Source organism: Coffea eugenioides, chromosome 1 (assembly GCF_003713205.1).
Source record: "Coffea eugenioides isolate CCC68of chromosome 1, Ceug_1.0, whole genome shotgun sequence".
Taxonomy (NCBI): Eukaryota; Viridiplantae; Streptophyta; class Magnoliopsida; order Gentianales; family Rubiaceae; genus Coffea; species Coffea eugenioides.
Window position 1 is genome coordinate 4,788,955 of NC_040035.1, and position 72,089 is coordinate 4,861,043.

At 35.5% G+C, this 72,089-nt stretch overlaps 3 protein-coding genes, 1 non-coding gene and 1 pseudogene across 4 annotated transcripts; all 5 read right to left on the reverse strand.

Annotated features, from left to right (window-relative positions):
* Positions 1–9,929: 9,929 nt before the first annotated feature.
* LOC113766067 (probable LRR receptor-like serine/threonine-protein kinase At4g36180) lies at positions 9,930–10,424 on the reverse strand. The gene has a single exon (XM_027310298.1). The coding sequence runs from the start codon at positions 10,422–10,424 to the stop codon at positions 9,930–9,932; it is 495 nt and encodes a 164-aa protein (XP_027166099.1).
* Positions 10,425–10,718: 294 nt separating this feature from the next.
* LOC113766075 (putative disease resistance protein RGA3) lies at positions 10,719–13,027 on the reverse strand. The gene is made up of 3 exons (XM_027310304.1): positions 12,359–13,027; positions 11,303–12,150; positions 10,719–11,196 (listed from the first exon to the last, which is right to left on the reverse strand). The coding sequence occupies exons 1-3, from the start codon at positions 13,025–13,027 to the stop codon at positions 10,719–10,721; spliced, it is 1,995 nt and encodes a 664-aa protein (XP_027166105.1).
* A 10,690-nt stretch (positions 13,028–23,717) lies between these two features.
* Positions 23,718–30,587, reverse strand: LOC113766082 (annotated as a pseudogene).
* Positions 30,588–37,921: 7,334 nt separating this feature from the next.
* Positions 37,922–38,028, reverse strand: LOC113753211. Its single transcript, XR_003465001.1, has one exon. It is a non-coding gene; the product is annotated as a small nucleolar RNA R71 (small nucleolar RNA).
* Positions 38,029–64,212: 26,184 nt separating this feature from the next.
* On the reverse strand, positions 64,213–71,909 carry LOC113766091 (ent-kaurenoic acid oxidase 1-like). Its single transcript, XM_027310320.1, has 9 exons — positions 71,839–71,909; positions 70,648–70,972; positions 70,380–70,529; positions 68,317–68,574; positions 68,132–68,209; positions 67,345–67,449; positions 67,136–67,254; positions 64,864–64,960; positions 64,213–64,638 (listed from the first exon to the last, which is right to left on the reverse strand). Exons 1-9 carry the CDS (start codon positions 71,907–71,909, stop codon positions 64,213–64,215), a joined length of 1,629 nt encoding a protein of 542 aa, XP_027166121.1.
* Positions 71,910–72,089: the final 180 nt, after the last annotated feature.

A 72,089-nucleotide genomic window follows, 5' to 3' on the forward strand; every position in this document is an offset into this window, starting at 1 on the left:
CTTCAAAACATCCTGCTTCGACTTGACCATGTTGGAAGATACTCCACCAAGTTTTGTGCAACTTCATTGCATGAACTGTAAATCTTCCTTGGCTACCTCAACAATATCTTCACAATGACGATTTCTTTTGTTTTACATGTAGCATATTAAAAATCAAAGCGATTAACAGCCTAGATTGAGCAGTGACGTGTATCTACAATTACCAGAATTTCGAACCAAAACGCCGAAGTTTTGACCAAAAGCTGTGAAAACTCCTTGATTGACCATTGTCTTCATGGCTAGAAAATCACAACCGAGAAAAAGTGAGTCAGAAAACCATTATTTAGAGACCCAGAGCTATTACTAATCAAATGATTCAGAGAAGTATGCACATGCATTTTCAAGAGCTAAAAGTTACAGAGAAACAAATTCATCCCCTTAGAATCACAAGTTTAAAGAGAGCGAGCTGACTTTAGCAGTAATATCTTACAATTCGCGGAAGCAGATACGGAATATCAACAAAACTAGACTGCTAGTTGTTAATATATGTTGATGGGGTATTTGTAGGAAATGCAGGCAAAAAAATTATTCAGTTCCAGCCATATATACGGTGCTGAAGAAGCTTCACGATTCTAACCTATGTTCGTCTAAGCAAAGAGACCACAAAAATCAAATTGGGAAGTATTGAAGAAAGGAGTGTGGCCAGAATTGCTGGTCTAAAGAAATATGGAAGAGGGTTCACAAATTTACTGCATATGATATGTAAACTAAGCTGGAAAGCGCAATTTCAACAGGTGCAAGGTGAGAGAAATCATTTAAAGAGACTGAGCTAATCTTAGCGATCATAATGTACAACAGATCAGCTGATATACATGATAAACAAAGTAAAGTCAATTCTTAATTTCTTCCACAATGTTACTTGATTAGTTGATTTGCTTCACTTCTGTTTTATGCAAAACTTGCATTGGTAACCCAGAAAATCTAATGCATTTGGTTATTATTAGTGAAGTAGTCTCGGCTGCAGTTTAGTGAAGGAGTCTCGGCTGCAGTTTCGGGTATCTTGTGTTTATAGTATCTATCTATATTTGGTAGTATTGGTAATTGCACATAATTAGGTAAATTGGGGCTGAAGTCACGGGAGCCTGATGCACATTGTACTTGTATATATAGAGCAGATGGCAATGAGAAAATCATGAAACTTTTCCCAATTCTTCTGGTTTTACATGGTATCAGAGCCTTCTGGCTCTGAAAACAATACCGAACCCCTGAACTATAAATCCTAGGACGATGACAGATCAAAAAGCTTCAAGTTTGAAGACCAATTCGCCGTTCTTATTGAGCGCGAATGACAACCCAGGGAATTTAATTACGCAGACACAATTCAAAGGACCAAACTATGAAGAATGGGCTAAGGCCATGAGGATTTCGTTGAGGGCAAAGAAGAAACAAGGTTTCATTGATGGCACCATTAAGGAGCCGAACCAGAACTCAGATGAAATTGATGATTGTATCATGGATCTTTAACACCATCGAACTAGGCTTGCATTCCACGATTTCATACAAGGAAACGGCAAGGGAATTATGGGACGATATCCAGCAGCGATTCTCTGTTCGTAATGGCGCGCGAGTTCATCAATTGAAAACGGAGGTTGCAAATTGCAAACAAAACGGGGATTCGATCATGGTTTATTATGGTCGACTCAAGAAGCTGTGGGATGATTTGAATGATTATGATCCTATGCCTACTTGTTCTTGTAATGGATGCAAGTGTAACTTCGTTACACGGCTTCAACAGCGTCAAGAGGAAGAGCGGGTGCATCAATTCCTCATGGGGCTTGATGAATCATCTTATAGTAATGTTCGTTCCAACATCATTGCTTCAGACCCTCTTCCAAACCTTCATAAGGTTTATTCTCAAGTTACGGAGCAAGAACAAGTGCAGGTAATGACGCGAGCAGCTCCCAATCGGTCTGATCCGGTGAGCTTTGCCATGAAAACAGTCAGCCCAGGCCTTCGGAATTCAGGGGGGGACCGAAAAGACAATGGAGTAGTTTGCTCTCACTGCCAGAAACCGGGACATAGCATGGACACATGCTTTCGTCTTCATGGCTATCCCGACTGGTGGCCGGGAAATTCGACTCAAGGAAGAGGCAAAGGACGTGGTAACCAGGGGCGTGGTCGTGGTGGAGTAGCACGGGCTCATGTTGCACAAGGGGCAGTACAGGCGGCTGCTAATGTTTCCCATGGGAGACCACTTGATGATTCTGATAAAGCTGGATTGGAGAACTTGAGCAAAGCTGATTGGGAGACTTTGAAGTCTCTCTGGAACACTCACACGAATAATAAATCAATTGCTCAGCCAAGGCTTAATGGTAAGGCATATTTACAATGGTTGTTTGACACAGGTGCTTCGCATCATATGACGGGAGAGGAAACTGCATTTGTAGAGCTTCAAGGAATACCTCCTTGTCCCGTGAAAATGCCAAACGGTGAATACGTTATGGCAACAGGAGAAGCAACAGTTCTTGTAGGAAAATTATCTCTCAAGGGTGTTTTATATGTTCCTGAAATACGATGCAATTTGATATCTGTTTCAAAATTAGCCCGTGACAAAGTTTATATCTTGAAATTCACTGATCATTTATGTGTTGTCCAGGACCGTACTTCGAGGATGCTGATTGGAGTGGGTGAAGAGCTTGAGGGGCTGTATGTCGCACGAGGGGAGCCTCTGGTCAGTGCTCATGGAGCCGCTACAGCCAAGAATATGGATTTGTGGCATAAAAGGTTGGGACATCCCTCTGTGCGAGTCATAGAAAAGCTCCCTACAATAGACGGTAGTATAGAGATAAATAAAGGTGTTCATGAACCTTGTGACGTTTGTTTCCGGGCAAAACAAACTCGTATTCCTTTTCCTATTAGTGACCGTAAAGCTAGTGATATCTTTGAATTAATTCATTGTGATTTGTGGGGAGCTTATCGAGAGGCTAGTTTTTGTGGTGCTACCTATTTTCTGACTATTGTTGATGATTGTTCTCGTGGTGTATGGGTTTATTTGTTAAAAGGGAAACATGAGGTCCCATATGTTGTTAAGAATTTTTTGGCTATGACCGAGAGACAATTTAATAAACAAGTCAAAATTATACGCAGTGACAATGGTACAGAGTTTACTTGTTTAGGTGATTATTTTAAGGAGTGTGGCATTATTTATCAGACTTCCATGGTTGGGACACCCCAACAAAATGGAAGAGTTGAGAGGAAACATCGACACATTTTGAATGTTGGTAGGGCGCTTTGTTTTCAGGCTAACTTACCTATTCAATTTTGGGGAGAATGCATTCTCACTGCAGGATATTTAATCAATCGTACTCCATCGTTGATTTTGGATGGAAAAACTCCATATGAAATTTTGTTTGGAAGCCCTCCTTCTATTTCTCATCTTAGAGTATTTGGATGCCTATGTTATGCTAAGAACATTAATCAGGAAAAGGATAAGTTTGCAAGTCGAAGTCATAAGTGCATATTCATGGGTTATCCATATGGTAAAAAGGGGTGGAGGGTGTATGATCTAGATAGGAAGGTTTGCTTTGAAAGTCGAGATGTTGAGTTTGTTGAGCATGTGTTTCCTTTTGCCCATACGGACTCCGCAAGGTCGGCAACTCCAGATCCTTTGCCTACTGTCATTGAGCCTACTATATTGGAGGACGTGCCTGAGATTGAGGCACCTCCGCCAGTCTCTGAATATGATGGACAGTCCGTGGAAGAGGGCGTGACAGCAGATGGGATCGTACCAATACCTGAAGTTGCAGAGGTTACAGGTGCAACGGACGATCTTGGTCGCGGCAAACGAGCGCGACAGCCTTCAGTTCGTTTGCATGATTATGTGTTACATACAGCTGCCCTCAGTTCCTCGAGCTCTCCTTCCTCTTCCTTGGCATCCTCAGGTACGCCCTACCCCATCACAAACTATGTGAATTGTGCTAAATTTTCTCTGTCGCATTGTCGATTCGTGGCTGCAGTAACTACAGGGATTGAACCAACCAGTTTTAAAGAGGCAATGCAGCATTCATGTTGGCGTGAGGCAATGAGAAAGGAGGTTGAGGCTCTAGAGGATAATGGGACATGGACAGTTTCTACTTTGCCTACGGGAAAGAAGGCTCTTGGTAGTAAATGGGTCTACAAAATCAAGTATCATGCAGATGGAACAATCGAGCGATACAAGGCACGGTTGGTCGTTTTCGGGAATCATCAGATTGATGGTCTTGATTATACTGAGACGTTCGCACCTACTGCAAAGATGGTCACGGTTCGTACCTTCTTGGCAGTAGCAGCGATCCGTGGGTGGGAATTGCATCAGATGGATGTGCACAATGCATTTTTGCATGGCAACCTTGAGGAGGAAGTTTATATGCGTTTTCCACCAGGTTTTACGGCACCCGGAGCGGATAAAGTGTGTCATCTACGCAAGTCTCTCTATGGGCTGTGACAGGCACCGCGGTGTTGGTTTGCCAAGCTGGCTGCAGCTCTAGTTCAATATGGATTTCAGCAATCTGGCTCAGACTATTCTTTGTTCACGTTTCGGCGTGGCAAAGTTCAGTTGACCATTTTGGTCTATGTGGATGATCCAGTGATAGGTGGGAATGATAGTGATGCCATTCATGTGTTTAAAACTTACTTGAATGATTGTTTCCACATGAAAGACCTTGGTAAATTGAAGTACTTCCTTGGTCTTGAAATAGCGCGAAATTCGACTAGGATTTTTCTTTGTCAGAGAAAGTATGCTCTCGATATTATTTCTGAGACCGGCTTGTTAGGTGCTAAACCTGCCGGCACACCAATGGAGCAAAATCATCACCTTGCTTTAGCTAAGGACGAGACCCTTCCTGATTTTATGCCTTATCGGCATCTTATTGGTCGTCTTATCTACCTGACGATTACTCGCCCTGAATTGTCTTACTGTGTACATATCTTGGCACAGTTTCTACAGGAACCACGGCATAGTCATTGGGAGGCGGCCCTTCGGGTTGTTCGTTTCTTAAAACTTCATCCTGGGCAAGGTCTTTTGCTACGTTCTGATTCCTCTCTTCATCTTACGGCTTATTGTGATGCGGATTGGGCGAGTTGCCCCTTGACTCGACGTTCTTTGACGGCATATTTTGTCTTTCTTGGGGATTCTCCAATTTCCTGGCAAACGAAAAAACAGCATACCATATCTCGATTTTCGGCTGAGGCAGAGTATCGTTCTTTGGCCTCTACGACTTGTGAATTGAAATGGCTCAAGGGTTTGTTAGCTTCTCTTGGCGTCCCTCACTCATCTCCTATGCGGATTTATTGTGATAGCCAGTCCGCTCTTCATCTTGCTCACAACCCTGTGTTTCATGAACGCACCAAGCACATCGAAGTTGATTGTCACTTTGTTCGTGATGAGATTCGTCGTGGTATCATTCTTCCCCAATTTGTATCCTCGTCTCACCAACTCGCTGATATCCTAACCAAGGCTCTTGGCAAACGTTCGTTTGATGACATTCTTTGCAAGTTGGGCATTTCCGATCTTCATGCTCCAACTTGAGGGGGGTATTAGTGAAGTAGTCTCGGCTGCAGTTTAGTGAAGGAGTCTCGGCTGCAGTTTCGGGTATCTTGTGTTTATAGTATCTATCTCTATTTGGTAGTATTGGTAATTGCACATAATTAGGTAAATTGGGGCTGAAGTCACGGGAGCCTGATGCACATTGTACTTGTATATATAGAGCAGATGGCAATGAGAAAATCATGAAACTTTTCCCAATTCTTCTGGTTTTACAGTTATTAACTGCTGAAACAATATATTAACTAAAGCTTCCGGTGAAGACATGGAACGATTTCCTGTTAGTGGTAATGTTATGATTTATGAAGTACACTCTGACTTTCAATCATGATACAAAAACATAAGAAAGACACCAAAATCATGGCACAAAAACATAAGAAAGACACCAAACAAAATTGAAAAGGACAGCTTCATGCAATTTTTCCATTTTTTGTGTAAGATTTAAGAAACTACCAGCATAAGTAAAGATTTACTCAACATCATATAGACCAAGTAGTTTTGAGATGGATATTGACTCTGGGATTAGTGTAGTGGCTACCGTCCGGGTCTTGAGGAATAACAATGAATCTTAAAGTAACAGCATCATTCTAGATATACTATGTTTAACTGCAAAAAGAACAGGCAAACTCACAAAAATCAGGTTGTATGTAATGGAGCTAAGATACAACTTCAAGAAGGGTGGTAGGCAGCTTGTGGAGGCCAACTAACAGACGATAAGTAGTCACAAGACAGACAGACAATTTTCTGCAACTGAATTGCAGCTAATTTGAGAGACAAGCAGTCTGAGGCAGAAAACCAATTGAGGTTCATAATCAGTGAATTACTACCTCATATCATGACCGACAGTTTGACGGCACAACATTCACAACGTTGATCTCAAACTTTGTCCATCTCAGTCACTAAGAAGCAAAAGAGAGTGCATTCTCTACAATTGTCACCAGTTTGAAAATGATGTGGTTGAAGAAGGAATAACAGCATATTGACAGGTATTGAAGTAATTAAGCCACCGAAGTCTCCGAGGAGATTTGAGCCTAATACACTGCAAAATAGAAAACTTAAACTCGGGACAACGTAAAAAACATCATAAAGCTAACAGGAAATTTCAGATGATTGCACGACATTTCTGTTCAACAAATCTTACAGAAAGCTTAAAAAAAGGCTTTTGTCTTTGTTTTAAAACTTAAATTAGTAAGCAAATATGAAATCCTTCTTCTCAGTTCACAGATACCAAGTAGTGTCATGAAAATTGTTCTAGTTTGTGTCCAAAACTCCAAAAAATGAAAAGAAAAGTGGCAGCCAGTAAACATGACAGGCATAGACAGCTCAAGAATCTTCATGAAGGCGAATTCCTAGAGAGTAGTGACCAATTATTACTATTTGATGCTCAAAAGTTTAAATCATCACAGTTAGACTTAACTTTTCAATAAATGATAATCTACCAAGTCTCTGGAGCTTCATTGCAGGAACAACACTATTTTCCTTGGCAATCTCAAAAAATGACTTGAATATGTCCCTTTTTGTTTTGTTGGTTTTAGTTAACAAATTGAGAATCAAACTGCTTAAACTTCAATATAACATATTTAGAGAAGAAAGGTTGAGTCACAAATTAGGATAATTTTAAGTGAAAAAAAAGAGTGGTATCATAGATTACCAGTCCCTTTGCCAATACCAATTTAAAATCAAGGGGCAGAGAGAATTTGTGGATTGACCACTGTAAAGTTGAGTCGAATCCCATCACTGAGAGACATTGTAGAGAAGATCAAATCTCAGATGGTTCGCAACAAGATGATAAGATGACAATTCATTTTCAAGAGGTGAAAGTGTAGAGCAACCATTTTGTCCCATAGAATCTCCACTTTAGGAATCAATGTACAAATCACAGTGGCAGACATATATGGTGAGCAAATAAAAACTGCTACTTTTTATTGAGAGATAGCAAAGGCATGAAACTCAGTGCAAATAGTAGTAAGCTATCATATTATGCATAGCCATCCACACCATGGTTCGCCATATCGGCCGATACCGATACGTATCGGCCGAGTCGTATCTGGAACAGAAGAGACCGATACGATACCGATCCCCGAATCGCGGATATCACCATATCCGCGATGACTCGCTCTGACTCGGCCGATATTGATCGATTCGAATTCGTGATGCATGATATCGGCCGATATATCCGAGTCAACTCGGAGTCGACTCCGATATTTTTTAAAATTGTGTCTTTTTTAGTATTTTCTAATTTTAGTAATTTTTTCAAAATTTTTGGAAACTTTAATGTGTTATATTGTTCGTATCACCCGATATTCAACCGATATATAGCGACGGATGTGGAACAACTGAGACCGTGACGCGACCGCGACCCGCGATGGCGAACCATGATCCACACCAAATAATATGTTCTTAAATATTGTAATCTATAATTGAGTTAGAAGTGAAGTGGATAATGTGACAAAACCAAAATATCAAACTGCTCATCAAATATATCCTTTATATCTGGAAAAAGCCAAAATTATACCAAAAAGAATTGATTGGATTATGAACTGAGTCTCTCGGGGAGGAACTAGAAGTGCCAAATGTGAGGCGTGATGCGTACTTTGTGTGCTATGTGTGTGTGTGTGTGTGTGTGTGTGTTGAGTGTGTATTGTGAGTGTGTGCTGTGACATTTTACCGAGTGATGGTGTTTTCTTTGCTAATAGCAGTTAAACGTTTTCAGGCTACCTAAGACAAGCAAAGTTCAGCAAAGCAGACTTCTGCCTTCAACAAACTAAAGTGCAATCAACAATTTAGATCTCTAATTGCAACTTATGATCAAATTGAAGGTGCACAATTGAATGCTCTCAAATTCCTGCTATTGCATTGCTAGACAACATCCTTGGAAGTAGATCCTCATAAGCTTTCAAATTTTTGTAAATTAAATAATTTTAGTTATCATCTCACATACTTCATAAGAGTTTCATTGGAGTATGTTCTCCTATAGGAATAAAAGAATCTATAAATTAAAAAGTCTAAAATCTCTGTCTGTGGTTGCTAGTTCACAATTTTTTGTGCTTGGACATAGTTTCATTTGAGGCTTTACTCCATGAATATGTTGCATTATCTTTTCTTTTTTTACAAGCAAATCAATAAGTAAATAAAATTTTCACAGTAAATGGTGGTGTGTATTCCTGAGTTTGATGAAAGCCATAGATTTTAAATCTCAAGAAATCTTGTTCCTGCATTATAATTATGAAAACAGGAAGTTCTATTACATTTTCTTGAGCTGGGAATCTTACAAATTTGAGTTTCTTTTGTTGCTTTTACCCTAAAGATAATGAGCAGGTAATAAGACTTGATACTATGTACGTATATTTTCCCGGCTTAGACATGCTAACCTGCGGATAATTCTTGAAAGTTAGCAAAACCTCTAATGGTCAATCTGTTTCTCTAGTAATGATCATCAAACTGTAAATAAGGATCATCAGAAACTCCTGGTGATGATGGCTCCCCAAAAACATCCGATAATTTGGGGCAAGAATATTTTCCAAGCAGCTCGTACAGGCCAGCTGATAGTCTTGAGCAATCAAAAACACTGACCGAAAACTTTCTGCTATTAAGTAACAACTATTTTCAAAAACAAGAAGCCAGAAAAAAAAAGAGAAAATTAGTAGTAACATAGCAGGTAAATTCTTACTTCTAGATCTGGTGACTGAAACAGCAGATTGATAGTGTGCAAACTCCGACGATAAGGATATCAGGTGTTGGCTATCTGAGGCAGCAATACGGAAGAAAAGAGTGTCATCATAAACATTTCTGTCCAAGATACTGGCTATGCAATTCAATGAGTAATTAATAGCCAATGGAGATTTGAGCCTAAGATCATTGCAAAATAGAAAATTTGAACTCAGATATTATGCAGGGAACAAGAAATCTAACAAGACAATTCAGATAATTTCGTGAAGCTATTGTTCTGTCAATCCTACAAAAACAAACCGTGGAACAGAATATGAACTGAGTTATAGCAATACATCAAAGCACGGAATAGAATAGGTGCTTGGTTTCATGCTAATTGATGGTTACATGGTATTATGTTGTTAGGAGCAATTGAAAAGCACCAATATTTTGGACCTGGTAAGAAATGCTAATGCTGCATCTCTGAAAGCTAATAAATAGGAAGAGAAAAAGGGAGAAGACAAAATTGTGAAGAATAACCATAGGGACATTTTAGTTTTTTCACGAGAAGGTTAATCAGAAAGGGGGGTGACGAGAAGGCAAATCTTAAAATGCCAAAGAAATTGATTATAAGGCAAATTAAGAAAGTAGGTAAGAGGCAATCTTACATGATAGAATTTGATTTGAAGATGAACTGTTAACCAGATTTGAAGATGAACTGTTAACCACTACTGATGTCTAGGTATTGAATATGAGAAACCTTGGACCACTGGGAGTCAGGGCCACTACTCTGAGGAGTGCATCTTTCTTTTAAGAGAGGAGAACAAAAAACCCGCAAATGCTTTAATTTGGTGAGGCGTCTCATGGCATCGTCAGAGGGTAAATGTCGAAGCTTTTTGAAATCAGATAAATCCAGGTACTCAAGAGCTGTAAAGTTTCCGAGCCAATCTGGTAGAGCTTCTATACCTCCAAAGTCATGTAGCGATAGTGATATGAGGGTGGTCAAGTATTGGAGCAGAAATGGCAGCGAATCCATGTGTGGCAACCCATATAATTTTAGTTCACGAAGTGTTGATGATGAATAGGAGGAGGATATCAAACCAGACCAATCAAATTCATTGTAAATTGAAGAATTTTCATGATCATTATCATCTGAGAAGGGACCAATTACAAGGCAGTTTAAGCTGGTTAGGAAACCAAATCCTTTAGGCGTCATACTTGTTTTCAGTTTGGGACACCGGTATAATTCCAGCTCCAAAAGAGAAGGCGTCTGTTGCAAATCAATTGGAAAGGGGATAAGATTCTTGCAACAACTCACACTAAGCCTTTGGAGAGAGGTACAAGAGTGTAATATGTCACCGAACAGATCTGTCAACCCACTGCAATCATATATCACCAGCTCCTTAAGAGACGTAAAGTTTTGCAAGGGAAGGAGTTCTCTGCATCTAGAGCAGTAATTAAATTCGAAACTCACTAACTTGGGGAGTGTTGTTGGCAAAACCATTATCCATCAAGGAAATTGATCGCCCATAAAGCCTGAAATTGCCAACTCCTCCAAATTTGGGTGATGTCGAAGGCCGTCCAACACATCTTCTTCGCCGTAGTTGTCGCCTTCTCGATCCCGGCCCCACTCAAGTCGTAAGCTGAATAGATTTATCTTTTCAGATAGATTTGCTTCCTCACCTCCTTCTTTACCCTTTACTAGTTGAAGATTGCGTATCACCAATCTGCCTTTGAGGTTTTTCAAGCATCCAAGCTCTCCAATTTGTCGACCCTTCTCTTGACCCATGTTAAAGAACTCTAGCGTCTGAAGGCAAGTCAATCGTCCCATATTCAGTGGCATTTGAAATTTTTCATTAGGATTGTAATAGTGGAGATGTCTCAAGTTAATCAAATTGCACATCCCCTTTGGAAATTCTTTTAGATCAATGCATTCACTTAGCCTCAGTGTCTGCAAATTATAAAGTTTACAAACAGATTTTGGCAAACTTTTACCACAGAAACCAAAAAAATTCAATATATCTCAAATGTATCAGTTTGTCAATTGTAATTGGTAGCTCCTCATTTTGGGCACAATACAAATTCAAAACATACAAGTTCTTCAATTTCTTTAACATACCACCACCAAATAAGTTAACATACCATTTCCGTAACATGCGATCACCAAACAAGCTATTCCTTATAAACAATGTATGAAGCGAAGTTGATAGGCTTTCAAGAAGTTTCATTGTGTGTTCTCCAAATGAGTCTATTGCAAGGTAACGAACTTGAATACTATTGTCTACTAATTGAGTCTCTGAGTTAATGACTTTAGTAGACTTTGACACTGATTCTGCAAGGTCATGCACTAGATCATGCATCTTATAATATGTTCCCCGAACATGGCTTGTTTCTTCAAACAATGAACTCTGCAATAAAATTCTCAGATAATTCATTCCAATTTCCTCCATCATCATTTGGCTGTTGACATCTGCTTGGAGGAAGCCTTCTGCCATCCAAAGTTCGATAAGCATATTCCTTTCTACCCCAGTATCCTTGGGAAATATAGAACAATATGCAAAACATTTCTTAATGGATGGAGATGGTAAACAATCAAAACTCAAGTTAAGTATTTCCATGACACCATCTTCATCTCCACTCAAAATTGAAAGCTTATTCTTCAAAATCAATTGCCACTCCTCTTTTCCCTTCATGCGCAATAAACCTCCCATTACACTTGCAGCTAGTGGTAGACCACAACATTTTTTTATAATTTCCTTTTTCATGACATGCAATTGTTCGGGAATTCCTCCATCTGCAATGGCTTTCTCTGTTAGGATAGACCAACAATCGTCTTCAGATAGCTTTCCTAGCACATAAGAATCATGTGTGGCCACAATGGATGCAATTTGTTGTTTACGAGTAGTCACAATACACCAATTTCCATTAGTTGCATTCAACCCCTGTAACGAATGTAAAAAATCATCCTACAAGATATGGCTTTCGGTCCAGACATCATCAAGAACAAGAAGATATTTTTTTTCCCATAAATTGTTTTTGAATTTTCTTGACGATGACATCCCTACTGGTCATTTCAACATTTCTTCTCTTGAGTGATTCTAAAATCATTTTGAAAAGCCTGGTCACTTCAAAATCGTTGGACACACAAACCCAAATTTTTTTCTCAAAATGGCTATCAGCTTGACGATTGTTGTAAACAGATTGAGCTAAAGTTGTCTTTCCCAATCCACCCATCCCAAGGAAGGGAATTACAGAAACTTCTTTTTCTGACAAGCTTAGCAAGGTCTCGACTAGACTTGTTTCATCCTTAGCTCTTCCTACAACATTATGGCCAACAACAGAGTCCGTCTCTCCATTTAGTGTGACTTTAGCAGTAGTAGATGGGGGGAATGTTTTCCCCTGATTTCTGACCAGCCGAAAATCACTGGCCTCTTTATTGATCTTATTCAACTTCTTGTTGATGTCCCTAATCTTACAGGCCATTCTCCATCGGAAAACAATATTAATGTCAGAGGACAGGATGAAGGAGCGTACCTTGTCCACGAATTGGCAACGAAGAACTTCATAATTCAGCTCGTCCAACAAATTCTCAGCATCAAACGCCACGCCTTCCAGCCTCCGAAGCCACAGTTGCACGGCCTGGTTATACGTTTGCTTTTTTTCCGCATCAGCCAAGACAGCTTGGATCATGGCAACAGATTCTCTCAGGGTCTCCAAATCCTCCTCCAATTGGAATAACTTGCCAATTCTTTCATTGGCAAGGGAAAGTGTCATCTCCAATGCTACCTCTATTGTGGAAGAAAAAAGTGCATTAGCCATTCTTTTTGTTCCTTGGGTATAGTCTTCAGATCAGAATACTCTTTTTGCAGTGGAAGGTTTTAGCTGCAGCTAGAAGCAGCAAGGAACTGCTCTTAAACTGCAGTGACAAGAGTTACGAGGATTTTTTGGTGCAGTGCTCCTTTGACAAACAGGGTCGGATGCTTTTGCAACGGAAGTTGCTTGGCAATTGTCAGTTGAAAATATAGTCGTTGCTGGGATTCTGCATCTGTTTTTGATCCACATTCCACATGCTTGGGCCCCCTGGCCGATTAAAATTGCACCCAAGAACGACAAGAAAGTGAGCTGAACAATGAAGGGTCCAAAATAATTTTTTTATAAATAAATAAAAAAGAAAATGACAATCATAATTGAGACTCTGACAAATCTCACTAGTTGATCCTTGGGACATCAACATAGTATTAAATGACATCTAAATTGTTGATCTTTGGGGTTCAGATTTAACATATATGTAACTACACCTTATGTTGTTGGCTTTCTGCAAGGGGTTATGCTAACACCGTGGCTTAAAATCCTTGAATTTATGTACCATCCAGACAGACCTCAAAGTCCTCCATTTCCATGCTAGCTATTTTCCCCTTTAGCTAATTCAGAATAGAAACTTTATATTGTAGTGGTGTGGAAGTGCTGCAGCTGTACATCTTTGAGAAACTTGAATGCCATTAATTGCTGTAGAAGTTTGGCTGGCAATTTCACTGGGCCTTATTAATCAATGCTTAGCTGATATTTTCATCTGTTTCTGAAATTCTGATTGAAGGATGCTAGCCGGGGCCATCGGTTGTGGAAAATATCTCAAATGGCTATATATATATATAATAACGATCAAAAAAAATGTAAAGGAGAAGGGAAATGACAATCACAGTCGTGGGGGAATAAAAGAACTGAAAAAATAATGGCTGGTTTAGTTATGAAAAGTATGAAATCGAAGAGTATAATATGCAAAATAGTCCCTTGTATTTCCAAAAGTTTTCTAGCACTTTGAACTTACAAAGAAGGAATCAAGAACTCACATTTTGATGCAAAATGTCCTCTTTATGTCCCATATGCAAAATTTAAGAGGTGAAAAATTGAGAAGTTTCTTGATTACCTTATTATTATTTTTATTTTTATAGAGTATAATATGCAATCAATTGGAGTTGACGGTGAAATACACCATTATCTTACGCTATATTCGTACACTTTTGCTGAATTTGATATTTTGAAAGGACGAAATGAGCATGTTGTTGTTGATTTTAAATTTTATCCTTGAATTATTTGCCTGTGATAATGAGCACAAGTTTTGCTTAAATGGAATTCTGACCATTCACATATGATGATTTGTCTATTCGGGCGAAGTAGAGCTTGACTAGTATTCAGGCCCGATTCCCAGTTTCGGTAGTGTTTGAGTTCTAGACGAATTGACGTCCGCAAAATTTAGGAGTCAGATCCAATTCCAAATTGGTTCTTAAAATTTCAGTTTTAAAAAAAGGTTCAATTGTAATTTGTAACTTGCACCCCTCAACTATTTAGCAATCAGCCTTTGCATCCCAAACTTTCAATTTCAGTAATCAAACTTCTAATTTTGGGCAATCCACTAAATTTGACAAGTAAAACAAGACCATTTCGCATACTTGCTTTTCTTCTATCCCAAATTAGCCTCCTTTTTTAATCCACATAATAAATCCATAAACTTTGCATAAATAATAAGCTGCCGGAAAAAAATGTTGTCTTGAAAAAATAGGGCAATCCGGGTCAAGATCCCCATCATCGTGCACTCATACATCTCTTTTCCAATGACAGTAGCAAAACCAATCCCGGAGAAGACACAATAATACAGCCATCACTCCCTTATTCCCTCTCTTTTGTGCTTACAGCTTCTTGTTCCAGAGAAGAGTTTCATAGCCTCAATGTTAAGAATTAGAAAGAGTATGACGTCAATTTGTTTTAGACCAAAAAAATTGAGGTTGGAGGAGTTTAAATCAGGATATGTTGTTGGCTGGTTGAAATTGAAAAAGAAATGGTTTTGGTGAAAAAAAGTTGTTTTGTTTTTATAGTAGGAAGAGACAGTGTCGGTGGGTCTTAGAGATTCGAAATTAAGAGGTTATGGCAGTAGCAGTGGTATTGCTATTTTGAACAGATTTGGATGTGAGATTTTTTTTATTTGTTTTCTTGTCTCCTAAAGACTTATGCTCTTTCATTTCTTTGTATTTTATTACCTTTCTATTAATGAGCTTTAAAAAGATTTCTATGTTACCTTACAATTATTTTTTTAGATTTTTTAAAAATGAAAGAAAATTATATAAAATTAAATAAAATCAGTGAAAAATCACAAAAAAATTTAAAATATATTAGAGTCTCTCTTTCAATAAAAGGAAAGATATTGATCTTTATTTGATCAAAAGTGATCATCTTACACTTATTTACACTCTTTAGAAGTATTAAAAATTTTCGTGACTTTTCTATTAATTTTATATGATATTTATAGAATTTATGTACTTTATATCATATTTGTAAATTTTCTTAGATTTTATAAAACATTTTGGACTAATTTGGTCAATTAGCATACTTTAAGTATTATACTTGTTCAGATTGAAATATTAAGGACCAAATTGGTCAACAAACTTTAAATGTCCATTTTTCCTATCAATTTCCTTACCACAATGAAGGATTAGCTTCGATGTTTCTACATTACAATCATGCAATTCCAGAATAATCCATATGTAAGAATTTAAATTCTTGATAGGAAATTGAAGGAGTTTACAATTTTGCACTTCATGTAGAATGATTGCCTGCACTTTGATATTTGTGTCGATCATCTGCTTCTCTCATGTCCAACTCAAGTGCATCATGCTTTTACGGGCTTGGATCCAAATTTTTAAAAACTGAACTCTATTCAGATCCATATTGTGTAAATGAATTATTAATTTGGGTAAGATCTTGTTTTGCATAATCTAGCTCAAATCCAAATCTAAACCCAAGCCCCAACTAGACTAACACATACTTAACTAGTAATTAATGGATCAACTGTAACGTTTTAAACATATTTTTATTTCTAAAGTAGCTTGAAACTAGACTTTTTTTAAATAATATTTTTCCTAAATGATTTTTAGTGGTTAACCAAGATTTGGATTATATAATAATCTATAGTCTCACTAAAAATTGAGAACAAGTGGAGAAGCTTTAAATACATGCAAACTAGATACGGGATGTAGATGAAATTTTTTAAGAAAATAGAATTTGTTAATGTAGTTTTATGATTTTAGTTCTTAATTCTTATACACAACATTCTTCAATGTTGATTTTGTTATTTCTAAATGAGGTTTGAATTATATTTGTGACTGTTCCCAACTAACTTTGAAAATCTAATTTTGGCATTTGATTTTCAAAAAGCAATTTTATTATGTTTTCGACTGATTTTGATAACCCGATTTTAGATTTCTTTTTGGTCCAAAAAAAAGCTAAAAGTTAGAAAGATATCTTGAGCTGTTTTTAGATTTTGATTGTAACGTACTTTTTATAAATAATTTATAAAAAATTATAGCTTTTTTATAAAGGTCCAAAATAATTTTTTATAAAGAGAAAAAATGACAATCATAATTGAGACACTGACAAATCTCACTAGTTGATCCTTGGGACATAAACATAGCATTAAATTTCATCTAAATTTCATCTAAATTGCTGATCTTTGGGGTTCATATTTAACGTATATGCAAGTACACCTTATTTCGTTGGCTTTCTGCAAGGGTTTATGCTAACATTGTGGCTTAAAATCCTTGAATGCCATTAATTGCAATAGAAGTTCGGTTGGCAATTTCACTGGGCCTTATTAATCAATGCTTAGCTGATATTTTCATCTGTTTCTGATTTAAGGATGCTAGCTGCGGCCTTCGGTTGTGGAAAACATCTCAAATGGCTATATATATATATATATAATAACGATCAAAAAATTGTGAAGGAGAAGGAAATGACAATCACAGTTGTGGGAGAAAAAAAACTGAAAAATAATGGCAGGTTCAAATATGAAAAATATGAAATCGAATCAGTAATCAGCCTTAGTATGTAACGATGTAATTGTCCAGCAATTTGATGTTCTTCTTAGCTTTTTACATTTGTGAAATTGTCAAAATAGTCCCTTGTAGTTTCCAAAGCTTTCTAGCATTTTGAACTTACAAAGAAGGAATTAAGAACTCACATTTTGATGCAAAATGTCCACTTTATGGTCCATATAGACTCGGATCATGAGTCAAACTATAAATTCTCCATTGTAAATTTCTGCATATTTTTTAATATATCGATATATATGAACATACACATCATTCATTGGAATTTTCTTACAATCTTGATAAGTCAAGGGGATAGCAGCACCTATCGTAAATGAGATCTCCTCTCCGTATGATCGAAACATGGTATAGGAATAGTGAACTTACTGTATCCAGATAAGGAGGGGTAATCAAACTGGATTAAGAGATCCATGGTCGAATGATAGAGTAGGTCAATCTCTTTAACAATAGGATAAGGCTCTTTGAAGTGATGTGTAGCAATGATTAACCCTGGATGAGGGTCTTTGTGTGTTGTTCGTTCAATCTTTTGATACAAGCGATTCAATAACTGAGGAGACCCTCCAGTAGGAGTAGGAGCGCACTCTGTAGTATACATTCTTTTATCTTTCATGCTTAATAGTGTATGCAGCAATAGGGTTTCCCCACCTCTCCTCTTAGGGTTCATTTGGGAGTTGAGGATTTTGACAGAAAAGAAAGGGAAAGAAGAGAAAGTTTGATTTTCTTTTGTTTGTGAGTTTTTAGTAAGAGAGAAAAGAAAGGAAATTGGAGGATGAATAGTACGCAAAATTTTTCCTCCCAAATTGGAGAGAAAGTAGGAGGAAACTTATGAAAATTTTTTAAAATACCTATTTTAACCTTAAAAATGTCTTGAATAAATATTTAATGACTTTCATATCCAAAATCATTCCACTAATTTTCAAAACTCTCGAACAACATAATAATCCCTTTTTTTCTTTTCTCTTCTCTCATAACTTAAGTTTTCCCTTCTTCTCTTTTCTATTCTAAACTCCCAAACAAGGCATAGCTTCGACTGAAAATATTCCCACTTTTTTTCATGCGCATCCCGATAATCCTTGGGGTTAGGGGATTTAAAATCACCGCATAGTATACGAGTACAGTTATCGTGAGAGGTCATTATTCCCGAGATCCTTTCGTCTTGTTTATCTTCTTAGGAACATTATCCTTTAAGTAAGAATAAAGCGTATGTTTTGGGATAAACCCTCTGGTAAAGTAAGCCTCTTCAGTATGTCCATCCGGCACACCTATTAAGATAGGTTTTATAACATTCATGTATATGAACTCGTTGATGATTGAAAGTGGCGGACCCATGTTAGGAATGACGCTGCTATAAATCTTTGGTATTAGATCGCTGCGTTGAGCAGTTGTTATAAAGCTGTCATGTACTGTGTATAGAGGAGCATTTAAGGAAAGTATTTCATCCAATACACTCATTGCAATATGGGCATCCTCATTGAAAGCAGTTGTTATAAAGTTGTCATGTACTGTGTATTGAGGAGCATTTAAAGAAAGCATTTCATCCACTACACTCATTGCAATATGGGCATCCTCATTCAAAGGAGGAAATGCTCTAGAGCATGTTGTTGTTGATTTTGATTTTTGTCCCTGAATTATTTGCCTGTGATATGAGTACAAGTTTTTTTTTTTTTTTTTTTTAATTTTGTAATCTGAAACATGCTCTGACTCAAGCCAATTTGAACCTGAGCCAACACACCAAATCAGAGAAGCACGCTGCAACCCCACACAATGCATCCCAAGCGAGTCACGAGAGTTCAAATTCAAGGTAAGATTTGAACCCAAGACCAAATGAGTTCTTAAGAGTTCGTTTACCACTAGACTACCTATGGAGCGACATGAGCACAAGTTTTGCTTAAATGGAGTGGTGACCATTAATTAAGACCTTTCACATATGATGATTTATTTATTTGGACGTAGCTTTACTAGTATTCATGCCCAATTCCCAGTGTCGTAACTGTTCGAGTTCTAGACGAATTGACGTCCGCAAAGTTTAGGAGTCGGATCCAATTACAAATTGGTTCTTAAAATTTTAGTTCAAAAAAAAAAAAGGAGTCAATTGTGATTTGCACCCCTCAACTATTTCGCAATCAGTCCTTGCATCCCAAACTTTCAATTTCAGCAATCAACACCTTGAACTTCTAATTCTGGGCAATCCACTATATTTAACAAGTTAAAAAAAGACCATTTTGCATACTTGCTCTTCTTCTGTTCCAAATCAGCCTTCTTTTTTTTTAACCCACATAATAAATCCATAAACTTTGCATAAATAATAAGCTGACCAAAAAAAATGCTGTCTTGAAAAAATAGGGCAATCCGAGTCAAGATCACCATCATCGTGCACTCATGGATCTTTTTCCCAATGGCAATAGCAAAACCAACTCCCTGCCCTCTACCTGTACGCCCAATCCCAGAGAAGACACAATAATTCAGCCATCGGTCCCTTATTCCCCCTTTTTTCGTGCTTTCAACTTCCTGTTCTAGAGAAGAGTTTCATAGCCTCGATGTTAAGAATTAGAAAGAGTATGACGTCAACTTGTTTTAGACCAAAAAAAATGGAGGTTGGAGGAGTTTAAATCAAGATATGTTGTTGGACGGTTGAAATTGAAAAAGAAATGTTTTTGGTGAAAAAAAATAGTTTTGTTTTTGCAATAGGGAGAGACAATCATGATGAGTCTTAGAGGTTCGAAATTAAGGGGTTCTGGCAGTAGCAATGTTATTGCTATTCTGACGAGATTTAGATGTGGGATTTTTTCTTATTTGTTTTCTTGTCTCCTAAAGATCCTATTCCTTTTTTTTTCTTTGTATTTTATTACCTTTCTATTAATGAGTTTTAAAAAGTTAAGGTGACCATGGTGGCTAAGATGTTTATGATGTTAGTGGTGGCAGAGTGATCAAGAGGTTGCTATTGATAGTATGACATTTGACTAATGAGGACTGTGAGATTTGGGTATGGATTATGACCTGATTTCTGTTCATGTTTGATGAGTTTTTAGATATTAATTTACGCTTTTTTGAAAGGGCTTTTGTTTTGAAGAATATTTGTAGGGTAAGGGAGGGTATTTTTGGAGGTTTGGTAAAAATTTGAAAGTAAACAAGTATATTCTCTCTCTCTCTCTTTATTAGATTAGCTTGATTTATAAATTGTTCAAAACATTAGAAGTTGAAGGTAGTGGTCTACTGGAATTTAAAGTTTGGGATGCAAAGTCCAATTGCCAAATGGTTGAGGGGTACAAATTATAATTAACCCAAAAAATGTTGACAATTAATTTTGATCAAATTTGTCCCTAGTATTTTGATCTAAACAACTATATATGCTAAAATAAATTAATTGACCAAATTGGTGCATGATATTTTATAAAATCAAAGAAAATATGTTAATATAATATAGAAATACCAAAAAATAAAAAACAATACGTTAATATAATCCAAATTGGGTCCTCCCAAGAATTGTAGTATACTATGCTATGGAAATATGTGGCATAAAAATTAAAGTAAAATTACAAAAAAAATTTAAAAATTCTATAAAATATAAAAATAACTTCAAGGTATTTATTTTTGACCAAATGAAGACAATTGGTGCTAAATTATAAATTGGTATATTCAAACTATAATGCTTAATGCATTTTGCTATTAAAAAAAGTACATAAAAAGTAAATAAATAGAGCCCATGCGCATACATGCTTTATTCCATTATTAAATTGGATTTCTATGTTACCTTACAATTAATTTTTAGGTGTTTAAAAATGAAATAAAATTACATAAAACCAATGAAAAATCGCAAAATATATTCAAAATATAATAGAGTCACTCTTTCAATAAAAGGAAAAACTTAGCTTTATTTGATCAAAAACGATCATCTTACACTTATTTACATTTTTTAGAAGTATTAAAAAATTTGGTGACTTTTCTATTAAGTTTATCTTATATTTAATTTTATGTACTTTGTATCATATTTATAATTTTTCTTAGATTTCATAAAACATTTGGGGCTAAATTCTTCATAAAGCATTTTCTTAGATTTTATAAAACATTTGTAAGAATTTAAATTCTTGATAAGAAAATTGAAGAAGTTTCCAATTTTGCACTTCATGTAGAACGATTGCCTGCACTTTGATATTTGTGTCAATTGTCTGCTTCTCTCAGACCCAACTCAAGTGCATCATGCTTTTACCGGTTTGGATCCAAATTTTAAAAGCTAAACTCTGCTCAGATCCATATTGTGTAAATTAATTATTAATTTGGGTAAGATCTGGTTTTGCACAATCCAGCTCAAATCCAGATCTAAACCCAAATCCGAAATAGACTAACACATACTTAACTAGTAATTAATGGATCAACCGTAAATGGGTCATATAATGTTTTAAACATTTTTTTCTTTCTAAAGTAGCTTGAAACTAGACTTTTTTTTTGTAACATTTTTCCTAAATTACATTTAGTGATTAACCAAGATTTGGATTACATAATAATCTATAGTTTGACTAAAAATTGAGAAGTGGAGCAGCTTCAAATACAAGCAAATTAGACACGGGATGTAGATGAAATTTTTGAAGAAAATAGACTTAGTTGATGTGGTTTTATGGTTTTAGTTCTTAATTGTTGTACACAACATTCTACAATGTTGATTTTGTTATTTCTAAATGGTGCTTGGATTGTATTTGTGCATGTTCTTCACTAACTTTGCAAATCTAATTTTAGCTTTTGATTTTCAAAAAGGTATTTTATTATGTTTTCGACTGATTTTGATAACCCAGTTTCAGATTTTTTAGGTCCAAAAAAGGCTAAAAATTAGAAGAAAATCTTGAGCAGTTTTTAGATTTTGATTGTAGCGTATTTTTTCATGCAGACAGAAATACTCTTCTAATTTTAAACATAATTACTACCTAAAGGCAAGATAAATTTTATTGCTTCACATCTCGCTCCATTCTGCTCCTATTCTTCTCTTACCTCCAGATGTGTATCTGTTCCTCTTTCCTCTTTGTTTTTCTTCTCCAACAGTTGATCTCTATAAGTAAAGTAATTAATTACAAATTATCTGATTAGCACAAAACACTAATTTGGTCATCTGTTTTTTCAAAATAGATTTTTTAATAGTAAGCAAAAATAAATAAATTATTCTCAAAAATCTGATTTTTGATAATCAATTTTATTAAATCAACTTTTACAAAATCCAGCCTTCCTTCTCTATGTAGGGCCTATCTGAAAGAGAAGAGAATCAAATAGTTCTTGGTTGTGAATTTTGAACTGGTTGTTTGTTGCTCAAGAATTCTTGTTTAGGCAGCTAATAGCACTCATACATTTTTTTTTGGGGCAAATATGAATCTTTATTGATCAAGAAATAAGCGAGTATACAAGAATCTAACAATTCCTTCTTACATAAATCCTATCACTATTATACTGGATGCAATCATACATTTTGTTTTGATCTACAATTTATCGAAACATATTGTTGCGCAGAGTTAAGGTGCGAAATAAAATATGCAAGAAAGAAGCATTTCCAATTAGAGGTACCAATTACAATCTAATTATGTTGATCTTCCCAAACCCGTTCACCAATAACTCATCCAAACTCGATCATTAATTTTCAATGGGTCTAAATGGGTACCCAATTAAACCCATTTAATTAGTGGGTTGGGAGTTGGCTCTACTCATCCATTTATACCCATTTAAAAATAATTATATATTTAAACTCAACTTTTAGTGAGTGTTAAGAAAATAAATTTAAAATTTTTATGAATCTAATAATAATAAAATCCCATTATTTATTGTCAAACCACACGCAAAAGAAAAAAAAACGTAGAATTTTGAATGACTTATAAATGAAAAATGGGTATAAATGGATGGATCTAGTTATACTTATTACCCAATTATAACCCACCCAAACCTGCCTGAATTACACATTTTAACACCTCTATTATTAATATGTCTATTTATTCGCCTGTTTTGCCTCTTTGAGTTTCTTTGTTTGCCCAATCAAAATGTTTCGTATACTTCATCAAGTTGTTTTAGTTAAGGAATTACTTTGAAAGGTACATCTAACTTTATCAACAAAACCACAGGGTTAGCCCAGTGGCCGAATGAAAACTTTAGAGTTTTCCTCACTATTAGGATTTGGGGTTCAGATCTTGTGTTTGAGAGTTGGAGGTGGGAGGATACAAAAAAAAAAAAACAACTTCATTGCCTAAAAAATAATGATTGGCTGAAATGGAAAATACGACTTTTCGACAGAGACAAAATAATGAGTGATATTCTAAAGGATATTACGGTTTCTTCGCTGAACAAATATAATGGATATTATGACAATTGACCCTGTTGTATCTCTTGGTGCAATATAATGAACTAGATGGGATCTGGTTTTGATTCTTTTATGATATCACACAAAATAAATCAAGACTCAAGATATTACTAATAATTTAGCAAAAGACATGCAGTAGGGCAAATGCAGGATTAGAGAGCAATAAACTTTTTTTGTGGGGTGCTTTTTTATTTTTATTTTTATTTAAAATTTTCAGCCAAGATGACCAGACATACATTAAACCTGTATTTGCACCACCAAACTTCATATTCGGATATCATTAAAAATAAGGGCTTACCGTACTTGGGATAACATGTATATTGGCACAATTTAGGCATCCCTATGAAGTACTATTATCCATGATCAAGCAGGAACGACTGTAAGGAATTGGAATCAAGAGCAGATCATTTTTCCGCCTCATTGTAATGCCAAATTTTGCAGTCATGTCTAATTCTTCTTGTTTCATTTCACCAGGGAGCTTCCAATCAAAATGGAACAATAATTGTGCAAGAGCTAGCTGAATAACTGGTTGAGAAAATGCTATGCCTGGACAAATCCTTCTTCCAGCACCAAATGGGATGTATTCAAAATCATCCCCTTGGAAATCAATTCTAGAATCAAGAAATCGTGAAGGATTGAATTTCTCAGCTTCACTCCAGTATTTGGGATCTCTGCCAATTGCCCATGCATTAACGAAAAGTCTTGCCTTGGCTGGTATCTGATAACCATTATTGATTTCACATTGTTCACCGCATTCTCTTGGCACTAAGAGTGGAGCACTTGGATGTAACCTCAAAATCTCCTTAATCATTGCATCTAAGTATTTGAGCTCATGAAGGCGTGATTCATCAACATTTCCTTGGCCATCAAACAAACTTCTCACCTCATCTTGTGACCTTTTCATTATTTGTGGCTTTCTAATCATTTCTGACATTGCCCATTCCATGGCTGTTGCTGAGGCCTCACTACCAGCAGCGAAAATGTTCTGAAACATAGATAGGAACATATACCAGTGAAGATTACATATTATGAACTGGGGCTTTAATTGGCCTTTGTGAATAGGAGTGGCAATCGGATCCAAATCGGATTGACGGGTCGGGTTGAGATCCGGATATAACAGAAAATCCACTGACCCGAACTTGACCCGCCACCCAAAACGGGACAGGTTTGAACCCGAAAATTTCGGGTCGACCGAATGACCCAAAACTTAATATTAATTTATTAATTTACCACTGTAATTTCTAATAAAACCAATTTCGCACAAGACTAATTACATAATCAAGTAATAAACATTGAAATAAATAATCCCAAACCAAATCTAAAATAAATTAAAATACCGTAAAAGTGTTTTATCCCAAACCAAATATAAAATAAATTAAAATAGTATAAAAGTAAAAAATAATATAATACATTATTTGTCCAAATATAATAATTTCAACTTCACACAAGTTAAATAAATTCATTTAGGATTAAGTGATTAATGCCTTTGAGAAAAAAGAATAACTTAGTTTAGTTAGATAAAATAATTTTTATGTTTATTAAATTATTTTTAATTCGTAAACTGGTTATTGGGTCATATCGGGTCACCCTGAATTCGATCTGCTTTCTTTTCGGGTTCATCGGGTTCAACCCAATTCTGACCCGAACCCGTAAAATCTCAACCCAAATCCATTAATTTCATGTTAGGTTCGTATCATATTTTCAAGTCGTGTACCCCTATTTGTAAGCCAGGCTCTAAGAAGTACAAGCTTAGGCCATTAAACTTTTTAATTATTGAGCTCAAACCTAAGCTTGTTAAAGTTCATAAATCTTAAGCTCGTATTCGGCTCATCTAATTTAAGTGTAAAATACACTTTACCCGATGTACTTTAGTTATTTTTCATATAATCCACCTAGTTTCAAAATCTATATATATATAACCTCTTCATAATATGGATTAAAGTGTCAACATGATAAAAATGATCCTCTATAATGGAACCTAAGGAAATGGATTAAAGTGTGGAAATGATCTTCTATAACCTCCTCATAGTATGGATTACAGTGTCAATATAATCTTGCTTAAAAACTAAAGCTGCCAAAGTGACCAAAATATATAAACTTAATATATATGACACTTTAACCCCTTATGATTTTATGATTTAGTGTTTTACTACATAACCCTCTTATAATTTTTAAAATATATACATAACCCACCTATGGTTAATTAATAATTTTCAACTTCACAAAGGGGTATTTTTGATATTTTAGTTGATTCCATTATGAAATGCAAACTGGTTTTGACACTTTAGTCCAAATTATGAAAGAATTATATATAGTTTTTAAAACCACAAGGGGGTTATGTGTAGAAACATTAAACCACAGGGGGATAAAGTGTATTTTATCCCTAATTTAATGGGTTTTAGGATGAGTTTGGGCTAGTCCAACGTCAATTATTGATTTTTTTTTTCTTGCTTGGAATAAGAGATTTAACCAAGGACTCAAAATCCTCTCACATTCTTTAACTTGTTTAGATTACTTGGAAGATATTTAGATTTGTAATCTACCAATTAATTAAGTGTATAATTAGGTGTGTGTGTGTGTATATATATAATAATTAGTAAATTTCAAACCCCAATATCTCTGGAGTAATCCAAGCAACTGAGAGAATTTGAAATTTTTCGTAAAATCCCTCTATCCAAATACATTGTATTAGTTATTTTGTGCAAGAATCAAGTCAACAGCCACAATTAAGAGATTGGATACTAAAGTGGTGCCCATCTAAAAGTAATTGGACTAAAAGTCGACTAGTGGTCAAACATATATATATATATATATATATTGAATCCTAGGAAAATATAAAAAATGGAAAGGCAAAGCTTAAAAAATTTCACTTACCTGGATAATTGCTTTGATGTTTGCATCAGTTAGCTGAGGTTCAAAGTCCCCAGATTTCTGAACATTGAGAAGAACATCAACAAGATCCTCGCCTTCTCGACCTTCATCTTTTGCCTCTTTGATCTTTCGTTTATGCTCGTTGAGAATATCCTCAAGTATTTCATCAGACTGCTTGCGTGCTTTGTCCAACTTAAATTTCAATGGACTCATCGCTTGAAGCAACTTAATAGAAGGATACATATCAGCCAAGTTGAACCCTGCCAACAGATCATTGTGTTCGTCGAGAATTTGTAGAAACCTCTCTGTACGTTCGTTTCTTTTTCCAAATGCTGCGCGGCTCGTGATGCCATAAGTGAGAGAGAAAATGCTTCTGCTTATATTGAAAATCGATCCCTGTTGCGAAGAAATCGAGTTCATGAACGAGATCGAAAACCTCATATTCTCTAACTGTTTTGAAAGTTTGCACGCGTTTTTGGCTAAGAAGTTCCATGTTGCATATTTTTCGCAATTCTCTCCAATAATCATTATGGGGAGAAGACATGATATCAGTGAAATTATAGGTTGTAAGCTTGAATGCAGGATGATGAGAAGGCCTTGAAGCAAATATGATATCATGTGTTTTGAAAATCTCTTTGGCCATTTCTGGCGAACTGACGATGATGGCTGAGATTTCGCCAAGCTTTAGGTGCATCAAAGGGCCATATTTTTTGGCTAGGTCTCTCATTATATACACCGGGTTTGGGGAGTGGATTAGGCCCGGGGGGTAGCATCAATCTTGAGGTTTTCTCAGAGGGTCTTTTGAGGATTTTGACTGCCATGAAATAGAAAATAAGGAAAGCAGTAAAAAGTAGAATGAAGGCCATTGAGGACTAAAAAGAGAGAAAAGTGCAATCTGAATTGGTTTGCTTAATGAAGTATGTAAGTACTGAATTTATAGATGATGATAGTAAAATTCACCTTGTTTTTCAATAATTTCGCAGACATGATAATTAGTCTCCATCTTAGCTCATTTCATTTTATCACGTATTGGCATCTTTAAAAATGACTGGGGTTTTCAAAAGGTGAGTTCAACTAAAAAGAATAAAATATAGTAATGTTTAGGGTAAATTACTTATAATCTTTTGTAATTTTACATTATGCAAGATGACTGCCCTGAGTTTTCAAAATAGCCACATAACCCCTAAGATTTTATGTAAAATGAAAATTTGACGGAATGCACAATTAATTACGGCATTTATACCAAATGTTCTCTAGACGCACGTGTGATAAAATTTTAATTTTCAAGTAACCCACTTATGGTTTATATAAATATCCATTTTATTCTTCTGTAATTTTTGTATTTATGCACATAATCCCCCTATACTTTTATACAAGGCAGTTACACCGTCAATTGATTTAGCATTTAAAGAAGGACATTATTGAAATTTCAATTGACGACATTCTATAGGTTATGTTTCATCAAAATTTCACTTTATATAAAACCATAGAGAGGTGAAAAGGATATTTTGAAACGTTAGGGGAGTCATGTGGCAATAGACTTAATCATAGGGGGTTATATGTAATTTACCCTAATGCTTATCATAGCATTATGTATTTTCATGTTGGTGTTTGGAACAATGAAGAATCGACCGTTCACCTAACTAAGCAACCTCGTTTTCATGATTAAGGACCACTAGAAATGTTTATATGTTGTCTAGGAAGCCAAGATCCCAATATCCGAAGAATCTCCTAGATTTTTTTGTTGAACTTCATAAGTAACGGTTCATGATTGCACGAGAAATCATCATTTCTACAATTCTATATGCCATCTCTTTTATGATCGCCATTTATGGTTTTTGTTTAAGTAGGGAGAACGGTTGGACCAATGAACCATCTAGTACAGCACTACAGCTTCGAGCCCGTTGGTTTCTTCTTTGCTTTTTGGAAAGAAACTTCAAGCTAGAAGCATTACGATCTCTGTAACTACAATGACGCCTCCAGTCTAGGGAGGCTGTTGATGTATGTGGTGCACAATAACACAAAGTACAATAGGCTAAGTATAAAAAGCAAATTGGGGACAGAGATTTTCATATGTAAATTAAACAGAACAAAGTTTGAAATGATCCCTAATCAATGCTACAAGTACGGTAACTTTTCTTTAGTATAGTGTCTAAGGCATCTGTACCTGCATGTTTCCAAGCAAGTGTGCAAACAGGACAAGGCCCAATATAGCAATGAAGTCTCCCCAATAAATGTGCTTGTGGATAATGTCTGGCCATAGGAGTTGCAAAAGAGGAATAGAGATTATTCTCAACTCACTTTCAGTAACTGTTGGGAAAGGGGTACTGGTGCACTCACACAATATCAGAATTAATTCAAGATAAATTATTCTTTCCCCAAGTACTAGTTAAAATATGAATAAATCAAATCACCACATAATAATACCAGTAGTGATAATAAAATGCAGGAAAATAAAAGGCACAGTACACCAAAATTTTTTAAGTGGAAAATCCAAATTGGGAAAAGCCACGGGACCTAGTCCAATAAAAAATCTCGATTATCACAATGATGGGAATACACAGGTCTATCCAAAATATTCGGATGACAATAATATCACCAATACCAACCAATGAAATTGCTACAAAATCACTCCCAAAAATTACAACTGTCAAAGAAGTGGATCTGAAAAGGTGCTACCAAACAAAGAGGATATCCAAAATCTGAATCAGTAGATGAGTAGAGCTTGATGACAGGATCGCGTATGTAAAATTTCGTCTCAATCGGAATTTGAATCACCCTCTAATCAAGAACTTAAAGTTATTTCTCTCTCTTCGTTCTTCAGCTAGAGACAGCAAGAGTGGCGGCTGGCCTTTTTCTCACACACAAAAAAGAAAGCTTCTCATGGCTACTACTTATTTTTCCACTTGAAAACCCTCAAGTCTTGTTAGCTTGTGTTTTAGGTTGGCCCACAAATGGGTTGGCCCACACAAGTCTGACAATCTCCCCCTCCAGCTCATTTGGGGAGTACCACCAAACCTGTTTCTTGTTTGCAAAATAAGAGTTTCTCCTTGGGCAACGCCTTAGTCAACAGCTCAGCACCATTATCACTTGTATCTATCTTCTTAAGTGTTAACAATTTGGAATCCAGTACTTCCTGAATCCAATGATATCTCACATCAATGTATTTGGATCGAGAGTGAAATGTAGAGTTCTTACACAAATGAATAGTGCTCTAATTGTCACAATAAAGGTTGTATTTCTCTTGCTTCATACCCAACTTCTAAAGGAATTTTTGCAACCAAAGAGTCTCTTTGCATGCTTCAGTAGTTGCGAGCTACTCTGCCTCTGTACTAGAGAGAGCGATATACTTCTGTAACTTACTTTGCCATGACACTGCTTCTCCTGCAAAAAATCATCAAGTACCCAGATGTAGATTTCATATTGTCAAGATCACCTGTTATATCTGCATCGATGGGTACGTATCGATGTACCCATCTAGCATAGTTTTACCATTGCCGAAGCACAAACACAATTTGGGAGTTCTCTTGAGATACCTAAGAATCCATTTGACAGCATTTTAATGCTCCTTACCAGGATTATAGAGATATCGACTGACTACTCCAACTGCATGAGCAATAGCTAGCCTGGTACAAACCATAACATACATTAAACTACCAACGGCCGAAACATAAGAAACCTTTTTCATGTCTTCTTTATCTTTCTTACTTGTAGGACACTGCTTGATGCACAGTTTAAAGTGACCCGTAAGTAGAGTTGATACTTCCTTAGCCTTGCTCATGTTAAACTTGTTGAGTACTTTTTCAATGTACTTTTCTTGAGACAAGTAAAGCTTCCCATTTTTTCTGTCTCATGAGATTTTCATCCCCAATATTTGTCTAGTCAGACTCAAATTCTTCATTGCAAATGATTTACTTAACTCCTTTTTCAGCCTGTCAATCTTCATAGTATCACGACCAACAATCAACATGTCATCAACATACAATAAGAGAATAATAAAATCACCATCTGAAAATTTTTTTACATAAACACAGTGATCAGATGTAATCCTATGGTATTTGTGGTCTATCATGAAGGAGTCAAACTTCTTATATCACTGTCTCGGTGCCTGTTTCAACCCATATAATCTCTTCTTGAAACGACATACAAGGTTTTGCTTACCACTTTCTTTGAACCCCTCCGATTGCTCCATATAGATCTTCTCTTCTAAGTCACCATGTAGGAAATCTATCTTCACATCAAGTTGCTCGATCTCCAAATTTAAACTGGCTACAATACCTAGAACAACTCGAATTAACGACATTTTTACCACAGGAGAGAATTTCTTCAAAATCTACACCCTTCTTTTAACTAAATCCCTTCACAACCAATCTTGCTTTATACTTTGGTTGTGAACTGTGATCCTAAGTTTTCAATCTATAAACCCATTTGTTCTTCAAAACTCTCTTACCCTTAGGCAGTTTCACTAAGTCATAAGTGTGATTCTCATGCAGGGACACCATTTGCTCTTACATGACTCACAACCAATCTTCTTTGGTCTCATGCTTTAGAGCCTCACAGTAGGACTCTGGCTCTCATCTATCTGTTAACAACACATATTCATTAGGATTATGTCTGCTAGAAGGTCTCTTCTCTCTGGTAGATTTCCTAAACTCATCTTGTGGTGGCGGTGGTGGAGCAGGTGGTGCCTCATGCTCAGGTTCATCAGAGTAGGATTATCACCATCATTGACATCCTCTCTCTGCTTTGTCTTAGCTTCCCCTTGATTAAAATCAACAGGTACTAGAATTGGATCTGGATCTGGATTTGAACTAGCAGGAATATCATCTGAGAATTTTGGGTTGTCACATTTATTAATGTTTTCAATGGTTTGATATTCAAACAAAACAATATCTCTGCTTCCGATCACCTTCTTATCAACAGGATCATACAACCTATAACCAAAATGTTCATGTTCATAACCCAAGAAAATACACTACTTTGATTTGAAATCAAGTTTTGGCCTCTCATCTTTGGGAATAGGAACAAATGCCCGGCAACAAAAAATTCTAAAGTGTTTAAAAAATACATCTTTTCCTGTCTATACTCTCTCTGGGATGTCACCATCTAAGAAACTGATGGAGAAAGATTAATCAAATCGACTGTAGTCCTTATTGCCTCACCCTAAAAGGATTTTGACAACTTAGCATTAGAGAGCATACATCTGACCCGCTCAGTGATGGATCTATTTATCCTCTCTGCTATTCCATTTTCTTGAAGAGTTTTTGGCACAGTCTTCTCCAATATGATCCCACGGGACTTGCAATAGATTTCAAATGGTCATCTGTACTCACCACCATTATCAGCACGTACACACATTAACTGCTTGCCAGTTTCTCTTTCAATTTTGTTATGAAAATCTTTAAACACATCCAAAATCTAATCTTTGGATTTCAAAACAAAACACCAAACCTTACTAGCAAAGTCGTCAATAAAAATTACAAAATAAACAGCACCACCAAGAGACTTATTTTTCATATAGCAAACATGAGTGTGCACCAACTCTAACGGATTCAATTTTCTAGATGGGAAAAAACTTTGTATTGTTTTCCATAAATGCAGTCAACACAAGGTTTAAGTGCATTACCTCTAATTTCAGGTAGGAGCTGCTTGTGAACAAGTGTCTGAATCCTCTTTTCATCTATGTGCCCAAGTCGCCTATGCCAAAGGTCAATTGAGAAATCACGAACTGCATTCACTTCTCCCTTCCTCAACTTGACTTGCATCACGTAGAGGGTATTATGCTTCTTTCCTCTGACAACAATGAGATTTCCTTTGCTGAGTTTCCATTTCCATCCACCTTGCAAGTTATGGTACCCCTCATCGTCAAGTTTTTCCGTAGAAATAAGATTAAGGCGAATATCAGGAACAAGTTGAACATTTCTCAAGATTAGTTGGCACCTGATATCTGTGTCCAAATATATGTCTCCCATGCCAACAACTTTGCATGAGACCTCATTTTCCATCCTAACATAGCCAAAGTCTCCTTCGATGTATGTTGAGAAGAAATGCCTATGTGGAGTAATATGGTAGGATGCACCCAAATCAATTACCCAATCACTATCATAACAGATAATATTCACCTGACCATCATCACAGAATACAAACATATTATCATGAGCTGCCACAGCTGCTGTAGTCTCTTCATCACCTTTTTCTTTTGCCTTATCTTTTTTCTCAGCTTGTTCCCGTTTTAAAATTTTGCATTCCTTCATATAATGCACATTTTTTTACAATAATAGCATGCAATATTTTTTGCAATTCATACCTGCCTCTGGATTTGTCATTCCTATTGTGGGGTCCTTTACTTTTGCTTCTCCCTCTTCTTTCTTTCTTTTCTGTCACCAGGGTCTGGAACTCATAGATAATTCCTTGTTCCTTCCTCATGAACTCTTCATTAATCACGATCTCTTTTTGCAATAGCTATGGTCAATGCAGCATTGGGAGCTGAATTGCTGACGGAAACCACCATGATTTTTCAACTATCTAGTAGTGAACTGAACAATAATAGAGCCTATACTTCATCATCCAAATTCAAATTTAACGTAGTTGCCTAGTTTATCAATTCCTTGCTCCTTTCTCATGAACTCTTCATTTATCATGACTTCTTTTGCAATAACCATGGTCAACACACCATTAGGATCCGAATTGCTGATGGAGACCACTATGGTTTCCCAGCTGTTCGGTAGTGAACTGAACAATAATAGAACCTGTACTTTGTCATCCAAATTCAAATTTAACGTAGTTGCTTGGTTTATTAATTCTTGAAAATTACTCAAGTGTTCAGCCATATCTTCCCTATCTTTATATCTCATATGAGTAATCTGCTTCAGACAACTAACCTTGTTCAAACCGATCTTCCGTTCATACATGATCTCAAGTCTTTTTCATAATACATCAGCTCTGGTGTCATTAGCAAATTGCTGAAAATATTCTGACCAATCCATTTTCTAATATTACCAACAATTTTCTATGCATAACAAACCTATAGGTTCAAACAAGTCTCTACAATACAAATAGTCTTTCATTCTAGACTTTCAAATCGAATAATTAGTTGCATTTAATTTTATCATACAACCACTATCCGAATTATCCATTTTTAACTAGTACAACTGAGCAGTCCAACCTGACTGCTCTGATACCACTTTGCTGGGAAAGGGGTACTGGTGCAGGCACACAATATTGAGAAAGTTTTTTACGTGTAAAACCCAAATTGAGAAAAATTACGGGACCTAGTCCAGTAAAAAATCTCAACTATCACAATAATGAGAATACACAGGTGTACTCGAAATACTCGAATGACAATAATATCCCAAATATCAATCAAATGAAATTGCTATAAAATCACCTCCAAAAATTGCAACTGTCAAAGAATTGGGTTTGAAAAGGTGTTATCAAACGAAGAAAAAATCCGAAATCTCAACTAGTAGATGAGTAGAACTTGATGAGAGGATCGTGTATGTAAAATTTCGTTTCAATCGGGATTCGAATCACCTTCCAATCAAGAATTTGAAATTATTTCTCTCTCACCTATTTCTCTCTCTTCATTCTTCACCCAGAGACAGCAAGAGTGGCGGCTGACCTTTTTCTCACACACAAAAAAGAAAGCTTCTCACGGCTACTACTTATTTTTCGACTTGAAAACCCTCAAGTCTTGTTAGCTTGTGTTTTAGGTTGGCCCACAAATGGGCTAGCCCACAGAAGTCCAACAATATCAGAGTTACTTGTACAGGCACTTTATTGAGAAAAAGGTACTGGTGCAGACACACAATATCAGAGTTAACTCAAGATAAATTACATTTTTCCCAAGTACTAGTTAAAATAGGAATAAACCAAATTACCAAGTAGTAATATCGGCAGTGATAATCAAATATAGGAAAATAAAAGGCACAGGACACCAAGATTTGTTACGTGAAAAACCCAAATTGAAAAAAATTACGGGACCTAATCTAGTCAAAAATCTCCACTATCACAATAATGAGAATACATTGGTCTACCTGAAATATTCGGATGACAATAATAGCACCAATATCAACCAAATGAAATTGCTACAAAATCACCCCCAAAAATTGCAACTGCCAAAGAAGTGGGTATGGAAAGGCATTACCAAAAGAAGAGAAAATTCGAAATTTGAACCAGTAGATGAGTAGAGTTTGATAAGAGGATTGCGTATTTAAAATTTAGTCTTTATCGGGATTCGAATCACCCTCCAATTAAGAACTTGAAGTCATTTCTCTTTCTCCTGTTTCTCTCTCTTCGTTCTTCACCCAAAGATAGCAAGAGTGGCGGCTGACCTTTTTCTCACACACAAAAAAGAAAGCTTCTCACGGCTGCTACTTATTTTTCTATTTGAAAATCCTCAAGTCTTGTTAGCTTGTGTTTTAGGTTGGCCCACAAATGGGCTAGCCCACCCAAGTCCAACAATATCAGAGTTACTGGTACAGGCACTTTGTTGGGAAAGGAGTGCTGGTGTAAGTACAAAATATCAGAGTTAGCCGAGGATAAATTACTCTTTCCCCAAATACTAATTAAAATAAAAATAAATCAAATTACCAAGTAATAATACCTGTAGTGATAATAAAATGTAGGAAAATAAAAGGCACAAAACACCAAAATTTTTTACGTGGAAAATCCAAATTGGAAAAAATCACTAGATCTAGTCCAGTCAAAAATCTCCACTATCATAATAATGGGAATACACAGGTCTATCCGAAATATTCGGATGACAATAATATCAACCAAACGAAATTGTTACAAAATCATCTCCAAAAATTACAACTGTCAAAGTAATGGGTTTGAAAAGGTGGTTACTGAACGAAGATGAAATCCGAAATCTGAACTAGTAGATGAGTAGAACTTGATGAGAGGATCGTGTATGTAAAATTTTGTCTCAATTAGGATTCGAATCACCCTTCAATCAAGAATTTGAAGTTATTTCTCTCTCTTCGTTCTTCACCCAGAGACTGCAAGAATGGTGGCTGACCTTTTTCTCTCACTGATAAGAGTTTATTTTACGTATTTTTAAATGCATTTTATTAGTTAATTTAGAGTTGATTATTTAGTTTTATAATTAAAATAAAGAAGTTTTTGGTAAAATTATATATTTTTGGTAAAAGTAGATAATATTGTATTTTTAGTGATTTTAATGGTAAAAACTTCATTTTTATGCAAGAATGATGATTCAATCACCAATGGATGTCAATTGAGGTGAAAAGTAGATAATTGGTGATGAATTCAAGTAGTAACAAGAAGAATGAAGTGAAAAACGTTCAAGTAAGGAAATGCAATACAAGTCAGTTTTGACACTCTTCGGTATTTCGACCATATCTGGAGCTACACTTATCGGATTGAGGTGATCTTTATACCATTTTAAAGCTAAGAAAGAGACCTACAATTTGTATGAAAACATCGAAATCCAATTCTGCCATTTTCATGGACAAAAAGTTGGAATACAGAAGCTGCATTCTGTGGTCGGAAGTTAAAACAGAGGTTTGACTAGGTGATAGTATTTCGATCATATCTCAGGTTACAAAGATCCGATTTAGATGATTTTTGAAGTATTGAAAAGCTAACTCAAAGGGTACAACTTTTGTATTTTGCACAAAAGCTAGTTCGGCCTTTATCATGGAGAAAATCGCAATTGAAATAAGGCCAGAGTGAAAACGCGAGTTGATGCCGCGTTTTGTGTAGGCGCGTTTTGTAGCCAAAATTCTGCAATTTGCTCAGCCATTTCTCTTGTGTTCATACCACTTTCAAGCTATAAGATACAAGGGAATTCGGTGCACATGCTTCAGAAGACAAAAGGGTAAGAAATGTGGCTTATTTTCAAGTCAAAAACTTTGGTTATTAACTATGATAACAAAGTGGAGATTTGGGAATCAAGGGTTGGAATTTGACTTGGAAAAATGGAGCCTTTGAGTAGTTTTTATGCAGAGACATTGAGGGAAGTCTGGAGATCCATCGGTAGCTAGTATTCTTACTAACAAACATATTCTCTCTAGCTAGAAACTTGCAAGGGCAATTGAGGTTTCATCTTGTAATCATCTAAGTTCAAGACAAAGGAGATTTTTGGAAGGCTTCACCATATCTTGGCTAAGACTTTCTTTACTCTTTTTGTATTTGTAATTCATGAAGATTTACATTAATGAAGTTATGAGTGTTTCATCATTCATGATTAACTAATTTCATTTATCTAAGGAGTAGATGAAGCTTATGACCAAGTGATATGAAGTGATTGTGATTTATACTTGTTATACCTTGTATTAACTTATCTACTTGTATATGTTGGATTACTTGTTATTGTTTGATCACCAATAGCAGGTTTATAGTTATTTTTAATCATTGAAAAATGGTAAAAATAATGGAATGACATAAGTAGAGCTTGAGTAGTATATTCATGAGAATAGAAATACATTCAAGTGGATGAAATCTACATTTCATGTATACACAAAACAGATTTAGTATTTACCAAGAGATTAGGAAAAACTAATCTGTTTTAACCCATTATTATCATGAGAATGTGATTTTGGTATTGTTGGAAATGAATTCTTGGTTAAACAAGAATAGTAACAAGTGTTAAATTCATTCGTTTTAGATCTGTTGTGTCATATGTGGAATCTGCGTCTCTAGATCTTAATATTTAGTGACTTCTACTCCTTTTGTGAAATTGCATTTATCTAGTTAAGAATTTTTGTAGTTGGATTAAATTCTGAATTTTCTGCTCAAATTTATTGTGAGTCTAAATAATAGGATAAATTAGTATCTAATAATTGTTTTAATTGCTTCTCGTGAGATCGACCCGATACATACCCACTATTATGATTTTGGCCTATATACTTGCAGTAAAAATGGGTATAATTCGAAATTAAACTTGAATTTAAAGCAAAATCCCATCAAGTTTTTGGCGCCGTTGCCGGGGAGCGGCAATATTAGAGCCTAATCATCTTTATTAATTTAGACAAATTTATTGTTATTAGTTGTGCTGATTATATTTAATCCTACATTGTAATCAATTTTTGACAATTGAAGTTGCATAATATCTCTTATTTCTGTTTGTAGTGTATGCACCGAGTGTCTCGAGAAGTTGCACTTTTCGATCCAGAAATTGAAAGGACACTACGTAGACAAAGGAGGAACACACCACAGCAAGAGGAACAAGAGATTTGGCAACCAATAGAGGAAATCTTAATAGAGCTTCCATTTGAAGAAAAAATTGACGAAAACGTAGCAAATAGGCGAGTTCTACGAGATTTTGCTCTATCGGGAACACAAGAATCTCAAACAAGCATAGTAAGGCCTACGGTAAATGCTAACAATTTTAAGATTAAACCATCACTTATCCAAATGGTTCAACAATCTCAATTTGGAGGTAATGCAGTAGAAGATCCTAATTCACACCTAGCTACATTTTTGGAAATTTGTGATACAATTAAAATAAATGGAGTTAGTGATGATGCTATAAGGCTAAGATTGTTCCCATTTTCATTGAGAGATAAGGCCAAACTTTGGCTACATTCTCATGCTTCTAATACTTTCACCGGATGGGATGATTTATCAAGAGCATTCTTGAATAAGTATTTTCCACCAGGTAAGACTGCTAAGCTAAGAATGGATATCACTAGTTTTAACTAATTGGAAGGTGAATCATTATATGAGGCATGGGAAAGGTTTAGAGATTTGTTTCGAAAATGTCCACATCATGGACTGCCAGAGTGGTTAATCACATAAACCTTCTATAATGGTTTAGATTTTTCTACTAAAACTATGATCGATGCAGCTGCAGGTGGAGCTTTAATGGGTAAATCACCCCAAGAAACTTAGAATTTGATAGAAGAAATGGCCGCAAATAACTACCAATGGGCCAATGAGAGAGGTAATACAAGACGTCACGCAGGTATGATAGAAATGGACACTCTCAATATGCTGAGTGCTCAAATGAATAATGTGATGAAATTGCTAAGTAGACAAGGTGGAGTTGGTTCAAATTTATCTAATGCACATGTAGCATGTTGTTCTATATGTGGAGGTGACCATGATACTAATGAATGTGTTGATTCTGAGCAGGTACAATTCGTCAATAATTACAATCGAAGTGCTCAAAATAATCCCTACTCGAATACTTATAATCCGGGGTGGAGAAATCATCCAAACTTTGGATGGAAGGACCAAGGAAATCAACCAAGGCCAACCAATCCACCGGGGTTCCAATCAAGGCAACCACAAGCTGAAACTAAACCTGGTTGGGAGATTGCAGTGGAAAAACTTGCTAAGGTTACCTCGGATAGATTTGAACGAGTAGAAGGGAGACTGGATCAACTCACCACAATGTACAGGAATGTAGAGGTTCAAATTGGCCAAATAGCTAGTTCCTTGAATACTCGAAATCACGGAGAATTACCTAGCAAAACTGAGATCAATCCTAAAGAACATGTTAAAGCCATTACTCTCCGTAGTGGTAAACAATTAGAAGATCCTCCAGTGGTGGAAGTCGAGAAAAATGAGAACGAAAAACAAGAAGAAAAGCAGAAGAACCAAGAGGCGATAGTGGAAGAAAATAGCCGGGAGAAACCAAGAGAAAATTAACCATTATCTTCCGCTACCATCCCAATACCTCTTGCGGTTCCATTTTCACAAAGATTAAAGCAAAATAAGTTTGATAAGATTTTGAAAAATTTGTTAAAATTTTCAAACAATTGCATATTAATATTCCTTTTGCCGATACTATTTTGCAAATTCCGTCTTATGCAAAATTTCTCAAGAAAATCATGACTAGAAAGAGAAAGTTGGAAGACTGCGAAACAATAGCCTTAACTGAGGAGTGTAGTGCAATTATACAAAATAAGCTACCACCGAAATTGAAGGATCCAGGGAGTTTTTCTATACCTTGCACCATAAGTAAATTGACTTTTCTAAAGCATTGTGTGATCTTGGTGCTAGTGTATCATTAATACCTTTAACGGTGGCTAGACAATTGGGTTTGTATGAGTTTAAACGCACTAATATTACCTTGCAACTAGCGGACAGGTCTATTAGATATCCATTGGGAGTGTTGGAGAATGTATTGATAAAAGTTCAAAAATTTATCATCCCAATTGATTTTGTGGTGTTAGATATGGAAGAAGATGTATCTATGCCAATTATTCTTGGTAGACCATTTTTAACTACTGCAGGTACTATTATTAATGTTAAAAATGACAAACTTAAGTTTCAAGTAGGTGAAAAAGAGGTAGAGTTTAATTTGCATGAAATGGAAAAATACCCTTCTTTTACCGATCATGCATATTCTATCGGCACAATTGAAAAACTAACTCAAGAGATGAGCCAAGTCAATTTTGACTTCGATCCTCTTGAGTATTGTTTAATGAGTTTAGGTATGCAAGACGGAGATTATGAAGAAATTGAAGAATTGGCCAAGTATTTGGATTTTCAAGCACCCTATAAACGGGGTAATATATACGAGAATCTTGGCCAAGGAAAAGAATTTTTACAGCCGTCGGAAGTCGAACCTCCAAAATTAGAGTTCAAACCACTTCCAACTCATCTAAGGTATGAATTTCTTGGAGAAAATAGTACTTTACCTGTAATTGTTAGTGCTAACCTGGATGATGAGCAGTGTACAAAGTTGCTAAGGGTTTTACGAAAACATAAGATGGCAATTAGATGGACAATTGCAAACATTAAAGGTATCAGTCCTTTTATATGCATGCACCGTATTTTATTGGAGGAAAATTGCAAACCAATAGTTGAAACACAAAGAAGACTCAATCCAAATATAAAAGAGGTAGTAAGAAATGAAATTCACAAGTGGCTCGACACAGGTATAGTCTTTCCTATCTCCGATAGTGTTTGGATTAGTCCAATTCATGTGGTATGAAAGAAAGGTGGAATAACTACAATCGTGGGTAAAAATGATGAATTGATTCCATCTAGACTTGTAGTAGGGTGGAGAGTGTGTATTGATTATCGTAAGTTAAATACGGTAACAAGAAAATATCATTTTTTCCTACCATTTCTTGATCAATTATTGGAGCGAATAACTGGATATGAATTTTACTGTTTTCTTGATGATTTTTCAGGATATAATCAAATAGCTATAGCTCCAGAGGATCAAGAGAAGACCACATTTACATGTCCTTATGGCACTTTTACCTTTAGAAGGATGCCATTTGATTTATACAATGCACCTGCGACTTTTCAACGTTGCATGGTGGCTATATTTTCAGATTATATTGAGAAAATTATAGAGATATTTATGGATGATTTTTCTGTGTATGGTTCATCTTTTGACCTTTACCTTCATAATTTCAAATTGATTTTGCAGAGATGCAAGGAAACAAATCTTGTACTGAATTGGAAGAAATGCCATTTTATGCTAAAAGAAGAAATTGTCTTAGGACACAAGATTTCCTCCAAGGGAATTGAGGTGGATCAAGCCAAAATAGAAGTAATCGAAAAATTGCCACCCCCGAGCAATGTCAAGGGGATAAGGAGTTTTTTGGGACATGCTGGCTTTTATAGATGTTTTCTAAAATAGTAAAGCCATTATGTGATTTATTATGTAAAAATACCCCTTTTCAATTTGATGACAATTGTTTGGTTGCATTTGAAAGGTTGAAGAAGGAATTGATTTCGGCCCCAATTATAACTTCGCCCGATTGGTCACTACCATTTGAATTGATGTGTGATGCAAGTGATTATGCGGTTGGAGCAGTTTTGGGACAAAAGAAAGAAGGACGGTTGCACGTCATTTACTATGCTAGCAAGTTGCTAAATGAGGCACAACTCAATTATGCAACTACAGAAAAAAGAGCTATTGGCAGTGATATTTGCTTTGGATAAATTTATATCTTATTTAGTAGGATCTAAAGTTATTATATATACGGACTATGCGGCTCTTAAATATTTGTTACATAAAAAAGATGCAAAATCTAGATTAATTCGGTGGATTCTTTTATTGCAGGAATTTGATGTGGAGATAAAAGACAAAAAGGGAACGGAGAATCTAGTAGCGGATCATCTATCACGCTTAGAATATATTCCAGTCAAGAATCAAGTTCCTATTCAAGAGAATTTTTCGGATGAGTTTGTCCTAGCAATTATCAATTCTCCATGGTATGCAGATATTGCTAATTTTTTGGTAAGTAGAGAGATTCCAAAGGGATTTAATTACCATCAAAAGAAGAAATTCTTTACATGATATCAAAAGTTACTTTTGGGAGGAACCATTGCTGTATAAACACTATGCCGATGGTATGGTACGTAGATGTATTCCCGAAAATGAGGTACATAATATTTTATATCATTGTCATAACCTTGAAACAGGTGGTCATTTTAGCACTTCAAAAACTGTGGCAAAGGTATGACAATCAGGGTTTTATTGGCCAACTATGTACCGAGATGTTCGAAATTATGTTAAAAGTTGTGATGCATGCCAAAAAACTGGAAATTTATCTCGAAAGAATGAAATGCCCCTAACTACCTTCTTAGAAGTTGAGTTATTTGATATATGGGGTAGATTTTATGGGACCATTTCCAAGTTCTTTTAATAATAAGTACATCTTAGTAGCAGTAGATTATGTTTCTAAATGGGCAGAAGCAATCGCTTCACCTACTAATGACTCTAAGGTTATACTCCGGTTCCTTAAAAAGAACATTTTTTGTAGGTTTGGTATACCTAAGGCCATAATAAGTGATGAAGGAAAATATTTTTGTAACAAACAATTGGATTCTTTATTGTTCAAATATGGCTGTAGGCACAAGACATCACTCCCGTACCATCTTCAAGCCAACGGACAAGCGGAGCTAGCTAATCGTGAGATAAAGCTCATTTTGGAGAAAACTGTGAATAAATCACGCAAGGATTGGGTTACAAAGTTAGATGACACACTATGAGCTTACCGAACGGCATTTAAGACTCCCTTAGGGATGTCACCGTATCGTTTAGTCTATGGAAAAACTTGTCACTTACCTGTAGAGATTGAACATAAAGCTTATTGGGCTATTAAAGCAATTAATATGGATTTTAATCTTGCAGGTGGAAGGAGATTACTTGAACTGAGTGAATTGGAGTAACACCGACTACATGCATATGAAAATGCCAAAATTTATAAAGAAAAGATCAAATATTGGCATGACAAGCGTATTATTCCTAAACAATTTCAGGTAGGGTAAAAAGTACTTTTATTCAATTCACGCCTGAGGTTATTTCCAGGAAAATTGAAGTCAAAGTGGTCGGGACCATTTGAAGTTGCTCAAGTATTTCCTTATGGAGCTGTTGAAGTGGCAAATTCAAGAAATGACCGGTTCAAGGTCAATGGACAACGATTAAAACCCTACTTGGCAGGTGAAATCGTTCCCAAAGGACTTATATATCTTTTGGGTGACTCTTCTTCAATTTAAAAAATTCTAACAAGTAAGTCAAGCCAACGACTATAAACAAAAGCGCTATTTGGGAGGCAACCCAATGTTGATGTTAGCTGTGTTAATTTGGTGTGATTTTGTGGTTTGAATGAGTGTTTTAGTTAATTTGTTGTTTTTGTGCTATAGGGTTGGCAATTGGAAGCAAAAATGACCATTTGAGGTAAAAAAGATGAACTTTGATCAAGCAACTCAACCCCTCGATTTGCGTTACAAGGTTATTTGATCCGTTAAAAAGGGGTAAAATGCATGTTTCTAATGTTTTACATGTGTGCACATCGATAAATTTTACAAATAAATGATTTATGATGCGTTTTGAGTGATTGGGGTACCAATGGTAATTTTTCAAAGTTCATTTTCTGCAAAAAAATTGCAGAAGAAAACGCGCCTAGCATGAAAACGCGCTTCCTTGTCGCGTTTTCCTCAAAACGCGTTTTCAATTCTGCAACCACAACGAAGAAAACGCGCTTCAAAACGCGACATAGAGTCGCGTTTCTCAGATAAATCGCGTTTTCAAGCCTGGATCAAAATTGAAAAACGCGACTTTAAAAACGCAACTCAAAGTCGTGTTTTCCAACACAGTCACATTTTTGTTCCTACAAGATTTGTGCAGGAAACGCGACTTAAAAAACGCGAGTTGAAGGCGCGTTTTCAATCGCGTTTTCTGTGACCGAATATAGCTTCCAGAAACGCGATTTCCAGCTTCATTTCTTCTTAATTTTCCAGGCGCGTTTTTTCTTCTCTTCTACCCAACTCACAAATCTTCAATTTTGTTCCATAATCTTGCTAGAAAACATCAAACCAACACCTTTTGAGGTTCATACAACCTTTCTAACCGATTAAAATCCAAGAAAAACACCTCAAATTCAGTTTTTGAAGGATTAAAGGTTAGGGTTCTTCAACTGCAATTTGTTCAATTGGAGGTCAATTGGAGGTTGTTTCATAGGGCTTTTTGCATTTTTAGCATCACCAAACATCCTTATACGTGATTGATGTAAGTTTCTTCATCAAATCTTTTGATTTTAGAAGTTCATATTTTTTATCTTGAGTTTTCTGACATCTTTTAATTTCAAAAATTTGATGATGTATATGACTATTTTTGAATTTATTCATGCTTATTAAGATTGTTTAAGTATGTTTATATGTTTAAATGTAGCAATTTGTTGGTCATTATTGTTTTTAAAAATTCACAATTGCTATATTTGGAAGAAATTGGAAAATGGATTTAGGATGTTTTTGAGCCATTGGTAATGTTTAATTATGGTTAAGAATAGTTAATTGATGATGTTTGAGCATGTGCATTGTGTATAGTGAGTAATTTGGTTGATTTGGTGAGTTAATTTGTTTAATTTTTGCCTAAACATGATTATAGCTAAAAACATATTATTATTGTTAATTTTAAATAGTTATAATCATAATTGTTGTTATTTTCACTGATTGGGTTATAATTATTCAATATCTTGTTTCAATTAGTGATTTTGAGCAATTTTTGGCATAAATTATGGCTCTTCTTGTTCGGTCCTTTACGTTAGATATTGGACGAATTACTACTTGAAGGGACAAATTGGAGATTATTTGGATCATTTTAGGATATTCATTGCCAAATTGTGAATTGTGTCAAAATACATGTGGTTAATTGCAACATTTTCTTTTAGGTACCATGCCAAGGAGAAGAAGAGCGGTACTTTCATCCTCTAGTAGTGAGGAGAAGGATGTTAATGAAGAGATGGAAGTGTCTGAGGAGGAGAGTTCACCTTTTCCGCCACCAGTTAGCCGACAGCCTAGTGAGGGCAGCACTCGTGGAGCGGGGACTTCGGTATTTGACAGTGCTAGGTTCAATACTCGCAGGAATCAAGAATGGCATGAGGAGCGTGCTAACTTGGAGTTCCTGTTTGAGATGCATGTGAATTCAACAGTTGAGATGATGTACAACATCTCGGAGGCTTTTGCTCAGCTTGGATGGGCTCTGATTCTCACCCTACCAGACCATTACTACCCCGACTTGGTGCACGAGTTTTACGCCAACATTGAGAGTAAGACGCGCCATAGTAGAGAAATAGTTGAGTCCTGGGTACGTGGAAGACGAATCACCTTGTCACGTCAAGATTTGGCCGCTATTTTGGGGTGTACGGATGACGGACGTCCAGTAGATCTGAAAAAAGAGTTTGTTCTCCCAAATAGGAGGTGAGATCCCTCGCTGGCCATGGCTAGGTTTGGTTTTGAGTACCAACCTTTTCGTTCAACAAGGAAGGAGACCATTTTAGCGAAGATCTTCGAACCTCGTCATCGTCTTATCATTTACATAATGGCACACAATGTCATTCCGAAGAAGACGGGGCACACTGAGGTTCGCAAGAGCGATATCTACTTCTTGGATTACATGTTCCACAACCGAACTTCCCCGTATGCTCGAATTTCATTGCCTAACATCATCATCAGCCACATTAGGTCTATGGCGAGACGTAAGACAACTTCCTTCAAACTATCATTTCCTCGTCTACTGACTTTAATCTTCCCCCGTTTTGAGGTTCGGTTGGAAGGAATGAGGCGGGAGATTGTTCCACCACGGGCTGAGATGACTATCACTACTTTCCGCCGGCTTGGTATTGGCACAGGGAACATTCCACACCCTGTTCAGGAGCCGAGACAGAAGGCTAGACATGGTCGCGATGAAGCCGGACCATCTACTGCAACACCACCTCCTTCTCCACCACAGACTAATTGGCAGCGACTTTTTGACCATATAGGAGTTGCTTGCTTGCGAAATTGGATAAAAATAAGAAGTTGAGTTGAATTGGTAAAATTATGGTATACTTGGCTCTTCTTTGTTTGATATTATGAGTACTTGAAGTTAATGGAAAGATCACATAAGAGTTATTTACCTTGATTCAAGGAAATGGAGTTGAAATACTACATATGTTTATTTTCAATTTTTGGATCATTGATGGTTGAAATTTTATATTGTTTGAGGATAAGCAATGATTCAAGTGTGGGGGTAGTTGATAAGAGTTTATTTTACGTATTTTTAAATGCATTTTATTAGTTAATTTAGAGTTGATTATTTAGTTTTATAATTAAAATAAAGAGGTTTTTGGTAAAATTATATATTTTTGGTAAAAGTGGATAATATTGTATTTTTAGTGATTTTAATGGTAAAAACTTCATTTTTATGCAGGAATGATAATTCAATCACCAATGGATGTCAATTGAGGTGAAAAGTAGATAATTGGTGATGAATTCAAGTGGTAACAAGAAGAATGAAGCGAAAAACGTTCAAGTGAGGAAATGCAATACAAGTCAGTTTTGACACTCTTCGGTATTTCAACCATATCTGGAGCTACACTTATCGGATTGAGGTGATTTTTATACCATTTTAAAGCTAAGAAAGAGACCTACAATTTTTATGAAGATATCGAAATCCAATTCTATCATTTTCATGGACAAAATTCAAAATACAGAAGCTGCATTCTGTGGTCGGAAGTTAAAACAGAGGTTTGACCAGGTGATAGTATTTCGATCATATCTCAGGCTACAAAGATCCGATTTAGATGATTCTTGAAGCATTGAAAAGCTAACTCAAAGGGCTACAACTTTTATGTTTTGTACAAAAGATAGTTCGGCCTTTAGCATGGAGAAAATCGTAGTTGAAATAAGGCCAGAGTGAAAACGTGAGTAGAAAAAACGCGAGTTGATGCCGCGTTTTCTGTAGGCGCGTTTTGTAGCCGAAATTCGGCAATTTGCTCAGCCATTTCTCTTATGTTCATACCACTTTCTAGCTATAAGATGCAAGGGAATTTGGTGCACATGCTTCAGAAGACAAAAGGGCAAGAAAGGTGGCTTATTTTCAAGTAAAAAACATTGTTTATTGACTATGATAACAAAGTAGAGATTTGGGAATCAAGGGTTGGAATTTGACTTGGAAAAATGGAGCCTTTGAGTAGTTTTTATGCAGAGACATTGAGGGAAGTCTGGAGATCCATCGGTAGCTAGTATTCTTACTAACAAATATATTCGCTCTAGCCAGAAACTTGCAAGGGCAATTGAGGTTTCATCTTGTAATCATCTAAGTTCAAGACAAAGGAGATTTTGGAAGGTTTCACCATATCTTGGCTAAGACTTTCTTTACTCTTTTTGTATTTGTAATTCATGATGATTTACATTAATGAAGTTATGAGTGTTTCATCATTCCTGATTAACTAATTTCCTTTATCTAGGGAGTAGATGAAGCTTATGGCCAAGTGATATGAAGTGATTGTGATTTATACTTGTTATACCTTGTATTAACTTATCTATTTGTATATGTTGGATTACTTGTTGTTGTTTGATCACCAATAGCAGGTTTATAGTTGTTTTTACTCATTGAGAAATGGTAAAAATAATGGAATGACATAAGTAGAGCTTGAGTAGTATATTCATGAGAATAGAAATACATTCAAGTGGATGAAATCTACATTTCATGTATGCACAAAACAGATTTAGTATTTACCAAGAGATTAGGAAAAACTAATCTGTTTTAACCCATTATTATCATGAGAATGTGATTTTGGTATTGTTGGAAATGAATCCTTGGTTAAACAAGAGTAGTAATAAGTGTTAAATTCATTCGTTTTAGATCTTTTGTGTCATATGTGGAATCTATATCCCTAGATCTTAATATTTAGTGAATTCTACTCCTTTTGTGAAATTGCATTTATCTAGTTAAGAATCTGAAATTTTTGCTCAAATTTATTGTGAGTCTAAATAATAGGGTAAATTAGTATCTAATAATTGTTTTAATTGCTCCTCGTGGGATTGACCCTATACATACACAATATTACGATTTTGGCCTGTATACTTGTAGTAAAAACGGATATAATTCGGAATTAAACTTGAACTTAAAGCAAAAACCCGTCACTCACATAAAAAAAAAGCTTCTCACAGCTGCTAATTACTTTTCCACTTGAAAACCCTCAAGTCTTGTTAGCTTGTGTTTTAGGTTGGCCCACAAATGGGCTGGCCCACACAAGTCCAACAATATCAGAGTTACTGGTACAGGCACTTGTTGGGAAAGGGGTACTGGTGTAGACACACAATATCAGAGTTAGTTCAGGATAAATTACTCTTTCCCCAAGTACTCGTTAAAATAGGAATAAATCAAATCACCAAGTAATAATATCCGCAGTGATAATAAAATGTAGGAAAATAAAAGACACAGGACACCAAGATTTTTTACGTGGAAAACCCAAATTGAAAAAAATCACGAGACCTAATCTAGTAAAAAATCTCCACTATCATAATAATGGGAATACACAGGTTTACCCGAAATATTCGGATGACAATAATATCACTAATATCAACCAAATGAAATTACTACAAAATCACCCTAAAAATTTGCAACTATCAAAGAAGTGGGTTTGAAAAGGTGTTATCAAACGAAGAGGAAATCAAAAATCTAAACTAGTAGGTGAGTAGAGTTTGATGAGAGGATTGCGTATGTAAAATTTCGTCTCAATTGGAATTCGAATCACCCTCCAATCAAAAATTTGAGGTTATTTCTCTCTCTTCGTTCTTCACCCAGAGACAGCAAGAGTGGAGGCTGATCTTTTTCTCATACACAAAAACGAAAGCTTCTCACGGCTGCTACTTATTTTTCCACTTGAAAACCCTCAAGTCTTGTTAGCTTGTGTTTTAGGTTGGCCCACAAATGGGCTTGCCCACACAAGTCCAACAGTAATCAAGCTGTACTAAAACCAAAATCTATTGCTGTGTTTTCAGACTCGGACCGGACCGGCCGGTTGAACCGGTCGGACCGGGAATCGGCCAGGCATCCGGTCCGAGTCAGTCAAAAACTCGGATGTCTAAAAGCCCGGTCAAATCCGGTCAAAAACCGGGTTTGCCCGGGAACCGGATTAAACCCGATTTTTTAACTTTTCCAATTCTGCCTCTATTTTTTTATTTGGAAAGCTTTGACTTCTTGGCTCTTGTGTTGACCGTGTAAAACAATAACTTCTAAAAGCTAGAAATAAAAGAAAAACGAGCAGGAACAAAAGAAAAATAAACGAGAAGAACAAAAATTGAAGAGAGAGAAACCCTAATCTCCTTAATCGCCGCTTACTCCTTCAACCTCCACAGCGGCGCCGCCTAAGAACACCATCCCCTTCAGAGGACATCAAGGTAGGGAGGTCAATCAACCGATTAAAGAGCTTTTCAAGTTTTATATTTTGGCTTCTTTTTTTCCACTGTAGATTTCAAAAACCTATGTTCAAATCGCAAATTATTTGTGAAATTGAATGCATTTGTGTTGCTTAGCTTCAAATAGGTGTCGATTCTAGATATAGAATTTTTTTTTCCGATTATATTTTTGTTGCTCAGCTGTGTTAAGCTCCTTCGAATTACTTTTTTTATTCGATTACGTTTTTGTGGAGTTCGAATTTTGAGCTTATTGTCCGATTTCAGGGTGCCATTTGTGTTGATACGTTTTGGATTGGTTGCCAACTTGAATGATAGTAATAAGTTATCTTGGTTATTAGTTAACCATTGGTTGGCTTTATCAGGTGTAAAGCTTTGCTGAATAAGTTTATTGATTCTTTTTTAAGGTTATTGTTATTATATTAGTATGTGTTTATGTGTTTAATGGTAACTTTTTTAAGATTATTGTTATTATATTAGTTTGTGATTATTCACAAAGCTTGTCAGTGATTGGCCTTGCAACATTACTATATTTGGCCTGACTCTCTCAATGTTCAACTTTCCTCAAAAAATGGAATGGACTGTAAGATTTTGATTGTTTTCTCATCTTTCCTTCAGATGATGATAACTTACAACGGGAATTTGTTTATATAGGAATTGCCAAAAACATACAATTCAACTACCCAGAACTCAATAATTTGCATTGTTCTATTTACATGAGTTGCTTGTGTGGATGTGCACGTAGTTCAGTTCAATCATGATAGATATGGCTGTGATACTATTAAGCTTACATATAAGCTGTTGGAGTGGCCTTTTTCTCAAGAACAACTGCACTTTTTTTTTTCTGCTGCCATCAGGTACTGAATACTTTACTTTTGGCTCCCTCACCCAGTATGTTATTGACATGATAAATAAAGAATTATTTGACTGTTTAATAATACATTGGTTATTCACATTTGAACCTGCAGATGCAAATTCATATCACCAATCATATGGTCTTTGCTGAAAAGAGGATAGAGCTTCAAATCATATCAGATCCAAATTCATATGATCAAATGTATTTTTGGTGGCAGAGTGGCTGCCATATGTTTTTGTGATATGGATTTGGATGTTTGAGTTATTGATTATAATTTATAAATTTGATTTATAGGAAAAATGAATGTGTGTGTGTCTATATATATATATATGACGTATTTATAACGTCATTCGGTTTGACCCTTGATCGAACCCATTAACCCCTGACCCCTGAGCTTGACCGAATCGATATCCGGTCCGAGTCTGAAAACATATATCTATTGCTAGTAGTCAATATCGATAGGCATTTGTTTTCATGTTTTACAGGGTACTACAGCAATTATTCGGATGCTTTAAAAACAGTTGATGTTTACAGATGCAAAGCTAATAGCTACCCTAGAAGCCATGCCACAGCATTCAAAGTTTCAAACCACCATACTCTTCCTCTAGCCTTCTAGTTCTGAAAGAGTACTTCTTTTGACTTTCTACAAAAACATGGGCATCAAATTTCTAAAACAACATTTACAACAATTAGAAATTAATGTTACTTCCATTGACAGGGAGGCTTTAACTGATGCAAGTGTGAGCTCATCGCAAACCTCACGTTTGAATAGAGTTCCCGGAAGAAATACCATAGATTTTGTAAACCCCACCACAAACAGTAGAAGTATTTTTCAATGAAGTTAGCGGAGATGACATTGTTAGTAACCGCATTTCCAAATATCCCAGAGTAGAAATGTGATGTTGTCAGGATTCCAAGAAATAGAACTAATTAGGAATTAGTGATATAGTGGGTCTTTAGGCACAGTATTTTTGAAGTTTCTCGATAGTTCTATCGGTTGCACGAAAGTACAGTGGATAGGTATGATGTATTACTGAGGTTTTGCCTCAAATAGTGTAAAATGATTTCTTACTCAATGAAAAGGTTACATTTGCCTTAAAAACAAATTGGGATTTAAGATGATTTTGATGCGTGTTTGTAAATGTATTAATGCTTTGCTTTTCGGGGTTTTCATGGGGTTTTCATTTTCTTTTGATAACTAAACCCTCATTTGGTACATTGACATGTAGGCCTGTCAACGGTCCGAGTCTAGACCCAGACCCGACCCAAATCCGTGAAATTATTGCGGGTATCGGTAGGGATTTAATTCCGTTACCCGGACCCGGATTCGGATCCATTTTGTCAAACAAAAAAATGGGTCGGATACGGAATATAGTATTCCGACCCGTATTAGACCCGGATCCGAATATAACTGGATTAATAATTTAAAATATGTACATTTATCAATATAATTTGATTAGGGTGATGTATATGAGTAAAGTCAATTTGGTTTATTTTCTTATTTGATTTTTTTTGTATTAGTTAGAAATTAGTGTACAAATATATATTTTTCTCATTTTTATTAGAAATTATAAATTTTCATAATTTTTTTCGGATAGACCTGTCGGATCCGGATCCGGAATATAGAGTAGAAGACCCGTCGGGTAAACGGATCGAATCCGGATCCGATTTGGTATGCCGGGTCCGGGTTCGGAATAATGAATTCCGGCCCGGACCCGGCCCGTTGACAGGCCTATTGACATGTCAAGAATATAAATATATTATCACGCAGTATAAATTTTCATCCAAAATAGTTAAGAAAATAATTTTTTCATTGCAGTGTCTGTTATACAAGTTTGAATGAAATGTCAATTCCTTATTCAGTGTTTCGTAATTAAATAGAATATGTATAAATTTGACTCAATTGCCTTTGATTGATTTATGGGACATAACATGTATTAGGTTTGTGCCATTTGTTTCCACTATGTTATTTGTGTAACTCTAAATGTAGCTTTGATATATTTTCATTTTAGAAATAAATGAGTGTTCATAATGAAATACTTTAATCATAATATTTGATTAATTCTATAGTATAGATTTTTATTTTAAAATTGTGTATCTGTTAGAGATATAATTAACAAGGTAATGTAGAAATTGTATGAAGTGAAATATTCATAATTTTTTATTATATTCTCATGATTTATATGAAATACAAAAAATATTCTAAAAATATTGTACAAAATTTTTCAAAAAAGCAGTATCTTAAACATTTTCTTCCTAGTAAAAAGGGAAAATTTTAGTAAATATAGAAAAAATTGGTTGTAATTAAAAATTAGAGGTAATGGTTAATTAAACTCATAAATATCATAAGATTGGGTAATGCAATTATACTTGTAAGGAAAAATTTTAATTCATTAGCTATATTTATAAGGGTACCTTTGACATCTTACAATTTTGGCTATTCCAAGATGAAGTTGCCATTTTTTGGATTATTTATTTATTTTTTTGAGGAATAGGGATTTCAAGAAAATGTTGAAATGAGTATTTTAAGGGTAAAGACTAGGGATTGTAGTGGGTCGAATATTCTCAAAAATCTCTCTTAGCAAACTTTAACTTATTTATCTAAATCATTTACCAAATCCTATTGGGTAATCTTATGGATTTTAATTCTTAATATCAAACCCTCCTACTCGCAACATGAATAGTTCAATAAAAAGGAATTAATTTTTATTAAACTAAAATCAATACATACAACATGTTAAATCAACACACTACATTCAGTCTTAAATTTGGGTAGAGCTATTGAACCTACAAGAGAAAATCTAACATTTTATAAAGGGTTAAATTAGTATTCTTCTAATTTTTAATGACAATTGTCTCCATTTGAGACTTTCAAATACATAATACATACATATATAGTGAGTGGCCTTGAATTCAGGACATTCTATTTACAATCTCTTCACACACACATACACACACACACACACACACATATATAGGGTTTTTAGGACAATTTTTTTTTTTTATCAAATTCTATTGGATTGCCTGTCACTAACCCCTCATTAATACCATACCCTAATAATCCATCGGTCATGTAATCAGATTAACCATCAAGTCGAGTACTTAGGAGTATCGGGTTTTACCTACCCATCCCTAGGAAAGACCTTTCCAATTTAAATGGTCCATGCCAAACATAAAATGGAATGCCCAAGTAGTGAGAGAGCCCTCTCCATTCTAGGCCATTCCGACGTACCAGAAATGGGATAATAGATTTATCACGGCATTGTTTCAAAGGGTTAAATAATAATAATTAAAAAAAGCAACCTTGCGGTTGAGCGAATGTTTATATGAACTCGCTATGGTTTGAAAACTTACAATTTATCACCTTATGGTTTCAATCAAAGTGATATTTAAAGTTTTTGTTATATTTAATGAGAGTAATAAAGGTTAGACTGATCATTTCCCTTTTGCACAGACGATAATGAGTAAAACAAAAATCATTGTATTTTCTCCCAGGACTAAAGTTGCAATTTTAGAAAATACTAATCTTCTACCTTCAGTCAAATGCGCTTGCTGGTTTTCTTCTCCATGCATATGCACAGCTCCGCCTAGCTTAGCACCGGTTGGATGTCAAAAACACACACACACAACAAATAAACACTCACACTGACATTAATTTTCTTTTCCTCCTTTTTCATTTTTCAATTAAAACATTTGGGAGGCAGGAATAATAAGACACTCTCTCCTTTCGTCATTAATTAAGTTAAGACTAGATGTTCCAATCACTGTCCAAGTCATCCACAAACATATTCAAGCATATACAGTCACAGTCGTCAGAAAATCGAAAGGGCCTTAGAAATTGATTTAGAAACTCCATAAAGCATTCAAATAGTCATGCCATTTGTAGTTAAATTCAACATAGCGTTTATGTTGAAATTAAAGCTGCCAATTCAAAGAAAGTTTTACAGTACTATTTTGGTGATGCTCAGTAGTGGCTGTGGCGGCTTCAGGTTGCTTTCAGTGCTCAAAAATTCAAGCATAGCAACAGTCATCAGAGAATCAAAAGGGTTTTAGGTATTGACTTAGACACGCCATAAAGCAATCAAATAGTCATGCCATTTTTAGTTAAATGAAACATAGCGTTTATGTTGAAATTACAGCTCACAATTGGAAGAAAGTTTTACAATACAATTCGATGATGCTCAGTAGTGGTGGCGGCGGCTTCAGGCTCCTTTCAGTCCTCTCTTTTTGTTATGCTTCCCCCCCTTCTGTATTTATGGGTTTGGAAGATTTGGGTGTTGACAGTAGTAATCTTGTGTTGCCTATGGGTCTTTTATCTGTGAAGGCTCTTTGATAATTTTGCTTGACATTGAAAATCACTCCACGAAGAACTTTTTGAATTATATTGCTTTACCTTTTAATACATTAAGCACTCATTAATCTGTATTTAAATTTTTAAGTTTACTGAATTTGCTAAATTGATCACATATAGACTTAATTTGTAATTTTTTTTTTATTGTTGTCTATTTACATTCTCTTTTTTCTATTACCCCTGAACATCTTCTCTTAAAAATTATCTCTTAGGAAAATCATTCAAAGCGTCAATCACATCCCATCAAATTAATTATTTCATTTTTCACTTTTAAAATATTAACTTTACGTCCCTTACAGATTTAAGTTAACAAAATTTGGTTTCAAACTAAGTTTTCAATTATTTTTTAGTTTGAAATCACCACGTGACCTATATACAACCATTTTCTAGGTACAAAAAAGTCAGATCCCACATTTTTAATGGTAAAAATGAATATGGATTGAATCTAGACCTATCTATCAATTGGGCCATCTGAACTGGATTTTAACAAGCCCAGCCTTGACTCAAGTAATTAGTATCATTTTCGAGTTTTGTATTATAAGTTTTGAGTTGATAAATGCCAAACTCATACTTGACTCATAAAATATTGGGGTTGTGAGCCTAATTTTGATTGAGTCCAAACTCGCTCATTGCTTCTTAATTTCCTTAATATAATTAATATAACTATTAAGTTCTAAAGTTAATTTAACATCAACATGACCATAACATTAAAACTATACACAAACCAATAACAATCCATTAAAAGGTATATAAACCAAGAATTTTTCAATAATAATATATCCAGTTAGTTCAAAGTACATGAAAAATAGTAATAAAATATGGTCAACAATCAATATATTTTCAAAGATCCTTAATTTGCTCGTACTTGGATTTGTCCTTTTGAATCTTTGGACATAATTTTGTATATTTAATGTTTCTTATATACATTAATATATTTTGACACATAACTCATAAGTACAAAGTATTAGTATTATATATTTAGATATATAATTATATATATGAAAATATAAATATATTATATATAATTATATATATATATATGTAGATTAAAGGGTCGAGTTTGAGCATAATAAGGTCCAAGTTTGGCTCACATTTAATTCGAACTTAATATTTAGATCCAAATTCAGCATAACTCAATGAAAGGTTAGACTTATCGAACTTTTCCTCAAACCTAATGAGTTGAGCTCAAACTTGCCTAGTCCCATTGACTGTCCTAATTGAATCAAATCCCTTTTTTAGGAGAAAAATTAATATAGTTTGGATCAAATTTTACTTTTTTAGAGGGAAAAATGAATATGGATTGAATCACTTATTTAACTACAAATGGAATTTAACATTTTTATATCTAAAAAAAATGGCCATGTATGATGTATGGTTCACATAACGAATTTAGGTTAAAAAACAATAAAAATATAGGTTTAGACCAAATATTACTAATTTAATTTTGTAAACAATATAAAATTACCATTTTAAAAGTAAATGATGAAAATTTTATTTAACAAAATGTGAGCCACGTTTTGAAGATTTTTCCTTTCCTCTTTCATACATTTTTTCTTTCACACACTTTATATAAACACATTTTCATTCTCACGTACACATGCACGTACCTCGACCTTTTGTCACACACGAGCACATTCTCTCTCTCTCTCTCTCTCTCTCTCTCTCTCAAACGCACTTCATTACAGGTATGCATTCTTTCTCTTTCACAACAAACTCTCTCCATCTTTCGTACACACATTTTCTGACGTACATAAGCTCATAACATAGACCAGTAAACAAGGCAGTATAAATCATAATTCCTAGACCAAGAAAAAAAAAAAGATAAGAGCTGACAATGAGCTCTTTCTCGCCATTGAAAATTCTCAGGGTACGTCTTGCAAGAAAGAAAACTTTATTCTTTTTTAATATTTTTTTAATTGACAACATTTACTCTATTCCTACTCTAGTCTATTTTAGGAGAGGTCTAATTAGGTTAATTGAAAAATTAGGAATTGAACCACAATCGAATCAAACTAGTGTACTACGCACTCATAAAGATTTGAAGAATCTACAAAGAGTGGCGAAGTGATAGGAGACCAATGTACAAAGGGCCGTTGGTTGCAAGAAAGAAAACTTTAAACTGGGGGGTTTTTGATACTTTAGTCACCAGGCAATTTTAGTTCATAGTTTATAACACAATGACAACTTTTAAACTATTGAACAAAAATCTTAATAAGTTCAACCCGGATAAATTACTCCCATGGTAGGCAATTTTAGTCCATAGTTTATAACACAATGACAACTTTTAAACTATTGAACAAAAATCTTAATAAGTTCAACCCGGATAAATTACGCCCATGGTATTCATCACATATTGACTTAAAAATGACGAAGAACATGAAACATCCAAAAATTCTTAGTTGAGACAGACAAAAGTGTAATTCATGTTTATGACACATTAGATTATGGATATTGCATATTTGTAATAGAGCATATCCAAGTTCCACTTTTTCAAAACTTTTGTGCACAAATTCCAATGCAAGATTATTAGCATGAGTACAATAGAGAGCATAAACAAAAAAAGGTAAAGAATAGAATAGTTATAAGTATTAACAATAATTTGCAAAGACGTCCTCTTTTAACTTTTCTTTTTCTTTTTTTTTTCGGATCTTTGAGTAGAGTTGGGATTGAGGTGCAATTGATGTGGTATTTTTTTTTTTTTTTAAATTTAATGTGCACTTACACATGATTATACTTATATATTGAATCGATGTACATGAACAAAATTCATGCGTACAAAAAAGGAATTTTAGCGTACTCTACATAAAAAAATATTGAATATACAATAGCCATACCAAAACCTTCAGTGCACCTGTCCAAACTCTGATAGATTCCCCATCCAAACATGAACACAATACAGAAATTTTAATAACAAATCAAGTAACAGTTTTTAGAGGTTAAACACCTTAATTCCAGGCACGTGTTCTTGACTTACTCTGTGTCCTACCATTTCTCTTTCACTTACACTAACTTTTCTTGGCAAGTCAAAACCAAAATAGTACCTGCAGGCTGCAACACATATTATCTGCTAAGATATCTAATGTTATTCGATGGCGATAAGATTCAAATCATGAAGCAAAATCAAATAAATTGTCGAATGGAAGAGCATTCCGTCCAATTTGGCCGCATAAAGACTGGGAAACATTGAGCATTACGATCAGTCAAAAAGTCATTGGCCCAACCAAGACTAAGAAAATTGGAATTGCTATTCATGTCATCTTAAAGTATGAATGATGACAACGTTATGGGGAAAAAGTAAAATGACTTTACCAACTTTTAAAACTTGCGCAAATACTGGGTTGAAGATTATGCATATCCATAAGGAAAAACAATACAAACATATAAATAATCTGCGGGATAATTTTAGAAACCTCCCTCGAGGTTTCCAGCAATTGCAGAGAGCTCTTCTCAAGTTTCAAAAATTACACCTACCACCCTTATTTTTAAGGTTTATGTAACAATATAGGCCCAATGAGATATAAATTTTCACAAATATTCTAAAATACCTTCTTCAAAGAATAAGACAAAACAAAACAAGGTTTTAATCTTTAATTTATTGTACGTGTCATACTCACTAAAACAAACAAAGTCCAACGACTCCAACTCATCTCAAAATTCATTACTTGCTAATTCTTGCCTAATGCAACTCACTACCACCACTACCAATATTAAACTAAGAAATGCCCCCATGCCCCTAAAAATATAATTTATCATTGCTCTAGCACTCTTAGAAATAGAAACAAAAGTCCGCCTTTATAATAAAACCACAATCAATAGGTAAATAAAAGAGAGAACCAATGAGTAATTGTTAGACTTTTTGCTTAACAAACATAATAGTCACTTCTTTATGTTCCAACTCTCAATTTCATTTTTTTCCTTCACTGCCACCTTTTTCATCTTCCCTGCACCTTGTTAATTTGGTAACTTCAATTGGCTAACATTTGTAAAGAGTAAAACTATTGGAAAAAAAAAAAAAGAAAGGGTCTAAAATTTTTCTAGAATGAAAGAGACAAAAAGACAAAAAATACAGAGAAATTTTAGAGATAGTAAAAGGTTGATAGTGGTGTGATTGGTAATAATGGAGCGCGATATTTGATGAAAGGGAGAAGCGGTTGTAGGAGAAAAAGAGAGAAGAATATGAAAGAGGGAGGGAGGAAGGGAGGGACTAGGGAGGAAGAGATGAAAATCAAAAAATTGATGTAAATTATTTTTTGAGATTAGTAAATGACAAGTAAAATAATAAGAAGTATTTTCGGCTTTAAACATCCATTTATGAATTAATTATTAAGTGGAGGACATTTTAGTCATTTGATTGGTCCAAGGGAGGTCTATGTAATTATTGAAACCTCAGCGGAGCCGAATGAAATTGTCAAAAACCTTAAGGGAGGTTTCTGAAATTATCCCATAATCTGCAGCAAGTAGATATTCTTTGTATCTGTCTTGCTCCTTTTTCTTCCGATGTTACTGACTCCAACAAATACATTGAAGTGGTGCAATAAGACAAATCTGTCATAGAGACGTGTATAAGTTTTGGAAATAGCCCGCCATAGACTTGAAGTGACCAAGTGATAAACCGCATCCTCCTAATAGAAGTAGAGGCCAAGATGGAAGTTTGTTACAGCATAATGTATGTCATAGAGCCTTCTAGCCACATGCTAAACGAATAAATAGTATTTTCAGGCCTGAAATCTTCGAAAGGGTCTTCATTCTTGATTAGATTGTGGTTATGTTGATCTCAACCCCATCAATTGGTCGTGGAAGCGGCAAATAACTCATTCCTGCATCAGCATTGACCAGTTCCCACCTGAAAAGTTTCAAAAATATACATGTCTCATTTTTTTTCATTGACAGGTGTCGAGCCTCTACAATAATAATTACTAAAAAATCCTAATTATCACCACAATTAATTATAGAACAAATCCAAGTACTGGTGTAGGGACTCTAGGTGTGCAATGGGTTACTTGATTCACCATATTCTCGAAGAGTTTGCTTGATCCGATATACTAGAATTGTCTATAAAAGTATTAAATTTGCATACAATGGCAAGTAGGGTCGATTCCACAGGGAATGGGTAGGAAGTTATTTCTTTCCAAGTCAATAGAATAAAATTGGGGGATAATTAATGTGATGAAAATAAAAATGAAATAAATAAAATTCAAAAGATAACTCCACAAGCACAATTTACTAAAAATAGCAATTAATAGAATTCTACCCAAAGGATCAACTTTCCAGGCACGGTCCAATTAAATGATCATCAATGCAAAGATATTTCATTCATTCGTCACTAGGTTGGTTATAGCTATCAACAAGCTCTGACAACCAGTTCTTCCTTACTTTTTCGACAGTCAAGGTACGACCATTGACTGCTTCTCTAACCAGAAAACAACCCTAGGTACGACTGTAGGAATTTAATTATCCAGTTGCATTAAAGCTAGAAGAACCCAACCCTAACCAATAAACACGCTAAGAGGGTTTATTTAAACTAGATCTTATGTTTCCCCTACATAAAGTCAATTATGGTGGTTGCCACTAATTGTCAACTAAACGAACAATTACGGATTCAATTTAATTAACGTGGTAGTAGGCTATTAAATTAAATTAAATATCCGGCCGTTGATACTCAATTAATAAAATATCTATGAACAATTAATTCAGGAAACGTACGAATAGTAACGAATCGGAAGAAATAATGAAAATTCGATTAGATCTCATAGATGTTATGGACCGCGCCTTCGTGTCGACTTTTGGGTAGAGGAGAAACCTAACCGCTCCTCATCATATCAATTTCGCGTGATTTGATTGATTCCATCCACACAAACATCAAAGAATTGGGAACGATGAAGTAACGAAGAAAGCAAAAGGAAAAGTCTTGATTGTCTCTGGGTTTTTTCTTTTTGTTCGTACTGAAGCAAAGTCAAGAAAAGCGAAAGTCTAATGGAAGTCGTACAAAAGCCAAAGCAGCGAGTAAATTCGTCTTACAGGGAAAACAAAACTAAAGCTAATCTAATTCATTTGACGTGAATCTGGCTTTTCCTTTTTATAGCCGCCGCCAGCAGAAGAGAAACGCCAATCATCCGTAGGGAAGAGTTAAAGTTAAAAACTCCTAAGCCCACGTGAATCTGGCTTTTTAACCAATTCACCCAAAGTGGCCGCCGAAAAGAAAGCATGAAGCGTCCGTCTCTACTTCCTCTTGGAAAAAGGGTTTTAATCCCTTGCACCTCCACGGTCCACGTGAACCTAACTTCTTAATTGTTCTCCTGCTACTACTAATCTGGTGGGTCCGGCTTTTAGGTGTATCTCCTCAGTTTCTGGCGTCGACACACCATGAAATAAAGAGTCTTCTGAAAATTTGCCTCATGAGAACACTTTTTACACTAACCACCTACACTTTACGCAAATACCAAATATGAGCAAAATTTCAACACTTAGCACCGTAAGTAACCAAAATTATGACCAAATAACAGTGCAAAAGGTGCCTAATAGTCGCTCTATCAAATCCCCCCACACCTAGACAATGCTTGTCTTCAAGCATTACGAAGCTCAGAAATACAATCAAGAAGGCAAAGATCATGCCGTAATCTACACTAACACAAGCATCCCGCATTCCTGACAACGTTGTCAAAGTTAGAACACACCGGACATGTAGTTATCCAAAGAGTATGAACAGGAATATTCGTCACCTACAAGAGAATGTATGGATACAAGGAACGCTCAAATCAACATCTCGGAATGACATTACCATATGCTTGCACATTTATTACATCTCCACCACTCAAAAGTGAACTAAATACACAAATCAAAGGGACTTTAATAGGGTTGTAATGGGGTTTAGGTAAAAGGCGGGATAAGAAGGTAAAGATAGGGTGTAATGTGTCAAGAGAATGTCCAATATCCACTGCATAATCACAACGCTTTACCGGGGAAATTTCACAAGTAAGGCATTTCCATTTGCTATTCCCACTGTGCAAGTGTCGAAACTCTTCTTTTTTTTTTTTTTTTTTTTTTTGCAAGCAAGCGGCTTGCAAGGCGTGGGCACGCCTTGTGAGCCAGAGTTTTCTGTTCACCAACTTGTCGATAGGCTCTTTTTTTTTTTAAGGGAAACGTCTTGCAAGGCGTGGGCACGCCCTGTAAGCCAAAGTCTTCTGTTCACAAGCTTATTGACGATTTCTCCCTTTTTTTTTTCTCAGATGCATAGAAACAGTACCATACAACTTCTATTCTAACAACACTTGTGACCCTAGATTTATTTGCCTTGCACAAATAATGAAATTCTGACATCCTTTAACGACACAAGGTTGAACAAGAAAGTCTAAAAAGGTCCTGGGTTATCAAACACAGCTATCAAAACAAAGGAGAAGGATAAAAGCTCAAATTGGTCCACTATTGGGAGACAAGATAAAAGCATGGTTTGTAGAAAGCTAAAGAAGGTTAGATCCTAAATGCTCTTATCATTTCAGATGCATCCAGTTTAACAAAATGTGGCCTCGACATGTATAAAATAGCAAGTTCTAGAATGCCAATACCATGTGTGATACTCACTCAACAACACAAACGAAGCAAACAAGAATAACGTGCTCATGCATGGCTCAAAAGCTCCCAAAAGTTTCAAGAATGGGTCAAGTCCAGCATATTCAATATTCAACGATATTGCCAAAGAAAACCAAAATGCATAGCTAGCATATATGATCACATACCTGTGCACCCTGATTGTGCAATCCATCATAGCAGTTAACAAATTTAGAAATAAAAAGAAAGGCACTAACTACAATTCTTTCTTTTGTTTTTCATTTTTTTTCGTTTTCTGTGTGTTTCATTTTTCCTCTTTTTTTTTGAGCAAAAAAAAAAGCAAAAAGAAATAAGCAAAAAGAAATAATAGAAACCATCCCCCCTACACCTAAAACCTACATTGTCCTCAATGTAACAAAAACAAATAGATTGTAAGTATAAAGGGGCGAAACTTCCCTGACAACCGAGACGACGTAGCGAACCACTAAGGAGGAGGCAGATGAGGTGGCTGGAATCCAATATGAGCAAAGAAAGCTGCCTGATTCTCTGTCTGAATATGGGCATAAACTTGCAGCGCTGCAAAACGGTCATCCAATCCAACACCTGATTCACGGATAGAATCTTGGAGGGCACGGTATTGGAAATCCCTAGCAGGAGGAGCATGGTAGGAGGAGTGCGCTGCAGCGGCGTGTTGTGCGCGGCGGACTAATAAGAAAAGAGGAAAAGAAGAAACTGAAACTAAGACAAAACAAAGGAAATTGAAAAGTAGAAACTAAGACAAAGGAAATTGTAAAGACCAGACAAGACAAGAAAAGAGAAAAGTAGAAAAGTGGGGTTAGAGAGGGACCTGGTCAATTTTTTTGACTTTCGTTGTCGCAAAGGTTGGAAGGCGTGGGCATGCCTTGGAGGTCGAGGTCTTCTGTTCACCAAATTTTACAAATGTCTATGTGCGGTGAGTACAAGGTGCGGGCACGCCTTGTAACATGAAATCTTTTGTCCACAAATTTTTGCCCCTAATCCAGAATAAAACTACACAGAAACACCCATGACCTACAATAAAGATTGTTTGTCAATAGGAACCTAAACCCACTGATCTTGAACACACAAATATGAAATAAAACACAATTGAAATCCTTGGATTGCCTTCCAAGTATCGTCTTTCTTTAATGTCTTTGGCTAGACACTATACACCACTCTTCAGTCTGGATGTAATTCAATTTTTTTTGTAATCGGTGGCCCTCTTCCGGGATCCAAATAGCCATTGAGTGCAACATTTTTCCTTAATTGTTTACCCATTTTCACCTCATGAATTGCTTTTATTCTATGATACTTGTTCACAGCCACTTTGAATTTACCCCTACAAGCAAACTCAAAAAATTCTCGCACAGAGGGATTAGTAGCATGAATAGCAAACAGAGAATGAGAGTTAACAGGATGTTTAATTGTATCAAAAATATTAAAGTGAACTATTTCTCCATCAAATTCCATCATGAGAGTACCCTTACTAACATCAATCTTAGTCTGGGCAGTACTCAAGAATGGCCTTTCTAATATAATGGGTGATGGATTTGAGGTACTTCTATCATCCATGTAAAGCACATAAAAATCAGCAGAAAAAATTAATCCACCTACTTGCACTAAAACATTCTCAACTATCCTATCCGGATAAGCAAATGTACGATCAGCGAATTGAATTATTATTCCTGTTTCTTTTAAAGGTTCTAAATTTAGGGAATCATAAAATAATTTAGGCATCACATTAATAGAAGCCCCTAAATCTAGCATGGCATTTTCAATATTAGAACGTCCAATCTTATAGGGGACAGTAAACATACCTGGATCTCCGTATTTAGGCGGTAGTTTCTTTTGTAAAATCGCTGAAACGTTCTCACCTACCACAATTTATTCATCCCCCCTCAACTTCTTCTTGTTGATGCATAAGTTTTTCAAGAATTGAGCGTATTTTGGCACTTGTTTGATCGCGTCCAATAAAAGGACATTGATTGCCACCTTTCGAAACATCTCTAGAATCTCCTTTTCCTTATTTTGCTTCTTTGTCTTTTCCAACCTGCAAGAAAAAGGAGGTAAATTAGATTTAATAGGAGTTGAAGGAGTAAATTTTACCTTAGGATCTTCGCGAATACGCCCTTCTTCTTCAATCTCCTTTTCGATCTCTTCTTCACTTTTGCTCTTTAGGTTCGTGGCCTTAGACCCCTCCACTTCTTTGCCAGTCCTCAGTGTCATGACACTTACATTCTTGGGGTTTGCCTCGGGTTGCGATGACAATTTTCCAAAAACTTGGGACTCTAAACGATTAATTGCAGTTGCCATGTGACTTATTTGAGTCGCCAGATTTTTCATACCCAATCTAGTTTCCTGCTGGAATTGAGCAGTGTTCGTGACCAAGGATCTAGTTTCCTGCTGGAGCTGAGTAGTACTCGTGGCCAGACTCTTGACAATATCCTCCAAAGAGCCTCCTGAATTGGAGGACGAATGTTGAGGTTTTGGTTTCCATGGTTGCTGAAATCTTGGTGGACGATTTGAGAATGAATTCTATGGCCTGTTCCCATAGCTGAAGTTGGGGTGGTCTCTCCAATCCGGATTGTACGTGTTCAAGTATGGATCGTACTGCCTATGGGACATAGGCACGCCTCCAGCCATGTTTACTTGTTCAACCCCATTCTCTTGCAGAATAGGGCATGAGTCAGTGGGGTGGCCCACGTTTGTACAAATTTCACAAACCTTAGCTTGATGCACGTTCTCCACAGCTAATTGCCGAATAAAAGATGTTAGCTCCGATAGCTGCTGCTGAATGGATGACGTCTCTATCTCGTTAACCCTACGGGTAGGGTTACTCTCGCGGAAGCCAAACTGTTCAGAATTTTCTGCCATAACTTCAATAAGCAGCCATGCTTCTCTCGGTGTCTTATTTGCCAATGCTCCTTCACTTGCAGCGTCAATAATGCTTCTGTCAGATGACTGAAGCCCCTCATAGAAGTATTGTATCAATAGTTGTTCACTAATTTGATGCTGTGGGTATCTAGTGCACAACTTATTGAACCTTTCCCAATAATCATAGAGGGACTCCCCGGGATACTACTTAATACTGCATATCTCTTTTCTCAAACTCGCAGCCCGGGATGCAGGGAAGAATTTTTCCAAAAATTTCTTTTTCAGCTGGGCCCATGTCGTGATACTACCTACAGGTAGGTAGTATAACCAATCCTTTGCTGCATCCTTGAGGGAAAAAAGGGCTGCTCTAAGTTTGATCTGCTCTTCAGTAATCCCTGGAGGCTTCATACTAGAACATACCACATCGAACTCTTGAATGTGTTTATGGAGTTCCTCACCCGAAAGGCCATGGAACGTGGGTAAGAGGTGAATTAATCTTGACTTCAGTTCGAAAGAGGTATTCTCAGCTAGAGTTGGAAATGTAATGCACAAAGGCTGCTGGGTCAATTCCGGAGCAGTCAACTCCCTTAATGTTCTTGCATTCGCCATAGGGATGTCCTCTTAACCTAGGTCACTTGAATTAGCACCACTCGAATCTGTTGACTCAACCTCTAGATCCAGTCCCTGAGATGCAGTGCTAGATTGCTCCTCTCTGAGTTGTCTAGTCTCTTTCCTAGTTCGGCGCGCAGTCTTCTCTACTTTCGGGTCAAAAATCAATTCGGCTGTACAAGAAGAACGAGGCATAAACTAGAAAAATGCCAGACAAATCCAAAGAGAACAATTTAGAAAGAAACAAAATTAACTAAAACACCGTTCCCCGGCAGTGGCGTCAAAAATTGACAGGTATCGAGCCTGTGCAATAATAATTACTAAAAGTCCTAGTTACCACCACAATTAATTATAGAACAAATCCAAGTACTGGAGTAGGGACTCTAGGTGTGCAATGGGTTACTTGATTCACCCTATTCTCGAAGAGTTTGCTTGATCCGATATACCAGAATTGTCTATAAAAGTATTAAATTTGCGTACAATGACAAGTAGGGTCGATTTCACAGGGAACGGGTAGAAAGTTGTTTCTTTCCAAATCAATAGAATAAAATTGGGGGATAATTAATGGGATGAAAATAAAAATGAAATAAATAAAATTCAAAAGATAACTCCACAAGTACAATTTACTAAAAATAACAATTAATAGAATTCTACCCAAAGGATCAACTTTCCAGGCACGGTCCAATTAAGTGATCATCGATGCAAAGATATTTCATTCATTCGTCACTAGGTTGGTTATAGCTATCAACAAGCTTTGACAACCAGTTCTTCCTTACTTTTTCGACAGTCAAGGTACGACCATTGACTGCTTCTCTAATCAGAAAACAACCCTAGGTACGACCGTAAGAATTTAATTATCTAGTTGCATTAAAGTTAGAAGAACCCAACCCTAACTAATAAACATACTAAGAGGGTTTATTTAAACTAGATCTTACACGTTTCCCCTACATAAAGCCAATTATGGTGGTTGCCACTAATGTCAACTACACACAATTTAATTAACGTGGCAGTAGGCTATTAAATTAAATTAAATATCCGGCCGTTGATACTCAATTAATAAAATACCCATGAACAATTAATCCAGGAAACGCACGAATAGTAACGAATCGGAAGAAATAATGAAAATTCGATTAGGTCTCACAGATGTTATGGACCGCGCCTTCGTGTCGACCTTTGGGTAGAGGAGAAACCTAGCCGCTCTTCATCATATCAATCTCGCGTGATTTGATTGATTCCATCCACACAAACATCAAAGAATTGGGAACGATGAAGTAACGAAGAAAGCAAAAAGAAAAGTCTTGATTGTCTCTGGGTTTTTTTCTTTTTGTTCGTACTGAAGCAAAGTCAAGAAAAGCGAAAGTCTAATGGAAGTCGTACAAAAGCCAAAGCAGCGAGTAAATTCGTCTTACAGGGAAAACAAAACTAAAGCTAATCTAATTCATTTGACGTGAATCTGGCTTTTTAACCAATTCACCCAAAGTGGCCGCCGAAAAGAAAGCATGAAGCGTCCGTCTCTACTTCCTCTTGGAAAAAGGGTTTTAATCCCTTGCACCTCCACGGTCCACGTGAACCTAACTTCTTAATTGTTCTCCTGCTACTACTAATCTGGTGGGTCCGGCTTTTTGGTGTATCTCCTCAGTTTCTGGCGTCGACACACCATGAAATAAAGAGTCTTCTGGAAATTTGCCTCGTGAGAGCACTTTTTACACCAACCACCTACACTTTACGCAAATACCAAATATGAGCAAAATCTCAACACTGAGCACCGTAAGTAACCAAAATTATGTCCAAATAACAGCGCAAAAGATGCCCAATAGTCGCTCTATCACTCATCAGTATTAGAGTTGCATTTGTGTGATAACTTTGATTGCTGAATAAACAAGAACTTTTCAATTTTGAATTTTGCCTTTTTCTTTGTAAATTGGAAAATAAACCAACAGTTGGTGGATAAAATTTAGTGTCGTGTATCACATACCTGTACCCTACGACCAAATGGTGGATGAAAATGGCAATTTGCATTCGACCAAGCATATTTCCTGGACATATCCTTGGTCCCCCTCCAAAGATCAAGTTTGTCCAAGGCTTTGGTTTTCCCTGAAAGAAGTATATATCGAAGTTAAATAATTATATATGTCAATTAAAATTCATGTTTTCCAGGAAGATGCAAATGATATTTCTGCTTACATTCCACCTATCTGGATTGAAACTTAACGAATCTTCAAAATTTTTTGGATCAGCATGAACGTATCGTAGCCAGCTGATCACTTTCCATCCTTTAGGTTTTGTAACCTGTAAGAGTTTCATCAGTGTTTAATTAGCAGAAGGAGATAAGCTGTATGCGCCAAAGAATGCAAAGTTTACGCTTCTGAAAGAAATATATAGAATCACTTTTCCTTTTATTTGCTAAACTAAATGAATTAAAAAAAAAACAAAGAAATTTACTTTTACCTTTGTACTCAAAATCCTTTTTAGCTGTTCGGAAAAGAAATGGTGAAATATGGGCTAGTCTTATTGTTTCTTCCACAACCTACTTGCAAGTCACTCCCCGAAATATGAGTAAATTAAGACGATCAAGGCAATAGTAACTAGCTGCGAATTATGTCCTCAATGTACAATCACATCATCCACTATGTGGTCAAATAAGGATAAACTTTTTCTACATTGTCATTACATATACTAGCAAGTGAAGATGCATGTATATGTGTAAAATTGTATATTGAAAATCAAATTTTATATATGTATCATGTATTTAGAGCTAATGATATATTCACTATCATGATACAAAAGATTAAACTATATGATAAATAGTTGAACTGGATTTACTAAAATTTTTCCGATATGGCAAGATGCTTCAGCACAACCAATGTATCGAACAAAAATGATGAGTTGCACAAAAAGATACACAGGTAATTTAATAGTTTAATAGCATTGGTTTTTCGAGTTTAGTCATATAATCTTTGAATTGATATACCTTATTTGTGTACTGCAAGTTTACAATGTCATCGCGTGTGATGAAATCACCATTCCTACCAAGATTCTTGTGCTCCTCCTACAGTTAATTTGTTTTACAATCGTGAAGATGACAAACTTAATCAAGAATAACTGAAGAAATCTGTTTTTCAATGTCATAAATTAGCTTGTGTTGGGAAACCATACCTGTAGTCTTTTAAGTACATTTGGGTACTTTGCGAGATAATACACAGCCCACATAATTGAAAGGGAAGTGGATTCATAGCCAGCAATTATGAGGCCTACGATGTTGTCAAGCACCTCTGTATCTTGCAGTTGCTTACCATCGTCATCTTTTAGATGCAAGAGTTGATCCAACAAATCATACTCAGCTCTTGCAGCATCCCCTTCATACTTTCTCTTGTTTATTACATCTGTAAAAAATGTGTTGGCTTTCTTCCGACACTGTTGAATTAATGAGGGGATCCATCGATCAACGGCCTTGTTTATGTAGAATTGGGTATCTAAGTCTTGCTCACACAAGGAAATATGAAAAACTATGGACTTCCCAAGAGTGAAATTACTCAAGCGCTAAGGGTTAATTGCAAAAAACTCCCTTCAAGTTAGGGGTAACGGTCAACTACCATTAGTTAAAATTTCCATTTGAGAATATGGTATAGAATTCACTGGAGGGACTAATCTACAGTCTTCTTGTGTATTTTTATTTTCAATTTTTTTATATTACCGCTTTCAGTTTTCTTTTGCCTACTAAAAATAATTTATTCTTTTTCAAATCACTCACTCATTCTTTTATTTTTTATTTTTGCTTATATTAGAGGTGGTTTGCTATTTTTCATTTTTAGTAATTGCTTCATCATATGATTCTCTAATTGCTTAATCTGTCAAAGTTGCAAACTATAATTAACAATTGTGTTACCATGGAATAATTAATACCGGTAATTTTGTATTCAGATTTCACTCACTATGATTCGTCTTCAAACACTCAAAAAGACAATAAATTAATTTTTCTCTGAGTTTTGTGTTCGTTCAATCTCTTTTGGTTTCTTTCTCTGGGTTTGAAAATATATACAACTTTGAATTTGAAGTACACATAGTCACGTGATTAAATTAGGGAAGGACTAAATTCACACCCAAACATAATAAATCCACATCCTATATATTTGTTAGACATTTGATACCTTTGACTTTAAGCATTAATCAAAACTTTTTATAGTAATATCTTTTCTAAAGAAAAAAAAATTCACCCCCAATCTTTATATGAGTTTTATATACAGATTCCCATTTCTTGTTTATTTTGTTAAGAGCCCTTTTAACACTTACACATAACCAAAAGATGAATACTAATATGAAGTCAATATGAATATAAATTCCACCTTGAAAAATGCTTAGACTTTGATTTTATGAAATTGAAATATGTTGATATTCCTATTTACATCATTATTAGTAACTAAAAATCTTTTGATTGCTAAATTAAATTATAAATTATAAATTAATATTATGCATTTGTAAAATATTCGAAGATAATGCAAACATTTGTTTTTCCTCTTTTTTGCTATATAAATATATGTTTCTCAAAATTATAAAAGCATCAAATAAATTTAAAATTTAAAAGGTAAGGCTATATTTGTCCAATGAATATAGTACAAGGTGTGGATTTATTCCTATTAAATGATTCAAATGCATAATGATGAATCAATCTTTAAACTACAATAAAAACTTAAATACGTAATAAAATAAAAACCATGGTAAACGAAAAGAAAAATGAGATGCGTATAGAAGCATTCATAACCAGTAGTAAGGAAGTCGTGGCGTAAATGTCCATATGAAAAAAAAGAATATGAAAAAGAAATTTGTAATCAAACTAGTGCTAAAGAATGGAAAGTTAGTTGATGCACTCAACATAGGATGGTATAAAATACAAGTTGTCTTGTTAGTATATGGTATACCTCTTCCTCAAATATTAGAGTCGTTTTTTAGAAATTCAATTTAAATCTGTCCTTGCTAGTATATGGTATACCCATTGGGTCTGTTTTTTTAGAGTCGTTTTTTTAGTTATATCTGTTTGGATTGTAAGTTATTTGGGATTATTTGGGATATTTTTACTGTAGCACTTTTTGTGATGTGATGTATGTGAGATAAAAAGATATTGGGAAGATAAAAAAGTGTATTGGAAATTGTAAAAATGATGTAAGCAAATAAAATTGGGGAAATATGAAGCAATCCAAACAAACTGTATCATGAATGCTGACCTGGAGGGCATGATGATAAGCAGTTCCTGGAATATTAATTTGTGCACTTGTGACACCGTGCATGATACCCGCAAATAGGTGATCAAGTGTATCAAGATGGGGTCCTGGCTCCAACCCGCAAAAGTACTTCCCAATGTTCTCAAAAGTAACCTTAAAAGTATAGAAAGTGAAATAATGGAAATGACCTACTGAGGTTTCTTGTACGAAAACAGGCATCAAGAAAATTAGAAAATAGTAGATCAAGATTCTTCTGGATAAGTTAGTTTACCTTCTTAGCTTTATTGAATACGACTAATCTTCCTTCTTTTGACCATTGTTGCAGGGCTGCAACTATTCCTGGTTGGACCATGATGGCTATCCTACGGAGAGCATCAGGTTGATTGAGGGCCTTTACAACCAAGCCTCTAATCCTTGCATGCGATGATCCTTCAAGGGTGATGAGGAATTTGTTGCCTGTAATTTTAGTGCCAGGCCAACCCATTGCAAAGACTTGATCCGACTGCAGGATAGATTTGTTAGCTGATGGAGAGCATGCAATTATAGAGGGTGAACCGAAGAGATGGGTTTTGTACAATCCTTCTCCATCACCATATCTGAATAGATGATTGGTTATAAAGTAACAAGTTAATTAAAATTAACTCTACTCAAAAGCTGATGGAATGGATTTTGGTTTTGATTGTGAAGTCTTTCTGATTTACTTTTTAAACCAACAACTAATCTGCAGACCGCCGATTAGAAAAATGTCGATTCAATTCCCAAGTTAACGAGAACTTGCAGATTAGAGATGATGACGTGATGACAATGGCAATTTATCTAAATAGAAGAAGAAGATACAAGCTAGCTTGAGGTGAAAAAGTATTTGACAAAATGTTAAAACCAACCGTCAATGCCCAAAAACTCAAGGATGTGTTTATCGATTCGTCATTCTTCAGAAAATCTCTCTATACTAAAATTTGTTTTTTAACCAACTTTTTATTTCACATACAACACAAAAAAGGGCTACAATATTATTAAAAAAGAAATTCGAATCATCTTCGATCAAAACAGACTAGTAACTTTTTTTGGTATTGACTGTTAGTTTTAGCATAAGAATTAGCATTTCTACACTACAACAAAGTACAAAGTATAGGCTTTGAAACCATAAGGTCATATGTTTGAAGAAAAGAAAAGAAAAAAAAAGACATATCCTATTGATTATTCACGATAAAATGGACATCTCTTTGATTGCTATTTATCAACACATCCATTTCTTGTGTTCAAATATATAGAGATATAAAGTGGATTTGTTTCAGTTCATTTGAAATCTTAATCAATTCAATTACTTCATTGGTTAAGGATTACGTAAAACAAGAAAGTTTACAACAACAGAAGGAATTGGGGTAAAAAAAAAAAACAATGTCAAAGGTTTAGGGGTTAAATGTCAAATTTTTTTTTTTTAGTTTTTCTATTGTCATCCTACGATATCCCTCTGTTCTTCTTCTCTGCTGACTGGGGTGCAACACCGACAACATCATCTCCAGCAGCCGCCATGCTTGAGCTCTCAATCTCGTGCACAAAATTTTCAGTACACCATATTTTTTGGGCCCTCAAACCGCAAACGAGAAAAATCAAATTGAACTCCGATAATTTTTTTGGGGGGGTCATTTTTTTTAAAACAGCAAAATCAGTTTACTACCGTTCTTCACTCCATATGAATGGTTTGGAAAATAC

Coding starts and splice junctions, on each gene's coding strand:
- LOC113766067 (XM_027310298.1), bottom strand. CDS start 10,424: ATGACGCCTAAAGGATTTGGTTTCCTAACCAGCTTAAACTGCCTTGTA.
- LOC113766075 (XM_027310304.1), bottom strand. CDS start 13,027: ATGGCTAATGCACTTTTTTCTTCCACAATAGAGGTAGCATTGGAGATG. Junction 12,151..12,358: donor ATTTTGAGAAAAAAATTTGG/GTTTGTGTGTCC, acceptor CATTCGTTACAG/GGGTTGAATGCAACTAATGG. Junction 11,197..11,302: donor TTAAAGAAATTGAAGAACTT/GTATGTTTTGAA, acceptor CTGTGGTAAAAG/TTTGCCAAAATCTGTTTGTA.
- LOC113766091 (XM_027310320.1), bottom strand. CDS start 71,909: ATGGCGGCTGCTGGAGATGATGTTGTCGGTGTTGCACCCCAGTCAGCA. Junction 70,530..70,647: donor TATTCAATAAAGCTAAGAAG/GTAAACTAACTT, acceptor TATACTTTTAAG/GTTACTTTTGAGAACATTGG. Junction 68,575..70,379: donor CTTATCATCATGCCCTCCAG/GTCAGCATTCAT, acceptor TTAATTCAACAG/TGTCGGAAGAAAGCCAACAC.